The sequence below is a fragment of the Myxocyprinus asiaticus genome, chromosome 3 (genome assembly GCF_019703515.2).
Source record: "Myxocyprinus asiaticus isolate MX2 ecotype Aquarium Trade chromosome 3, UBuf_Myxa_2, whole genome shotgun sequence".
NCBI lineage: Eukaryota > Metazoa > Chordata > Actinopteri > Cypriniformes > Catostomidae > Myxocyprinus > Myxocyprinus asiaticus.
In genome coordinates, this window is record NC_059346.1 from 26,352,325 (window position 1) to 26,424,413 (window position 72,089).

Here is a 72,089-nt window from a genome sequence, read left to right on the forward strand (position 1 = left end):
ACAGAACAAACACAAAAACACAGGTGCCAGGTCCCGACACTGAATAAAAGACTTAACTAGAGTGTCAGGAACCTGACAGATAGCAGGCACAACAACACCGCTACAACTTGGGCCATCATCTTGATTGTTTTGGGTTGAATGGATCACATGACAACAAATACGTCATTGTTTTTCAGATATCTCAGTTTTCCCTGTTCACACTACAACATTAAGACTGTTTTCAAATGTATCCACTTGCAGGAGCGTTTTCGAAAAGCTCAGTTTTCGCTGTCAAAAATGCCGTCTCAATGTGGACGGAAGGCCAAAATGTAGAGAAAAAGATGCATTTTCAAACAAAAACTTATGAGTGAGGACGTGGCCTTAGTTTGATAAACTGCTAACTAGCTGCTCAGTTACTCTCACAAGCAAAATCTATGCATTTTCTTTTAAGTCCCATCGGTCAGATGTATCATTTGCATACCACAAACATCAAGATGAATTGTGGAGTTTAAGGGTCAAGCCTTTTGTGAAATATTTCTGTAACAAAGCAGTAGATATGGAACAATAACCACTTTTATTGTGGTTTGTATGGTAGTTAGATTACATGCTTGTGCTTCATAGGAACTTCTTAAAAATGATGTGGGATCTGTGGAAGAAATTGATTTTGAGGAGTTCCTTACAGTCATGTAGTACATCAGAACACCAGCCCTTCATATCACGGAGGAGAAGAAAGAAGAGATAAGGAGAGCCAAACTGCATTGTAAGAGCATGTTAAAACCTGAATAACGTCATATTTATAAAATGTTTTGGGTCCTAATCACTGACGAGAAACATGGAAATAAAATATATCAGTGAAAAGAAACATGCATTAACAATAATGTTAATTCTCTTTCTGTTTAACATGCATGACACAGACAATGATTGAACCATAACACTGGATGAATACAGAAATGTAAGCCTGTACTAACTGTTTTTTTTTATTTTTTTTAATTTATTTTTTTTATAAAACTATGTGAATAAATGGTTCATGATTAGCAGAATTGTAGCAGGTTTTTTTCCCATCTATGTTGGTCTCTCTTTTCTAGGTAGTAGAAGAGTTGTTGTCAAGTAGTGAAGCACTTGGAAGAGAGACAGCCAAGGGCATTGCGGATGCTGCAATGCTGGAGGTTGCCAGTATTTCAGTTGGTCCTATGGTATGTTGTTTAGAGGCTATATCACCAACATTGTACAATCAATCAATCAATCAATCAATCAATTTCACTGTCTTTTCAGGCACCTGATGAGTTCTATGATTCACATTTGAGCATTTTGTGATGGTTTGTATATATTTTACAATTTGTTTTTGAATGCCTAAAGCACTATTTGAAGCAAATACACTACATTGCATTAAAAATGATCATGTACCATATCTCTATTTCTGAATCTCTGCTCAACAGATTCTTAAAGGAATTGAAATTGAGACGAGAATGCACATTCACTTCTTGAACATGGATACAGTTGTGATGTGCAAGTAATGTTCTGTCAAATGACAGCAGCTTAAATGTAAATTTTCCAGTAAAAGGAGCTGTCTTTGCACTTTAATAGATGAAATCAGTTTAGGATTGTTTGGATAGATCTTTAGTTCTATGAACAATTTATTGGAAGCCAAGGGTGTTTGTTAAAAAAAAAAAAAGAAAAAGAAAGAAAAAAGTTAGCACTAACAAAAAGTATCTTAATATTTCCAACTCGCTTGGCATTGCATGCAAATGTTAAGTCTATGCTTCTATAAGTCTGGTAATATATCATTAAAACTATGCATACTTTTATTTATTTTATTGTTTTTAAAGTTTAATTATAAAGTTGTTTGTAGTCATTTATTCCAAAAACATGTTGAATGCTTATCAATAAAATAACCAATTGTAATTCTAATGTATTTTCATTAGAACATATTAATACTGGGGGAACAAAAGCAGTCATATTGTGTCCACTGTGTTATATCTATATTTTTCCTGATATTGACAAATAATACTAATAAAATAAAAGTACTTGAAACCAGTCTCAAATAAAGACCTGCAGTTACTCATATTAACCAGCAGATTTCACTAATGTTATGGTTTGTCTGTGGGTATAGAAATATACTCTGAAACACATCTAAACAACTAATAGGCATGTTTCAGGAGCATTGCAATACAAACATCACAAGACAAACAATATGAAGGTATTCTATGACAGTGTGAATGAGTGACACTATAACATAATAATTTACAGTATATGATAATAATCTGTAATTGCTAGTGAAACAACACCGAAGACTTTACAATATCATGCATAATTCTGAATAACAGATTTTATGTTGACACACAGAGCTCATGTTTGGTGTTTAAGTTCTACCAGCAGTTATGAATTGTACTTGTATTGTACTGGAGTTTTAATGTAATCAGTGTACTATACTGAAGAGGAGGAATATGCTTTGCATGAAGTATTAAGAGCTGTTTTACTTGCAAAAATTAACCTAGTTAATAGAATGTCCTCTGTAAATGGGTCAAATATATAATATAAATAAAGAAATTAATGAAAGTTTTTGTACTGTTACTCTTAAAAAAAAAAAAAAAAAAAAAATTTGCACATGCATCCACTGGATTGAATTTGCAAACTGCATTTACCACAATAAATTAAAAATAAAAGAAAAACATCTTTCAACATTGAGAAGTTCTGGTAATGCACTGGTTTGGTAAATTCTTTTTTCTTTTTTTTTTCTGAAAGAATTCAAAGCATTTCTCAGATCTCTTCAGTATTTGACGAGAAAAAGAATGTTATCACTTTCATATTTCGTGTGAAAGTGCCATGTGAGGTTGCCACATAAGACAGGAAAGAAGTTCTCACACAAGCACACAGGTTTTGATTGTATGTTATTTGATTAGGGGGTCTCCCCCACCGCAAGCTACCTCTGAAAGACTCAGCGACTCACTACCCTTGTTTTTTCTATTTCATGATAAAAAATGCAACTCCCTTCTTTTACTTGTAAGCAGTGCACCACTCCAAAATCCCCATCAGTGTTTCTACCGAAATGAATCAAACAACTTTTCAGACATCAGGAAGTTTGATACAAAGCCTCATATCCAATATCATTGGGGTATTTTGCCGGAAATGTTTTCTTTAACCATAGAGGTAAATACAGCTTTGTAAATTTGGCTATTCCAATCACAAAATTGTTGTATAATAGTTGCATGAAGTATGTGCAATTATAAACCCACAGCTAAAAAGAAGATTGGTACTACACTAAAGAGTTCAGTTAGTGGCAATCAACGTTTCAACAGATTTAAGCAAGTGAGTTTGTCAGATTTCTGCCCTCAAATGCTCTGTTCAGTTGTTCAAGTATTGCTGCACAATACGCTCTCTGAATGGGACCATCATTCCTCAGTTGACCATGTTCCAGACTTTCTCTGGAAGCATCTTCATAAATTGGTCTTCAGGGGTTTGATGACATGGCCACTCAGCTAAGTGGTTGACAAGATCGCCAGGCACAATGTCAAGTGTTGTTTGGAGAGGTGTAAACCCCCTGCCATTAGACTATAGTACAGCAGGAAAATTCTCTCTGGATAATTTTTACCATCTGGCAGTATGATGTTTGAGTTTGGTGGATCCTAAGGAAAATAATACCTGTATAGAAGACTGACTTTTTTCTCATTTAAAAAAAATCCCTTAGCACCAATTACAGTCAAGAGTCTTTTTGAGCTTTAGACATGGGAATGGAAGAAAGGACGTAGTTTTAAGTAGATAAGGACACTCACCTCTCCCTTTGGCTGTAGTTTTGAGCAGTTCTGTATTAATTACTACTTTGAGTTTATGTACTGATAGAAATGTTCCATATCTACAACATTGCTAACATGTTCAGCAGGTCTTCCCCGCCTCTTTGGACTCTGGGAGAGACGAGGGGGGGATAGGGAAAGAGCGGGGTGGGGCACTCTGGACCCCAACCACGCCACATTTGGTCCTCGGCCAGCTGGGCAGTGGTCCTCCGTGGTGCTGCGCGATGGCACTGGATCTCGCCTCGTGGCGGACGGCAGCGAGCTCCACCGCCTCCTGGCGGGTGGTAGCGGCTCCTCCGCTCCCGGCGGACAGCAGCGGCTCCTTTGTCTCCTGTCGGACGGCAGCGGTCTCCTCCGACTTCAGGTTAACCACTCCAGTACCACTATATCATACCTCCTTGGTGTCGCGACCCTCCCCCAGCGACGAGGGCTTTTCTGACGGAGCGTCTTCCTCCTGTCCCGGGATTCGGCACCACTGTGGCAGACTCTGCCTTCCCTACCAAGGTGGAAGCGAGAACCAGATTGAACAATCAACAGAACTTTAATTTGACATAAATGCTGAACTGAAACATAACAACACACACAGGCATGTGTGTATCTCTCTCACTGGCATCCCCCGGCTCTTCTTTATCCCTCTCCCAGCTGATTGAGCTGAATCAGCGCTGGGCGCGCACCCTCACGGCCCGGCCACGCCCTCCTCCTCATCATACATAGTTTAAAATTCTGTAATTTAATCGCCCACTTGTTCCAAACCTGGATGTCTTTCTTTCTTTGGTGAAACACAAAAGGAGATGTTAGGCAGAATGTTAGCCTCAGCCACCGTTCACTTTCACTTTCACTGCATCTTATTTTTTCCACACAATGAAAGTGAAAGGTAACTGAGATGAATATTCTGCCTGACATTTTCTTTTGTCTTCCACAGAAGAAGTCTTACAGGTTTGAAATTACATGAGGGTGAGTAATTTTTGGGTGAACTATCTCTGTAAGACAAAAGCAAAAAAACTTGTGTGCATGTGAGAACAGTGTAACAAATGATCCACAAAGCAGGTTGTACGAGGGAGGCCAAATCAAGTCTTGGGGAGGCTATTAAACATTCTGTGGCCAAGTGGCAAAAGTGCTATGATCAAATTGGAGACTATTTAGCCTGAGATGGAGCACTTGTATTAAAATAAGGAAGTCCCGCCTTACAGGCAGGGTTGGGAGGGTTACTTTTGAAATGTATTCCACTACAGATTACAGAATACATGCTGTAAAATGTCATTTGTAATGTATTTCGTTAGATTACTCAAGGTCAGTAATGTATTCTAAATACTTTGGATTACTTCTTCAGCACTGGTAGATTTTTTTCACTTGTTTTTACTATAAAAACTCTGCCAGTACCGTAAGACAAAATACACATGTTAAAAATACATTCTCTGAAAAACCTAAATATCTTATGCAGTGTTGTTTCTAAAACAAGATAAATCAAATTGATCTTGTTTTAAGGATTTTTAGATATTTTTACAGGAAAACAATGCAAAAATTATTATCAAGAATATGATTTTTGCCCTAATATCAAAGGTCTTACTAGAAAAAAGAAATTATGATCCAACGTGAATTATCTTGATAAAAAATATGATCGTGTCTGGTAACGTGCATGTAAAATGGCTAGAAATAGCATTTTATCTTAGCGTAAAGCTGACAATTTACACAAGGTTTATTTATTTTTCTTCTGCTCCAAACTTACTTCAAACTTACTTCTCTGTCTGCTCGTATGAATGTAACACATCATAAGAAAGTGTTTCACCACTGTTCAAATGTACTTTGGATTGCATAATTTATATGTATAAATGTTTTCCATCTGAAAGGACTAAATATTAAATTAAACAAATGACAATAAAATGCAAAGTAATCTCTTCAGTAATCAAAATACTTTTTGAACGTAACTGTATTCTAATTACCAATTATTTAAATTGTAACTGTAGTGGAATACAGTTACTTATATTTTGTATTTTAAATATGTATTCTCGTTACTTGTATTTCGTTACTCCCCAACCCTGCTTACAGGTAAAAGAGCCAATCATCTTTTAGATACAGACATTGTCTGTCAGTTAATTTGAGAACACAAATTCGCATTAGTTGGATCAGCCTGAAAAATAGTGTTTGTTAGTGTGATCTGAGCTAAAGAAGCACAATTTATGACGTTGTTGTCAGATTTTACTGCTGTTCTTTGTTCTTTGATTTTAATCTTGACCAACTATTTTGGAGAATTCAGTCTTCCCCATTCAAGTACATAAGAGCTGTGTTTGTATGCCGTTTGTGTGCATAGAAAATAGCTGCTTGGAAGCATTCCCAAGATGGCCACCCGGGTGGACTGATTTGCCTTGGAAGGGACTTTGGATCAGATGAAACCAAAATCAAACTCTGCTAAACAGGTCAAAGGAACAATACATCGTACCCTCCAAAGAATACCATTCCAAGTGGAAAGCATGTTGGTGATTATCTTCAACTGAGGCTTGGGCACCAGTCAACAAAAAAGGGGAAGTTGTTAATGGTACAAAACACAGGCATATAAGAAACCTGCAACTTTCAGCCAGGAAATTGAAAATTTGATGATTCACCATTCAAGATAACAATGACCCGCAGCACAGTTAAAGCTACTGCCTTTGATGGTTTTACTTATATTGCAGACAATTTACTCTCCTTTTTAAATTTAGTACTACAAGGTTAAACTTGTTTTACAAAATGTACAAAAAAAGATGCTAATAAAGATGCCTCTTTCATGTCCATTTTTTTTTCTTGATAAACTTTGCCATGCAGAACTCATTACTTGACCTACAATGAATCTCTTTACTTCCATTTCCACAGAAGCGTGTGACTAGAGCAAAGTGCATGAGATGACATTTTTTGTGCTGTCATCCACTCGTATAATTAATACATCAGATTAAAACGTTCAACATATTCATTATTGTTACTATGTTTTCTCTAAAGTGGTTTTGATTTTTACTTGCACCTTGGTACAGTACTTTAACATGGTTAATATCATTAATATTAATGTCTGTGTTTGATTTTATAGTTAATCCACTAATCAGCTTGGCTCAGAGTGTCAGCAATATGCTAAATGGAAATTGAAAGGAAGAACCAGTTTTGATTATATACTGTATGTTTGGGTTTGCAACATTCCTACACTGTGTAAGGACAAGAACCAAAGTTTCTTTTTGTTCAGTTTATTTTGTAATCTGATGATGATATGATGGAATGCAATGTGATTACACCATGACATGTACTTACAGTTTTCATAGAAATAAGTATAAAAAAATATACATACATACATATATACATACATTCAGAAATTCTAAAAGTGAACCTTTCAAAATTGTGCTGAGTGAAAATAACAAGCCATAGTCCATTCATTACCAAAGAAACAGCTTGAGATTCACTCACATGCGCACATGGACACACACAAACTCACATTCATACCTTGTGACAGGGGAAACGGCTAGTCAGTTTTTTTTCCCTTTATGATGTGGTGAAATGAATGCGTCATTAAGGGCTGATAGCACAGTCTCTTGCACTTCCTGTCTTCTAAAATGGTCTCAACACAAGGCTATGTCTCAGACAGTACATACGTTTTACTAGGTTATTCGGGTCCTTCAAGGCGTTATAGCAGTGACCACAAAAGCCAATATGGCTAACGCGTTACATCACAGTCGATCACTTCAAATCAAAACAATTGCCTGTGATGACATACATAACATCACTGAGTGTTGTTAAGAAATTTGAAATAACCAAAGTGGCTTTGAGCCTTCTTTCTAGGAAGGCAAATGGCACCACATGTAATCATGTACAGTTTTGATTACAGTTGATGCTTGATAACTACATAAAGTGTATTTTTTACAGTCTAATTAATAAATGGACCTACAGCAGTCAATGACAGCCAAATGAGATTATCCATTCTTGTCCCAATGGATATAACACAAATTATTTTGTTTTATTAGGTTTTTTTTCTACATAATGGAATAAAATAGTTAGGTAAAGACAGAAATAAATTATATGAATAAATATATCAACACAAAACATTATTCTCTGGACATTTTTTCCACTGTAAAATATGTAAAAAAAAATAATTAAAAAAAATAAATAGTAATAAATTACATAGACATTATTTTCTGTCAAATTTTCACTGAATGCATTTTAGTTCAACGACAATGTTTTTGTCCTTTTGCTGCAGATTTTACTCCTAATAGACTTCTGTTCATGAACTGCTTGACTAAGGAGCTCCTGAAGCCGAGACAAGACGATGCATCCATAGGCCTTCTGCTGGAAAATATTTTGTGCAGTGGGGATTCCTGTTGGCCTTTCAGCTGGTTCAGGAATAGGTATATTTGGCTGCAGCATTTGCAAGAAACAGTTCACCTTCAGAGCAAGGTGGCGAATATGTGTAATCATACTGTTAATCCCCTCAGCCACAGGGTTGGTTGGAGGTTCTAAGTCTTTCTGTTGCTCCATCACTGTTCTCATGTGTGGCAGAAATTCTTTCAGGTGGGTATAAATGCTCAAGATGCGTTCGGGTATGCTCTGGCCAGAGATTGTTGATACTGGAACATTGTCCATTTGCATATCACAGATGAGGTCTGTGGAGTCCCCTTGACTGGCTTTCTGAATGAGAGAAGACATGAATCAAGTCAAGGCATAAACCGTGTGAAATGGTAAATAAGAAAAGTTCTTGATTTCTTATGACCTTGCACCCACAATTGACTAAAAGGATTTTGTTGAAACTTGTTTTGAGACAAATCATTTGCATTGTGTTAACTAAACAGTCAAACATTTTTACTGTCCTGAACTTTGACCTCGATTTTACTGTCCTTGTTAACGTGCATGTGGGCTATGTCATCCACAAGATTTGGACAACCTTGGACAATGTACATTTCTGTGCACAAATGTCCATCATAAGATAAATGTAGATAATTGTCCATAAAACTGCATACTGGAGGGGAGACCAAGGCTAGTTGTCGGGAAAGTAGTCACAATGTCTGTATCTCAGTAATTATAAAGTTTTGGGTCAAAAGACTAATTACACAAACGCAGTGCAGAATGTCACATTTATATTGAGGGAAATTTTTTTATTTTATTGATTAAAAAAAATATCTTTACGCCAAAGCAACAGTTTTAAATTTTTGTATGTTACCTTTTACATTTTTGCTGAGTCATGAATTGTTCTGTGCTTCATTATTGTTAAACATTTTCCAAAAAAAAAAAAAAAAAAAAAAAAATCATTAAATAGCCTATTAGTGACAACTTTTTTTTTTTTTTTTTTTTGAGAACATGCCATACTATTGGGGCATGTTGTCACAAGAGGGCAATGCATGTTAAGTCACCTATATATATATATATATATATATTTTTTTTTTTTTTCCCTGGGCAACAACGGTGGAAATGTTCTTAACTTTTTGTAGCCAAGACTTTAAGTCCTAAGCCTACAGACATTAACTTTTGAATAAACTGACCTGAAGAAATATTCACTAGAGTAAAAAAGTTTGACATCTAGCCCCTGTCTCCCCTATTTTAGCATTGCCACTGTTTTATGCAATGGGTGCTTTCATTAAAAGAAAGGATTTCTTCAATTTATTGATGTTTTGCACAAGGACATACAATTATATTCATTTTTATAAGCTAATATTTGTTTTATCCAATTTAATTTAAGTTGCATTCTTATGGCCCAAATCTAAAATGAGATATTCTGATAAACAAATATGAAGTAAACTCATTTCCACATTTCATTTCTATTCAAGTTCAGTGTATATACTGTCACAGAGGTAAAATTACAGTTCCCACATACCCACAGACTCCCACCCACAAAGCAAATCAGTTTTGTCAATGGGAGGAATCACTGCATTGGATGTGGAAACCACCCAAGCAACTGTTGACCATATTAGGCATACCTTGTCAGAGCATCTCTTTTCATGTACCAATCACAACTAAACTTAGCAGTTAAATCACTGACTCTAGATGTCATCTGTGTGGTTCACTTTGTAATTCATCCAAAAAAGGTAACCATATCAAGAGTGTACTTACATATATTTTTAAGAGTTCTGCAGTGCTCCAGTTCATAAACTTGGTGAGCTTCAGACTTCTGTGAAGAAGATGGCTGCAGTTTTGGGTCCTGCATGATATTGTTGGCTGCATTAACTCAACAGCAATTAAGAAGAGGATCAGAAGGAATATTCCTAAAAGAGCAAACAAATAAGCAAACAAAACAATGACATTGAAATTAAAGCCACTATGTACAAATCAACCAAGAAGAGGTCAATTTAACAATCAAAACAAGCACCATTTAATTATATGAGAAAAAACTCAGATCACAGATAGCACCATGTCTATAGATCCACACTCTGATTTACTGGGGCCATGTTGAACAGGTGCATTCCTAGTTACAGAACTTCATGAGTGCACTCATATGAGTGCATGTAGATCAATCATATGCATACTTTCACAAATATGTGTATTTATTGTATGTGTACTGAAATTGGGTCCCGAATTGAATCACAACCTTAAAAAAAAAATGTAACCATAAAACATGATTGTAAGGTTATGTGTGCAGTGTGGTTGCAGTAGGCTACTTACTGAATTTTGTGTGTGATCTCTGAGATAGCCAAATCATGTTACTAACATGACAATTCATTCTCCGTTCACAGACAAAGTTTCAAACTGGTCATGATCACAACTCTGAAAAAGTTTTTAAAGACTGAAACCACACATTTGTCACTGAAGGAAATGACGCAGCTTACTGAGGCAACAAGATTTCCCAGAATTTTTTTTCTTTTTGCGTCTTCAAATCACATGTATAATGTGTAATGTTCCCTCCTTCTGTAGCTGCCACCCAAACTTCACGTAGATGCACTTCAGTCCTCCTGCGAAGCAGGGTCTGTATAGATTGAGCAGGTACTGTATGCTTTTTGCTCAGTTGTCCTTACATCTCCTATCAAATATGTTTATGAGAAAAAATGGCAAAAAGATTGTACTGTTGCCTCTCTAGCATTAATAAATACATATTTCTATGTTGCACAATGCCACATGACTCAACATTGTTATCTATATGTCATCTTTATATCTACATGTGCAGACATTTAATAATAGATTACTTTTATTTGACAATAAATGGGAATCATATATGCAAGTACCACTGCATTTTTTGCTATTTTCACCTGTAGAAACACATTTCGAAATCACCCTTTTAATGACATTTTTAACACTCTGTTACAATTGTTGTCATGATCAGTCAAACATATTGCTCAAAGGTTGAAAAATAAAATGCAAAAAGTAGAAAGGGAACCACAGTCCAGCACAGCACATTCCACTCAAGATCTGAACTCTGTGCCTGTTGGTTCAACAGGAAGCTGCCTTGTAATAGGAAGGTAGTTTCTCAACATTAGATTTTCACTGATATCTTCGGATCTTTTTGACGCAAAAGCACAAACTTGGAAATTTTACTCGACTATCACCATCAAATAAGGAAGGAAGATGACAGAGTTTGCTATATTTTTTATTTTGATGCACTTTCAATCAATTTTTGTGTGATGCAATTGTTTCTTTATTGCTAGACATGCAGAATGACTTCAGTGGACCGAAAAATGCTAATGATGTTACCTATGAGCTAAGCTTTATCTCGTCCTCTTTTGACCCTGGCCTACAAGGGAAATCCCCAAGCTAAATGTTTAGAACATGCACAAACTTACTATATTGCTCTTCTTAATATGGGCACAGCTGATTTCACAGCCACATCTGGAAAAATAAATAAATAAATAAAATGTATAGGCTTTTACAAATAAATGTAATTTCACATAATGGGTAAGCAGTCTGCCTGTTTAAGCATAAGTCTGATGTTGATGTGGTAAGCTGAGATAGTTTTGGTGTCACAGGGGAAATCAGTGTATTCTCAGCAAAACACAGGTAACAGCAATTCAGCAACTGGTACTTTCCACAATTCTTACCAAATGCATGCGCTTCAGGTAAAATGTAGAGGAATGAGGATAAACTGGGAGCAATGTAGTTGCCGTTTCATGCAGACTGTGTTCACTTTCTCCTTTGTCTGTGTTTTTGTTTTAATAGCCAGAGGCCAATATGTGGCTGTGACACACCAAGTATAAGAACAGCCTAAAGAGGCATCCCCTTCACAGGTTTATCTATTATTAAGGTAACACTTTACAATAAAATTTCATTTGTAAATATTTGTTAACATGAACTGACAATGAACAATACTTTTACAGCATTAAGTAATCTTGGTCAATGTTTATTTCAACATGCACAAATACATTTTTAAAATCAAAAGTTGTATATGTTAACATTGTTTAATGCACTATGAAATAAAATGAACTAACAATTACCAATTGTATTTTTATTAACTAACATTAACAAAAATTAATAAATGCTGTAAAAACTATATTGTTTATTGTTAGTTCATGATACCTAATACATTAACTAATGTTAATGAATAGAAACCTTTTGTCAAATGTTACCATTATTAAAGTTTCAGTCAATTCTTTGGAACTTCGACTGTGCTAATTCAGCAGCATTAGTGCTTTTATGTATCAGACAGGTCTGCATGTTTTATATCTGGGGCAAAAAGATAAAATACACTTTCTCTTAACCTCTAAACCACACAGTAAATGCTTTACTTGAGAGACTGAGGAAATCCCCCAGTCTCCTTTATGTATTTCTCATAATTATAAATATACCTCTTTAGAAGTCTTGATCTAAAATCACCTCAAAATTCACGTGGAATCTGATACTGTTGTGTGCAAAGAATGAGAATACTTGCCAAATTAACAGACAAATACAGAAGCATATGTTTTGATGAACCACCAACATATCATAATTCAATAAGGTGATATATATTTTGATAATGTTTATGAACTAAAAAAAAGTTCACGTGGTAAAAACAGTTCACGTGGTAAGAGTGCTACAAAGGGTAGCTATAGAAGAGTGTAGAATAAGGGGCCGTTCAGACCGAAAACCGCGCAACGAATGTAACAGAACGCAGGTGTCTCGAGGCGCGTTTTTAACAGCTGAAGTTCTTTTAACTTGACAAGGCGCCTAAAAACGTGGCACTCCTGCGTGAGACGCTGAAAAACAGCGAGAATCGGCGCAACGATCCAAAATGTGTTGAATTTTTTTTTTTTTTTTTTTTAGCGAATGTTTACATAGGAAAACGGACGAACAAAAAACACGTACGGTGTGAACACACACACACACGCACACACGCACACACGCAGTCGGTAGGCATTGCGTAACTCACTCTATCCCACCGGATCTGTTTGCTTCCTCCTCCTCCTCCTTCTCAGGAAGTGCAGCCGCTAGTAGGCTGAAGCTGAAGAGAGACTTCTGACTCCCGCTCTTCTCGTCATCCATCGCGATGCCCTGCCCGTTCTTGCAGGAACCTGTGAGCATCATACGCCAGTAACAGATGAACGGCGAAAAGGATGCGCTGGAAGCAGGCGACTTTGTGCGGGCAGCAGGGAGACGCAGCGGCATCATCCTCAGCATCAGCAGCAGCAGGGCGCTCGGTTAGCGCCCACCCTCACTCACTTCGTCTTTTCCTCCCCCCTGCAGAAGCATGCTTGCGTGAGGGATGAGGCTGGAGGCAGGGACATCAGGCCAGAGCTGCGGCCTTCTTCTTCTCACAAGAGCCGGGCTCGCCATCATCGCATCAGCAGAATCCGCCAACGCTTTACCATCATCACATCAGCATCTTTGGTAGGCAGCCTTTCTCTCCGCTTCTCCTCTCCGTTTTTGCATAAAAAAAAATGCAGGCCTGCCATGCTCATCCTCTCAACCCCACATCAGTAGCCATGGCAACCACATTCTGTTAATAAGCCCCCCCCCCCGCCCATTTCTTTCTGTCTCCGGAGCGCGGGCTTATTTTCTACTAGTGTGAACATTACTGAGACATTGCTTCATTTTTATTGTTGTATAAAAAGCATTCCTTTTGTTGAGATTGAGCGGTATTTTCTTGAACTGTGCGTGATGTACAGTGTTTTTTCATATAGCCAAATGTATCATTTCTTTTTTTTTAGAATGCAGGCTATGTGAATCCGCTTTTAATGCAACCTAGTACATCATTAAAAGAACATATTTGCCTTAATTTTGCATATTAATTCTTCAAAATTATATAGTCGAAATACAATAGCCTATATTTCACTGAAACACATTATATTCACCATATCAGTTGACCAGATCTGAATTTCTCTTCAATAAAAAGGGATGTGCACAGGGTACTAATTTAACCATTTTTTGCCCACCAGCCACAGTGGCCCATGAATGCCAATTTTGATTTTTTTACCAATCACTTTTTTGTTTCATAAACTGTATAGATTAAATGTTTTCTACTACATATAGTATACAGTATATAGTAGAAATGTACATATTTAGAGCATACTGTATATATGAGAGCATATATAACCATAATAGTATTATTATCATAATGATAAATTTGCAACAGACACATAGAGGCTAAAAAGGTGACAAGCACAGAAGAGAAACTTCTTGTTCAAGCATAATTTCTGAGGCTGTACTGTAGTATTATGACAACACATGACAATTCACCTGAAGTCCCAATGTTGATGCATGCCCTTTGCTTTGTACGGTGACGTATACTGCGACAAATATCTGGAATTATAATGTCAAAATACAATGAACCTGCAAAGTTGCGTTTACAATGTAAAACACAAACTGGTTCATGGAAATAAAGCTAACTAACTCAGAGCACCTCCTGAGATGGTCAGAGATCTTTTGGAGCATTCACATAACACTATTCTTGCAAACTTCACTCAACTTACAGAGAAGAAAGAGTGAAAACTCTTCACACGCATGAGCGGCAGAGCACCACTGAACCTCTAAAAACAAAGCAAATCACACACGTGCTCCGACGGCTTTTCTTTTGTCTGTTCTTCAAAATATAATCAGATGTGTTTAATTCAAGCGCAAGTCTGTGTGTCTAAAGGCATTTCTTTTTATATGTCACTTCGAGACGTCTTACAGGTCGCCTGCCACAGTAGCGGGCAGATGACCAAAATTATCCGTGTGGCGTGTGCTAATTTAATATCCTGTTTGTGAAGCATAATTAATAGCAGAGCCGGATCTAGTGTGGTGCTGGGGTGGGTTTTGCGCCCCCATTGCGCTATCAGTACGGAATACACACATGTGCACCCGAAATGCTACTACAGTATGTGCTTATTATTGCTTAATGACCATTTTAGTGGTTAGGCCCAATTTATACAACCATAATAGAACTAAAATATTATATCAGTAAAAATACACATTTTCCATTTTAAAGTTTTACGAATTAATAATTAATATTACATTACATACAGAATCCACTTACTTTACCATATAGGTTTTGCTGTGCATATCTGACAACAATGCATATCTGAATTTTATATCTAATAGAAATGTTGCACATTTCTAAATTTGGATTTAGTATACATCTAAAAGTACCTCTATACATACAGTATCTATTGAATTGTGGGTTAGAGGGAAAAAAGAGAAATAATTTTTCATTGTATTTGTTTAGTGTTACTTGGTTTACTTGACCTTTGACCCACAACACACTATGTCTGTGTGCAGGTCAGTGGGCAGATCCAGGAGCATGAGCAGGAAGCTGTGTGGCGCGAGCAGATGTCAGGGTATAAGCGCATGCAACGGCAGCACCAGAAGCAGCTGATTGCCCTGGAGAACAGGCTAAAGGCCGAGATGGATGAGCACAAGCTCCGGCTGCAGAAGGAAGTGGAGACCCAGGCCAATACCACCTACATCGAACTGGAGCGGCTGGCCAAGAAGCAAGCTGCACAACTGGACAAAGAGGTGTGTGGTCCTACTTTACACCAGGGCCGGCACTATGGGGAGACTAGGGTGGGCATTGCCCTCTCAGATTTTTCACTCTGCCCTCTCAAGTGCAAATCATTTTTACCTGCAGGATTTCCTCGTGTTACCAATCGAGAAAATTAATTTTCGATGTTCAGAATTCGGTTATTTCTGCTTACTTTCTGTTTCTGATAAACGTGAATTATAGATAGAAAGTCACATGAGAAAGTGTAACTAATGTGTTAGTCTGTCTGTAACATTTTTGCTAAGAGTTCAGGCTGAGGGGACCTTGGCTCAAATCCCAAAATAGCATACAATTTTTAATAAATCAAGCGAAAACAAGAGCTCCAGAGGACATGATGTGTCACAACATATGCTTTTCAGGTAAAACACAATTTAAGCATACAGAATAGTGTAAATAGCCAATGAATTCCAATGACAGATAGGTCCTATTGTCTATAATCTGCAAACAGTAATTGAAATGTTAAACAGTAGTGGTTATTATACAGTAAAATAGAGAGTCTGTTATGGCTACCTTTTTACTGTTCTCAAACTGCCCCTCCCCAACAGACACACTTCACTCTGCAAAAATACAGCACATCATGATCATGCAAAATGTAAATTTCTTTAAAAGATAACTTCATTTAACATATATTTTATAAATATATATATATATATATATATATATATATATATATATATATATATATATATATATATATAAAATATTGTGCGTGTAAGTTTACTAATGCCCAGCTAACTACTAACCAGTGAACTTTTTGTAATACTCTTCCTCCCCTTGGTCTATTTTAGATGATTAACTTTTGTGGTAAATATTGCAATACCGTTTTTTATTTTACCTCTCAAAAGATAAGGGCCTCGGCAGCTGAGGAGAAGAGAATCCAGCAACAGATCCTGGTCCAGCAGAAGAAGGAGCTGACCACCTTCTTGGACACACAGAAAAAGCAGTACAGACTATGCAGGGAAAGGATGAAAGAGGTGGGACTCAAGATAAGTCTTTCATATTACCTGTAATATGTGGTGGCCTTTGCCCCTTATGACCAATGGTTGCTGGTTCAATACACACGAGGAACAAGCTATGAACTATCACCATTGTGCCCTTGGTCATCATTGTGACCAAGGCACTTACAGTAACCCCAGGTTGCTCCAGGGAGGATTATCCCTGTAATAAGTGTACTGTAAACCGTTTTGGATAAAAGCATTACTTACTTACACTCACTGAGCACTTTATTAGTAACACTATGGTCTTAATGAAATGCCCGACGTGGTCTTCTGCTGTTGTAGCCCGTCTGCCTTAATGTTCGACGTGTTCTGAGATGCTATTCTGCTCACTATAATTGAATAGAGTGGTTATCTGAGTTATCTTAGCCTTTCTGTTAGCTTGAACCAGTCTGTTCATTCTCCTTTGACCTCTCTCATCAACAAAGCATTTCTGTATCCAGAACTGCCATTTACTGGATGTTTTTTGCTTTTGGCACCATTCTGTGTAAACTCTAGGGACTGTTGTGCATGAAAATTCCAGGAGATCAGCAGTTACAGAAATACTCAAACCAGCTCGTCTGGCACCAACAGTCATGCCACGGTCGAAATCACTGCTGCCACACGATTGGCTGATTAGATAATCACATGAATAAGTAGGTGTAGAGGTCTTCCTAATAAAGTGCTCAGTAAGTGTATAATGCTTACTGATTATATTTGATTGACATTTTTTGTCCATTCTCATTTCATTGTGAGTGAATGTTTTGATGTTGCTCTATATACATTAGGAAATGAATGAAGACTCTGACACACCAAAAGAGGAGAAACAGGAGCGCTTGTCATGGCATAAGGAAACAATGCAGCGCTCCCAGGCGGAGGAGGAGGCCCAGCTGTTGAACCAGCAAAGACTGGTTTACGAAAGGAGCTGCCGTTCTCTGAAAAGAAGAAGCCTGATCAAGAAGCACGAATTTGAACAAGAGCAAATGCGGGAGGCAAGAAATAAAATGCGTCAACACAAAGAATGTCTCAAGCACATTGTTTTTATCTTGGGAATTTGGGAGTTTCACTTAGACATTGAATCACAGTGATTTCCAGGTTATTTTTGAAAATAAATAAGTAAACAAATAGACAAATGGAACAAAATAAAAGAACAAAACTTTGCAAAAAGACTGAAATGTAACATGTGAAAACAATGTAGAGCATTCACACATTTGTGGTACTGAATTTGGTCTGGAGTCCATCTCATCCTGTGCATTATAAAATCTGCTGTCAAAGTTACTTAAGAGTTTTCATAATAGTGCAATTTACACTTATCCTATTTGGACACTGACATTTTTGTTAATGTCACACAAACAATTGAAATATTTATCATATATGAACTGCTCTTTCTGTTAAAAAAGGAGCTTAACAAGAAGAAGACACAAAAAGAAATGGAGCATGCCTTGATGATCAGACAGGATGAATCCACCCAGGACCTGGAGCGGCGCCAACTACAGATCTTACAAAGGCTACACTTTGAGCTGATGCGCCACCAGCACCAAACAGAATCGGAGAACCAGGAAGAGTACAACAATCGACGGCAGAGGGAGCTTCACAGAAAGCATGCTTTGGAACGCCGACAACAGCCCAGGAACCTTAAGGTAAACAGCACAAGCTTGTAATGAGAGGTAGAACCAACCAAGGGATGTTTGTTAGGTTAGTTTCTTATACAAAAAAACAAAACAAAAATGATAGTAGTGTAAAGTGTTGGATGTACAATTCACTAATTTTACTGTACCTTAAATGTGTCTTTATGTTTAACAGTCAAAGTACACCCAATAATAGACAAAAAGCACAATTTGGAGAAAAAATCATGTGAAGTCCTCCATGCTCTACCTAACCATTGCATGATGCATTATAAAGGATTCTTATTAATCTCCTCTTCTTAAAGACATTGGAAATGCAGATCAAAAAGCAATTCCAAGATACCTGTAAGGTGCAAAACAAGCAGTACAAAGCTCTGAGGAACCATCAGTTGGAGGTCTCCCCCAAGAGTGACCACAAAGCCATCCTGAAGTCTCTTAAAGAGGAGCAGACCCGCAAGCTCGCACAGCTGGCAGAACAATACGAACAAAGCATTCACGAGATGATGGCCTCTCAATCGGTAAGGGGCTTCTACACATACACCAGAAAGAAAATGGTGCCTCTAGTGGTAAAACCACAAAATGTGTCAGTTCATATCTTAGGTTAGTGGTCATAAACTCGACTCCTAGACCTTGCCTTGATAAATGTGTTGTAACTCTTACTGCTGTTTTCCCAATTGACGCACTATACACTGTGCATTACATAATACACTATGCATTTAGCCATGTAGTGTGTGAATTTTTTAAAGTTTAATATCGTCCCAAATGGAACACTTAACATTTTTTTACTACATGGAAGCATTCGCCGTTTAAGAGCTGACGAAAGTGATATTTCAAATGCATGCGATGTGTTGCCACTAACTTTAGTGAGTCCAACCTCAGTTCAACACTTGTATCTCAAACAATGTACATGTTCACACAGTGTGGTGTGATGGTAAAGCTTTCAATTTACTTTTATAAGGTGCTGTGTTCACTGAAGTTTCGCTAGCTGATACATTCTCCATTTTTTACAACAGTTTTGTCTTCTTATGCTTCTCACTTCTTACGCTACAAAATTGCATTGAATAGTGCAGAATTGTATGGTTTGTGATGCACTTTAAGTTTCACAGTTTAATTAGGTTTGTTAGTTTAGAGTTGGTGCAAGAATATTCAATCAGGTTCTGTGGAATTGGATTTCAATTCCTGTCCAAATAGAGGTGGAGTGCTGTAAATAAGCTACGAAGAAGGGCAGTGATGTTGATCCGGGATGCAGTTTATTTGTTCTTCTCAAACAAACAGACAAAAAGTCTGCTTTTTCATAATTCCCTTACCTGCGAAAAAAACTCTTCAAAAAGCTGCTGCCGGAAAGAGATGTTTGAGACATTTTCCCCTAGTGGCACTGCTTGGAACTGCTAATTTAGTATTTGCAAACTGAATGTCAAGCACAAACTAACCAAACTGGCAATAGAAAGTTATTTACTGAATTAATCACTTGCCATCATTAAGTTTTTACATGCAGTGCCCCCACATCAATTTTCTTGATTGCCTGTGGCATTATCCTTAATCCATAAATAAATCTTAAATGACTACTTATACTGTATATGTGTCATTGTTTTTATACAGTAGAGAAAAAAAACTCTTCAGCATTGTCTACAGTATAGTAAGCCTCTTCTTTGTTTTGGGTAGTAATTGCAGCATGCCAATCTCTCAGTTACGTTTAGATGAAGAGCAGGAGGCTGAATGCCAGGCTTTAAGGCAGCAGCTACATCAGGAGATGGAGCTCCTTGATGCCTACCAGAACAAAACTAGGGCGCAGATGGAGGCCCAACATGAGCGTGAGTTGCAGAAGTTGGAACAGAAGGTGTCCTTGCGTCGGGCTCATTTGGAACAGAAAGTGGGTTTTGTTTTTTTTGTTTTTTAGATAAACCTTTATAATTGATAGGTTACATTTATAGGCCCATGTACTGGTTGCTTGATATACCAACATGGTAGTGCAACTAGCTATGAAAAATAAGAAATCCTGTCTGAAATACTTAGTGAAATATCTATCCAAACCTCTTCTACAGGCCTATGAATGTCTCTATTTTGTTTACAGATTGAAGAAGAGCTGGCCTCACTTCATAAGGAACGGACTGAAAAAATCAAGCATTTATTTGAGCGTCAAGAGCGAGAACTGGAAATGTTTGATTCAGAGAGTGCACGGCTAGGATTCGGAAGCTTGGCCTCATTTGACTTTCCCAAGGAAGAGGCCAGATGATCCAAAAGATGTTAAAGGGACCGTTTTACACTGATGTCTTTGGACACGTTGTGCCTGCACTGTCCCTGATTGTTGGATTTACTATGATCACCCCAACAGTGGCCATACTGGATCAGTATCTTATAACTCATATGGGCTGTGAGAACTTCACTGAGATTCTGAGAAGAGACTAAACAGCCACAGACACAAAGTGGTTTAGTGGTGCATCACTGAGCACATAAACCAAGAGGAAATATCTAAACAAACTGACCTTTTCTCCATGCCATTGTCCAACTTTTGGTATTAAATTAGTAATTCAGGATATTTTAGGAAAAGTAAGCACTTTGATATGTTAAATATGATCCCATCATGTAAGGTGGATATGAAGTGTGAAATGCCTTTGGTGTCATCAAAGGACATTGCGACTGTAGAATGTGTCCTGAGTCTTCACCGTGGCTATTAGCTGTTTTGTATGTATCACAGAGAATGTGAAAACTGTTGATGAAATCTTTATGCAGAAGCAGTTTTTAAAGCAGTGTCTGATTTTAAAATAGGGTAAATACACTAAGAGGATTTGATTCATATTTCATATTGTGGAACCCGAGCTTTATTTCATTTTTACTTAGAAAAAAAGTAACAAATAAATAAATAAAAATAAAAAACCAAGAAAAATGTATTCATTGTTCAGTATCCGAAATTAATTGGCATTAGTTTTATCAGGATGTGGATTTATTACATTGAATCAGTTCTGTCAGAGTTACTGGTATTATTGCATGCACTTTAAAAGACAAATTCAGGTTGTGAAGTGGAGCATGAATCTGTCAGAGATTTTAGCCTTGTACAAATAAAAGTGGTCATATCAGTTTTGTTTTCATGGCTATTGATACTGAACACAAGCTTTATCTTTTATACATATAAATACCCGCCAAATTGCCAAATGCCTTTAAGTTATGTTGATGAATGTTTTTGTTTTCCTTATTTTGCACAGTTTGTTGAATTGTGATTCATTCAATGTGGACTTCTCACTGCTCTTGTACAGGGAAAATGTTGCAATTTGTGTTGTAAAAATTTTTATATAAATATTTGTATATGACAACCTAAATAAGGTTTACATATGTATTGGTTAATCATTGCCAACAAAAATCTATTTAACTCTTATTTAGTGAAGGCAGAGGAATGCTTATTTTTGTAAGTAAATTAGAAAGAATAGATGGTTTAACTTATATTCTCATGCATCATGTGACAGCCTACATGTCTGGTAGAGCTATAATGCTAACACATTTGTGTAACCGAGTTCATGGCTTGCTGTCATTGAAGAAAGACACCACTCCAGCAACTAGCAAAAGGGGTTCAGTTGTTTCTTAATTCACAAAACAACATGTATTTTATAGGCAAATTTGTGGTGTGTAATAAAAGATTATTTGGGCCTGACTACTATCTTTTACAATCCCTGACCCTTACCCTCATTATTCAAAGGTGTCTCATAATGTTTTATCAGTGAAAATCAGGATGAGAATGCAAAGTGATTTCCTGTTACTGTCATTTAGGGCCTCTTCTCAAACAAAGCCATTGTTAAACTGTCATTGCACAACTGATGTGATGTTTTAACAAATAAACACAATGAAGTTTTGATTGGCTAATGGCATGCTGGAAAATATTCATCAGTTTTGTTAAAAGTAATAGAGTGATGGCAAGGCTTTTTTTGTAATTTATTTTGGTTGTTGTTAAAGCTTATTTATGTTTTCACAAATTAAGACAATCAAATGTATTGATATGGTAAATACTCTTAGTTAAGGCATTGGTAAGCCTTTGGCAAGGACATTTGTTATACCTGATAGGCTCTTTAACTTTTTGAACCATGATGACCGATTGTTGACTGATGTTAGAAACCTTATAAATATGAAGCTGTGACCTTGGGTCAATTTTTTTTATTTTCTAATTAATTAACTCGTGAACAGATTTTACAACCCTGCATAATTCATTGCACATTTGCCCCCTTTGAAACAAATCATCTGACATGTAGTCCCTCTATTGACCACAAGATGGTGACATTCCTTTAATCAGTGGTTCTCAAACTTTTCACTCCAAGGTCCCCCAATATTCAAGACCACATCCACACTATTTGTTTTTTGTTTGAAAACTCAATTTTCAGTTTTCTAACATCCAAAGTATTAAAATGAAACCTTTTTATGAACAGAATCTAGGTGTATCAAAATATTAAAGTAAGTAATTGTGAATAATTTTGTGATTCCAGAAGTTTAAGTGTGTTATTTAATAAAAACAACAGGGAGTTGCATTAAAATAAGATGTTGTACATCTTGATTCCAGCAGTTTTTAACATTTCAATAAAGTTAAATTATTATTCATTCAAGTCATCTTGGGGCCCCCTTGGAAGTCTGCTGAGGCCCCCAAGTGAGCCTTGGCGGCCTGGTTGAGAACCACTGCCTTAAGTAAACATACAGTGCATTCAGAATGTATTCAGAGCCTTTAATTTTTCTCACATCTTGTTATGTTGCAGCCTTATGCCAAAATGCTTTAAATTATTATTTTTTTCACATCAATCTACACTCAATACCCCATAATGACAAAGAAAAAAACAGACTTTTGATAACTTTGCAAATTTATTAAAAAGGAAAAACTGAAATATCACATAAGTATTCAAACCCTTTGCTATGACACTTGAAATTTAGCTCAAGTGCATCCCATTTTCTGGATAATCTTTGAGATGCTTCTATATTTTAATTGAAGTCCACTGGTGGCAAATTCAATTGATTGGACATGATTTGGAAAGGCACACACCTGTCTATATAAGGTCTCACAGCTGAAAATTCATATCAGAGCAAAAACCAAGCCATGAGGTTAAAGGAACTGCCTGCAGAGCTCAGAGACAGGATTGTGTCAAGGCACAGATCTGGGGAAGGCGACAAAAAAGTTTGGCTGCATTGAAGGTTCCCAAGATCACAGTGGCCTCCATAATTCTTAAATGAAAGAAGTTTGGAATAACCAGGACTCTTCCTAGAGCTGGCCGCCCGGCCAAACTGAGCAATCGAGGGACAAGGGCCTTGGTATGAGAGGTGACCAAGAACCCAATGGTCAGTCTGGTTGAGCTCCAGAGATCATGTGTGGAGATAAGAAACTTGCAGAAGGACAACCATCACTGCAACACTTCACCGATCTGGGCTTTATGGCAGAGTGGCCAGACGGAAGCCTCTCCTCAGTGCAAGACACATAAAAAAGCACATAACGGACCCTCAGACTGTGAGAAACAAGATTCTCTGGTCTGATGAAACAAAGATTGAACTGTTTGGCCTTAATTCCAAGCATCATGTCTGGAGGAAACCAGGCACCGCTCATCACCTACGCAATACCATTCCAACGGTGAAGCATGGTGGTGGTATCATCATGCTGTGGGGGTGTTTTTCAGCGGTAGGGACAGGGGTCTGGTCAGGGTTGAAGGAAAGCTGAACGCAGCAAAATACAGAGATATACTTATTGAAAACCTGGTCCAGAGCACTCAGGACCTAAGACTGGGCCGAAGGTTCACCTTCCAACAGGGCAGTGACCATAAGCACACAGCCATGACACCGCAAGAGTGGCTTAGGGACAACTCTGAATGTCCTTGAGTGGCCCAGCCAGAGCCCGGACTTGAATCCAATCGAACATCTCTGGAGACACCTGAAAATGACTGTCCATTCACGGTCCCCATCCAACTTGACAGAGCTTGAGAGGATCTGCAGAGAAGAATGGCAGAAAATCCCCAAATCCAGGTGTGCAAAGCTTGTCGCATCATACCCAAAAAAACTTGAGGCTGTAATCGCTGCCAAAGGTGCTTCAACTAAGTATTGAGTTAAGGGTCTGAATACTTATGTCTATGTGATATTTTTTTTTCTTTTTTAAAATGTGAAAAGTTATCAAAAATCTGGTTTTTGCTTCATCATTATGGGGTATGGAATGTAGATTGATTAACAAAATTTGAAAAAAAATGAAGGGGACTGAATACTTTCTGAATGCACTGTGGTTGAAATGAAAGAGGGGTAAGTGATTTTGATAACCTTTAATGTACTGTCAGATTTGGTGACCCTGCTGTTTCTCTATACTTTGTCATACACCTTAAGAATAAATCTATTAGGGGATAACACTGAAGAGATTAGACATCACCTGAATAAGTTTGGTGATCATTAGACACACTTAGTTGAAATTAAAGAGGGGTAACAGATTTCGGTAACCTCTAATATCAATATATTTTAATATTCCACTGTCAGCACTTGTGTACCTGCTTTTTGTAGACCAACGTGGATATGTAACCAGAGTGTGGTGAACAGATGTATGACGAAGAACAAAGTAATACTAATATTACAAATAAATGTATTTCGTGCACAAATAAACGATAAAAAATTGAATAAAACAAGTACTTAAGAGCAACAATATTAAAAGTAAAATACACAATGGTATATGGATTGCTTGTCGTGGCATGCGTCTTTAAGAAATCTGTTTGCATTAAACAGCCCCGCCTCCTCTACGCGCGTTTCTCACATCACTTGTCAGCATGCGGTGACACTCACTAAGCATAAGAACCGGACATGTTCTCACACGAAAACTTACTTAACATCGGCCTCTAGTCACAGATTTCGATAGGTCACCGATTTCGGCACAACACCTGTACCATGAGTACGGATGCGGAGATGGCCATTTATGGCAAAGCCATATACACCTGTGGGGTTTATGGCAAAGCTGCCATATACACCTGTGGAGGTGAGGGTGTGGTCGAGCGCCCATCTGGGGACAGAGAAAGCGGTAAGGACATACACCTGAGATGAATTGTGACTAATTACCACTAATTATGTTCACAGTGAGAATTGGGGGAGATAAAAAGATGGCCAGTTCACAGAGAGAGGAGAGAGACAGTCAGACCGGAGTCTTCGTGTCTGTTCCCTGAGGGAGAGTCTTGTGTTGAGTGAAGCTGAAAAGTGGACTGTTTATTTGAGTGATGCTGAAAAGCGGACTGTTTATTTGAGCGACGCTGAAAAGCGGACTGTTTATTTGAGTGACGCTGAAAAGTGGTCTTATGTTTTGAGTGAAGCTGTACAGCAATTGCTGGTTATTTGTGAATAAAACGGACTCATGTGAACTGTGGAAACTGGTTCCTGCTTCCTCCTTTATCTGCCCAACCTGAACCTTTGTTACACTGGTGCTGAAACCCGGGAGAAGGAGGAAGGTATGCTGCTATGGAGTCGTCTTCACCACTGGAGGAAGTGTTTTGATCCCTCATCAGCATCCACCAGGCTCAACACCAGGCCATCATGGATCTGCGGGCGGAGCAGCAACAGCGCTTCAAGGTGCTCCTTCGAGGCCAAGAGGAGGACCGATGGTCCCCCAGGGGAGGGGGGCACAAATGAACCCCCATGTGATGCTGGCGAAGATGGGGGCACAAGATGAGCCGGAGGCAAGCTCTGGAATGGCCGTGGGCACAATGGGCTGTCCACCTCCTACCGCTGCTGACCGGGGAGGCCCAACTCACAGCCCAACAACTCCCGGCCGACAACCTCCTGAGGTACCCTGAGCTGAAGAATGCCATCCCGCAGCAGGTTGGCTGCGGTCCCGAAGAGCATCGCCGGCGGTTCCGAACCCTGACGCTGAGCGAAATCGGCCGCCCGTTTGCCTTCTTTCAACAGCTCCGCGACGCCTGCTGCCAGCGGGTGCTGGCCGAGGAGCCTAGCGACGTCGGGGCCATCATTGATCTTGTGGTACTGGATCTATTCGTCGCCAAACTACCGAAAGGAACTGTGGAGTGGGTTCACATACCAAGCCTTGGTGGATTCAGGCTGTAACCAAACCTCTATTCATCAGTGCTTGGTTCAAAATGTGGCATTGGATTCAAATAATCGGGTGAAGGTGAGGTGTGTGCAAAGGGATTTTTACAATTATCCTGCAATGACCGTCACTATTCTATTTCGGGATCAAAAGCATAAGGCCATGGTTAGTTTCCGCCTCACCCATCCACCAATTTTGGGTACTAGTTGGCCAGCTTTTCCTGAATTGTTAAAGGGGTTGTGTGTGGATGGGTTCTATAATATAGTGGGACGATGTGGGGTGTGCAAGGTTACGACATTGAGGTCAAGTACACCCAGAACCATAAAATGGCCTTGGGCCAGGGCCTGGCTGAATGCTAACACTGTGACTGCGAAGGGCAACCGAGCCCAGAATCCTTACTTGCATGTAAGGTAACATGTGGAACCGAATTTGATACTTGAAACCATTTTTAAATAAAGATACATTTCTCAATTTGTAGTACTGCTCCTTCTGGACCTACAATCATGTATTGTGAGCTCAATGGAACTTCTTGTCCTTTTGTGTCATTCAGCCATTTCTTTTCAAGCTCTGGGTCCCTTCCTGAATCATATATTATGGTACAATGGAATTCAGTTTTTGGCAGGCTTGGTTCACAGAGCTGTTCTTTAATGTACTTTCCCAATTTGTTTACAGTTTTTTCTACATCCTTTCCTAAATTTCCTAGCCAATATATGTTTGCTTGTGGCTCTTGAGGTTCTTGAAATTTTGTGACAGTCATTTGTTTGATTCCCATACTGTCTATGTACAGGTGCATCTCAATAAATTAGAATGTCGTGGAAAAGTTCATTTATTTCAGTAATTCAACTCAAATTGTGAAACTCGTGTATTAAATAAATTCAGTGCACACAGACTGAAGTAGTTTAAGTCTTTGGTTCTTTTAATTGTGATGATTTTGGCTCACATTTAACAAAAATCCACCAATTCACCATCTCAAAAAATAAGAATACATCATAAGACCAATAAAAAAAAACATTTTTAGTGAATTGTTGGCCTTCTGGAAAGTATGTTCATTTACTGTATATGTACTCAATACTTAGTAGGGGCTCCTTTTGCTTTAATTACTGCCTCAATTCGGCGTGGCATGGAGGTGATCAGTTTGTGGCACTGCTGAGGTGGTATGGAAGCCCAGGTTTCTTTGACAGTGGCCTTCAGCTCATCTGCATTTTTTGGTCTCTTGTTTCTCATTTTCCTCTTGACAATACCCCATAGATTCTTTATGAGGTTCAGGTCTGGTGAGTTTGCTGGCCAGTCAAGCACACCAACACCATGGTCATTTAACCAACTTTTGGTGCTTTTGGCAGTGTGGGCAGGTGCCAAATCCTGCTGGAAAATGAAATCAGCATCTTTAAAAAGCTGGTCAGCAGAAGGAAGCATGAAGTGCTCCAAAATTTCTTGGTAAACGGGTGCAGTGACTTTGGTTTTCAAAAAACACAATGGACCAACACCAGCAGATGACATTGCACCCCAAATCATCACAGACTGTGGAAACTTAACACTGGACTTCAAGCAACTTGGGCTATGAGCTTCTCCACCCTTCCTCCAGACTCTAGGACCTTGGTTTCCAAATGAAATACAAAACTTGCTCTCATCTGAAAAGAGGACTTTGGACCACTGGGCAACAGTCCAGTTCTTCTTCTCCTTAGCCCAGGTAAGACGCCTCTGACGTTGTCTGTGGTTCAGGAGTGGCTTAACAAGAGGAATACGACAACTGTAGCCAAATTCCTTGACACGTCTGTGTGTGGTGGCTCTTGATGCCTTGACCCCAGCCTCAGTCCATTCCTTGTGAAGTTCACCCAAATTCTTGAATCGATTTTGCTTGACAATCATAAGGCTGCGGTTCTCTCGGTTGGTTGTGCATCTTTTTCTTCCACACTTTTTCCTTCCACTCAACTTTCTGTTAACATGCTTGGATACAGCACTTTGTGAACAGCCAGCTTCTTTGGCAATGAATGTTTGTGGCTTACCCTCCTTGTGAAGGGTGTCAATGATTGTCTTCTGGACAACTGTCAGATCAGCAGTCTTCCCCATGATTGTGTAGCCTAGTGAACCAAACTGAGAGACCATTTTGAAGGCTCAGGAAACCTTTGCAGGTGTTTTGAGTTGATTAGCTGATTGGCATGTCACCATATTCTAATTTTTTGAGATAGTGAATTGGTGGGTTTTTGTTAAATGTGAGCCAAAATCATCACAATTAAAAGAACCAAAGACTTAAACTACTTCAGTCTGTGTGCATTGAATTTATTTAATACACGAGTTTCACAATTTGAGTTGAATTACTGAAATAAATTAACTTTTCCACGACATTCTAATTTATTGAGATGCACCTGTATATTCCTTCCGGAGAGCACCATATCTGTAAATTCATTTTACAAATAGCATCCCTCCCTAACAGGTTAACAAGTGTTTGTTCTGATATTAGAATGGGAATTTTTATTTCTGCATCATTTACTTTTATGCTGACTGGAGCTGTCATTGGATTTAGCTGCGTGAGTCCCGAGAATCCTACTCTCTTTACATATTTTCCAGACTTGGGGCAGTGAGAGGCATAATGTGGATTTATACACGTAAATGTAGCTCCAGTATCTAGCATAACTGGTGTTTTTTTGCCCTCTAATTTAACCTGCAGCATAGGTTCTTGATCAGCGTCAGATGATATCATTGGAAGCTGACCCATCCCCATAGGTTACTCTGGGCAGTCCTAGTAGTCCTGTTGTTGTCCATGCCATGGATTGAGTGGACCTGGTGTTTGAGCTTGGTATTCTTGCTGCCATGGGGCACTGCTTGGACTTGGGGGTTGGTTATTTTGCCATTGATTAATAGGACAATTTATTCTGTTGTGTCCTGGATGATTGCACCCCCAACATATTCCTGGTGGGCCATTATTTCTAGGGCCACTGTTCTGTCTAATTCTTCCTCCTTGTTGAGGTCTGTTCCAGTTTCCGTTATTTGGTTGTTCTGGTTTTACGTAGATTACAATTGGTGCTGGTGGCTGTGATGCATTTCCCGCTGGTGACATTGTATTCTGGACAGGTACAGGTAGTACCAATACAGATTGGGCAGCAGGTGCAGGCACATTTACAGGAGCCATTACTACTGATTGTTCTTCTTTCTCTTTTACTGCAGCTTGAATCTTCTTATTTTTTCCAGTTAGTTCTTCGAGCTGTAGTTGTGTCAGCTTTCTCTGTAGTTCTCTTTCTTGGTGTTTCAATCTTGATTCATTCTTCCTGTGTTGTTCCACAGCATGAGTCACATGTTCACAGAACTCCCTGTGTGTTCAGTCCAACTACATCTTCCAGTTTTTCCTTACCTGGGGGTGGCATAGCATCCACTATGGCTGTTCTGAATAAAGTCGTCATCACTGGATCTGCTTCTGGGTTTCTCTCCAACTCTTGTTTCCATCTTCTCAGTTGTCTTTGAATGTAAGTAGTAGGATTTTCTGCTTCATCTATTGGTTCTCCTCACAGGGATCTTGGGTCCATGCATGTTGGGTATTCTTTTCTCAATTCTTCCCACATGTCAGTGCGATATCTGTCAAATGCAACTCCATCCATTTTTGTATTATCAATTGCTCCTCTTAGTTGCACCTTTTTAAGGATCTTGTTAATCTTGGATCCCCCTAGACATTTGGCCAGTAACGCCTAGACATCACCAATAGCGAGGAGTTTTCCCATCATTTCTTCTTCAACCATTCTGATCCATTTTCCAGCCCCCTCATGGATGTCTGGAAGGTGGGCTATCAGTCCATCAAGGTCCTGATTGGCCCTTGGCACATACTGTCCCTGTGTGCCTTTGATTAAAATTGGACACTGTTTTTCAGATATTTACTGGGCATCTCTGAGTCACTCATAGAATATTGTTGCAGTTCCTCACAGTGTAGTTGCATATCTTCATCAGACATATCCATGTCTTTTGGTTGCTCATCAGATAGACCCACTCTGTTTAAAAGTTCATTGGTTAGATGCACATTGCTTCTCACTTGGGCACTCACTTGGTAGATGCATGCTTGTTGTTCTTATCAATCTTCATTGTGGGCCCATTTTTCAGCATGGCTTTTCTTTTGGAACATCTTCAAGGACATATTCAACATATGTGCCAGATGGGCTTGGTTTGAGTATTTCTGTAACTGTTGATCTCCTGGGATTTTCACACACAACAGTCTCTAGAATTTACTCCGAATGGTGCCAAAAACAAAAAACATCCAGTGAGCAGCAGTTCTGCGGATGGAAATGCCTTGTTGATGAGAGAGGCCAGCAGAGAATGGCCAGACTGGTTCGAACTGACAAAGTCTATGGTAACTCAGATAACCACTCTGTACAATTGTGGTGAGAAGAATAGAATCTCAAATGCTATTCTGAGATACGGGTTGGTGCTGTTTTGGTGGCACGAGGGGGACCTACACAATATTAGGCAGGTGGTTTTAATGTTATCAAGTAAGAGGTTTACGTCTGGGCAGAGATAGAATTTTATAGTGTGTTATTCTTGTGTACCAAGGTTATTGCTTGTACAGTTTATGGACCGCCATTATTAATATTAGGGTATTAATTATCACAAATTTGATTTGCTGTATTGTGGTCCAAGCACATTGGACTGTTGTGCATTTTCGCCATCGCGGGTGAGACCAGCAAACTGAGTTTATCCATTAAAGAATCAAAGAACACGGGATGGTTTACGAGCCATCTACCGCGTCTCTGAGTGATAAACTTACAGCTGCTTCCTCTCCCACGATCGCGAAACCGGCTTTGGGGCCGTCACTTTTTTCTCACTCTCTCTCGTATTAACCACACACACACACACACACACGCGCGCGATCCCTCACAAACATTCTCGGACACATTTTTGGCTAGTAGATAGCTTCGTGATAAAGCTCAGCTTTGTCCCTAAGCTATCGTACAACGAATACACGAGGTAACTGGTAGACGCCATTGACTGGTTTCTCTCCGCCCACATTTGCGGCCATATTCTCTGACCGGAAGTCTCGCATGACATACTCTCCACGAGAGTCACGTCCGCCATTTTGTGCGCGTCCCTCCTTACACACACACACACACACACACACACACACACACACACTCGCTCTCACACACACACACACCCTTATGTGTTATAGGAATATTTTTTTTTTCCATATCTAATCATATCACTGTTTAGTTTGTAGTTGTAAGTCGGAAGTTTATTGACTGCATTGTATTAATTATAAATTGATATTACTGCATAAATAAACTTTGTTATATTACAAAGAGAAGTGTTTTGGTTTGTTTTGCATACACCTGTGTCATGCTGACGGGATGTCAGTGCTCGGATTCAAACCTTCATTCATTGTTTTTTTTCCCAAAAATCGATATTCTTCGGATGTTCCAATTTTCCTAAGAAAACAATCTAATATTGAGACTGTTATACTATCTGGTTATTAGTCCCTGATTCCAGTGTGGTGCCCCATCAATGTTAATCCTTATTAATATTCTGTTGATTTTTGATAATTGATAATTCTCTTTGATGATTGTTGAATTTGAATGATCAATAAGCTAGTGTTAATTTTAATTAATGTTTCATCGATGTTAACAATTAACGATTATCTTTGATAATTGTTGATTTAAAGGATTAGAAAAAGCTAGCATTGATTCTCATCAATGTTCTATTGATTTTAATAATTAATAATTATCTTTGATAATTATTAATTATTACTAATAACCAAACCCACTCCTAAATGTAGCGCACTACATTTACTGGAGCCTCATATGAGGTTTTAATGATTTAGATTCAATTAATTAATTTAAATATTAATTAATAACTAAAGAAATAATTATTAATTATGTCTGATAGTAACACTGATCTAAACCACCAGTAAAGCCCTACACCTGATCTTCTTCTTGTCTTTTTCTCATCTTTTCTAGTGCTGATGTCACATCCTGATAGGCATTCATAATTTCCACACCTTCTGAGGTTATATTTCCCATCTCTTCTCTATTACTTACCCCTTCACTGTCCCTGTCTTTATTTTCATCCTTTATGTCTATAGTCCCTTTTATCTCTACTGTTCCTGATATGGCAGGCATTTGGCATTTGTTTCACAGGTTGTTCAAGAGGTGGTGCATAGGGAGGTGGCCTCTTTTTTTTTCAATTTTATCATCCAATTTTATCATCCACCTGTTTTTCAGCTTTTAATAATTTTATCCCGTGATTTTTAAATAAATTCAACACCTCTTGTTCTTTTTCTCTCGTCTTCCCTTTTTCTGCTCTTGTTTTTGGCTTTGTAATTTTTATTAATGCCTCCATTTCTCTACACATAGCCACATCAAATGTTCCCTTTGCTGGCCATTTTGTGTTTAAGTTTTTTGTTCTTTTTCCCCATTTGTTAGAAAGTTCCCTTATGATGCACATCTGCTCTATTGGTGTTGATGTCATTGTTGTTTAAAATTATTATCACAGGGTATGTTATATTTTAACACACTTCTCTAACCCCAGCTTGTATCTGTCCTTAACTAGTCTTCACCTGGCTGGTCAGACGAGGATCACTAAAAGTATCCGACTCCTGACTTCCCCTGGACTTTTGCTGGGTTGAGGACTTGTTACAGTTCCTAAAGTATTTTGTTATTCTTTCTCAGATATTTCAGAACAGCATTTATTTGTTTTCTGGTTAATGGTTTTACAGGCAATTCCTCTGATCCTAACCAATGTGAATTGTTCTGCAACCAGATAATGTCTCCTCCTAGGCTAATTATGTCAAAACTCCAAAGCTCATCCTCAGCAAACCAGCGGCCTGTGGCAGCTATTCCTCCAGCCCAATACATAAAAGTGAGAGATGGGGTTAATTCTACTTGACACCCTCACCATAAAACTACAGAAACATTGAATTCACTTCTATCACAATATTCTAAATGAAAAGGTTCAAGGAAGTTAATGAGAACTTACCTTTCTTCTTTGTTTAAAAGTCCCCTTCCTCGCTTTCCTCTCTTTCTCCCTCCCCCTCTTTTATTTCTATAAAAATCACTCATTATTTACAGTGTTTGATTGTGAAATCTGTTAATTCTTTTTATTTTAACACCCATATACTTCCACCCACAGCTGTCGCATCTGTCCTGGGTCTCTGCTCAAAACAATTGCTACCTCCACCTTTCCTACAGTCCCATAAATTGGTGTTATTTCTCCACTACTTTCTCCATTAAATAACATCTTACTTTTCCACTGCGCTGGTCATATGTCTGCGCTTATAAGGTAGCCATTTCTTAGGATTGTTACTCCTCCTGTTCCCCTTGGCCATTAGTTCCTCTAATTCCTTTTGCATATGGCACATACACTGGGCCAATGGGTATTTCTGCTGATGATATTAATTGCCCTAATTGAGTAGGACTCAGCATTTAAAGTCCATCCAAATGTACCAATGGCTCAAAGGTCAAATGTTAATTTACTATAGCTTGCCAGTCTACACATGGCCATTCCTGTTCTATTTCCTTCAAATTTGTGATTGGAGTCAATTTATTCATAAACTCTTTTTCTTTTGTTCTGTCAATTCCCTTATCTGGCCTAAATGATCTACATATTCAAATTATTTCCAGAAATGATTATTAATTTCCTGTGTTTCCATTAATATTCTTTCTAATTCTATTTCTTTTTCCATTTCAGCTAGTCTAGCCGAATGTATCTTTTCAAATTCAACATTAGATTTTATTTAGGAGTAAAACAGAAAAAAAAGTCTTCTCTGTGTCTCTCTGTGTTTCTCTGTCTGCTCACAGCCCCTCCCTTCTCGTGCTCTCTATCTGCTTAGATACAGGTCTCCACAGCACACAATCAGGCTCGCAGTCCTCAGTCTCGCTGCATGAGAGAGGAAGAGAGAGAGAGAGAGAAAAAGACAGATGCTTTTTCTTACTTCAATTTCGCTTCTTTATCAACAATTGTGTTTCTTTATCTGGATCACACCGACTACAATTTGGATGATGTCCAAATAATCGACACAGCCAATATCTTGGAATGTTTTTTGTTCTTGGAATGATTTTTCTAACTTCTTTCATACTTTTTTCATAATTACTTTTTTAACTATCAAATACTAAGCCCAATATACCCATTTCTTTTACAGCACAGTTCTCATGAGAAAAAATTATTACATGGACATATATCAGCACACTCAACAACACACTCACAGTCTAATCTCACACACATACAGCATAACACATTGCAGCCAGTATAAGCTCAGCACAGATAATACAAACAATACAGCTAGTTTTGCAAACAACTCAACACAGCCAACACATACATTTATAGACAAACCAGACAAACAAATATTTACACTCTTCTACCTGGGCAACCTGCCAATTTCAGCCCTTCACTGCAGTGCTATTTTGAGAACAATGCCAACCATCAAATTGTGGGCTCATTTTTTTCTCAGCCAGCTCAAAGTCCACCATTCAAAATGGGCTTCTTCATCCTTACTGGTGTCAATACAGATAGCGGTATCCGCAGGGTTTAAATACACCTCTCTCTAGGTGTGCACACCTTCTTTGCGTGACCTATCAATTCAGCCCATTCCTGACTAGGAATGCAGTATCCATAGGGTTTTCAAACTTGCCAATCCAGCCCACCCAGTGATGCTATTTTGACAAACAGTGCCAACCATCAATTTGTGGGCTCACTGCTTCTCTGCCAGTTCAAGGGCCACTGTTCTAAACAGGCTCGCTTTCATCACTGGGGCACCACTGAGTGCGGTATCCGCAAAGTTTTGCGCACTTCAACTTATTTACAATACTTCTTTACATTTGCATGCACAGTTTTTGAAACCTGGAACCCAATTCTCTATTTTATCCAATTAGTCATTTAATTAAGTTCGAGACTGGAGAGTTACCAGACTTTGGGCCAAACCTTACAACAGACTACACAAAAACACAATTTTAAGCAAAATTGCTTACCTGAGTTTTTGGCACCAGTAATTTTGTGCGGTCAGTACAAGCAAGCCCGCAGCGGCTCCCCTGGCCCCGTGCCATTCCCATCGGGGATCGCCAATTTTATGTCATGGAGCATGGAAAACTTTTTCTTCCCTCTCAGTAAGAAAACTCAGAGTCTGCAGTTCCAGGTATCAAAGGATATTTATTGAGCAGACCAACACACCCGAGATGTCAGCTGAGATCTGACTCTCTTGGTCCAGACCCTCATCTTTTATACAGTTTCTTATTTAGCATTACCTCATAGCTACGCCCCTTTATTTATTTTTTTGTAGTCAATGGATACCGTCCGCCACCATTATTTCACAGAGCCTCTGACTTCTTTTTAATGGTGGAAACCTGGCTTTTAATCCATTTAAAAAAAATAACCTTTTAAATTAATTTATTATAAAAGTATATATTTTGAGTAAATAAAATATAACAGTCTTAAGCATAATACGGTCACTTTGACCATTGGCTGTGTTAATCTTTAACTTAGCTGTGTTTCCCAGTGCTTTCTCGTATCATGGTACCATTGTCTCTGCTACAGCTGAGTGCACCGTGTGTTTCTTGCAGAATAAATACTTTTAATAACCTCATATGCTCTCTCCTGTGTCACACAAAGTTCAGGCTATTCTATATAAGTACCTTTCTATGTTTGATATATAAAAATATACTATGATATAGAAAAATATACTATACATATGACAAAGTATATAGAAACAGGAGGGTCACCAAATCTGACAGTACAACAGAGATTACCGAAATATGTTACCCCTCTTTAATTTCAACTAAATTTGTCTAATGATCACCAAACTTATTCAGGTGATGTCTAATCTCTTCAGTGTTATACTCTAAAAGATTTATTCCTGTTGTATATGACAAAGTATAGAGAAACAGGAGGGTCACCAAATCTGACAGTACAATAGACGTTAACGAAATCGGTTACCACTATTTCATTTCAACTAAGAGTATCTAATGTTCACCAAACTCATTCAGATGATGTCTAATCTCTTCTGTGTTATCCTTTAAAAGATTCAATCCTGTTGTATATGACAAAGTATAGAGAAACAGCAGGGTCACCAAATCTGACATTATATTTGAGGTTACCGAAATGTGATACCCCTCTTTAATTTCAACTAAGTGCATCTAATGATCACCAAACTTACTCAGGTGATGTCTAATCTCTTCAGTGTTATCCTCTAAAAGATTTATTCCAGTTGTATATGAGAAAGTATAGAGAAAAATGAGGGTCACCAAATCTGACAGTACATTAGAGGTTACCGAAATCTGTTACCCCTATTTATTCTCAACTAAGTGCGTCTAATGATCACCAAACTTATTCATGTGATGTCTAATCTCTTCAGTGTTATCCTCTAAAAAATTTATTCTAGTTGCATAGGACAAATTATAGAGAAACAGCAGGGTCCCCAAATCTGACAGTATATTAGAGGTTACTGAAATCTGTTACCCCTCTTTATTCTCAACTAAGTGTGTCTAATGTTCACCAGACTCATTCAGATGATGTCTAATATATTCTGTGTTATCCTTTAAAATATTTATTTTTATGGTATATGATGAATACACTCGACGTTGTGTCGACGTAGTGACACTAGGGGTCTCTATACGAAACGCCACAAATGGCTGAACTGTGTTACGTGAACTGGCGGTGTGTGACGGGCAGAACACTGTGTGCCTCGTAGCCAGTGCACCAGGCTGACATGTAACCTCCCCCAACATAGTTATGAGTGTCGAACGGCCCTTTGGGGACAAGTCGACTACCCAAAGATAGAGACAGGCTAACCCAGTCGTGGCCTCTTTTCCCCTTCTTTTTTTACACTCCCTAAAAAAGAAGGGGGATTATCCGACTGGGCTGCTAGGTCTAGTCGGGGGGTGTCCCTCCCAAGGGGAGGACACCACAGAGACCACACCTCGCCCAAAGGGACTCAACATATTTTTTCCACTTAAATATCCTGCCTGGGTGTGATATGCCATAGCTATGGCGTCAATGAGACAGTGGGCGATCCTCTGCTTGGAGACAACGCTTCCTTTCCCCTGTGCACCAAAGCAGACAAATAGCTGCTCAGAGATCCTAAAGCTCTGCGTGCGATCCAAATAGATGCGTAAAGCACGCACCGGACACAGCAATGACAGGGCTGGGTCTGCCTCCTCCTGGGGCAGCGCTCGCAGGTTCACCACCTGATCCCTAAAAGGGGTCGTGGGAACCTTGGGCACATAGCCCAGTCGGGGTCTCAGGATCACATGAGAGTAGCCCGGACCAAACTCTGTTAGCGAAACGGCACGTTTCCGACTGCATGAAACTTTTTTTTTTGAGAAAAGCACTGATCCGACTGCGCGTCTCTGGGGGTCTTTCCGTCGGGAAGAACACCACTTAGCGAACAGATGCCACTTAAAGGCATACAGGCACCTCACAGAGGGGGCCCTAGCCTGAGTGACCACGGGTGGTAGACCGCTTAGGTCTTCCGCGTCCCGTCCAGGGGCCAGACATGGAGATTCCAGAGGTCTGGTCGCGGGTGCCAGATGGTGCCCCGTCCCTGAGAATGAAGGTCCTTCTTCAGGGGAATTCGCCGGGGGGGCTGTCGCGAGGAGCGTGAGGTCCGAGAACCACGTCTAGGTGGGCCAGTAGGGTGCTACCAGGACGACCTGCTCCTCGTCCTCCCTGACCTTGCACAGAGTCTGTGCAAGTAGGCTCACTGGGGGAAATGCATATTTGCACAGGCCAGGGGGTCAGCTGTGTGTCAGGGCGTCTATGCCGAGGGGGGCCTTGGTCAGGGTGTACCAGAGTGGGCAGTGGGAGGATTCTTGTTAGGCGAACAGGTCCACCTGTGCCTGTCCGAATCGACTCCAAATCAGCTGGACCACCTGAGGGTGGAGTCTCCACTCTCCCCTGAGGGTAACCTGCCGTGACAGCACGTCCAATGTTGTGTTGAGGTTGCCCAGGATGTGAGTGGCTCGCAGCGACTTGAAGTGCTGCTGGCTCCAGAGGAGGAGATGGCGGGCGAGTTGTGACATACAACGAGAGCGCAGACCACCTTGGCGGTTGACATATGCTACCGTTGCTGTGTTGTCTGTCCAAACTAACACGTGCTTGCCCTGGATCAACGGCCGAAACCTCCGAAGGACGAGCAGAATTGCCAACAACTCAAGGCAGTTGATGTGCCGATGCAGTCGCGGGCCCATCCACAAGCCGGTGGTTGCATGCCCGTTGCAAACAGTGCCCCAGCCATTTTGGAGGCGTCTGTCGTGACCACGACGCACCTCGAGACCAGTTCTAGGGGAACACCTGACCGTAGAAACGAGAGGTCGGTCCAAGGGCTGAAAAGACGGTGACAGATTGGCATGACGACCACGCGATGTGTCCCGCAGCACCATGCCCATCACGGGACTCGAGTCTGAAGCCAGTGCTGAAGTGGTCTCATATGCATCAACCCGAGTGGGGTGGCTACCGCATATGCCCCAGGAGCCTCTGAAAAATTTCAGTGGAAACGCTGTTTTCTGTTTGAATGCCTTCAAACAGGCCAGCACTGACTGGGTGCACTCATTCGTGAGGCACGCTGTCAAAGAGACTGAGTCCAACTCCAAACCGAGGAAAGAGATGCTCTGAACCAGGAGGAGCTTGCTCTTTTCCCAGTTGACCTGAAGCCCTAGTCGGCTGAGGTGTGAGAGCACCAAGTCACTGTGTGCGCACAACATGTCCCGAGAGTGAGCTAGGATTAGCCAGTCGTCGAGATAGTTGAGAATGCGAATGCCCACTTCCCTTAACGGGGAAAGGGCTGCCTCTGCGACCTTCATGAAGACGCGAGGGGACGAGGACAGGCTGAAAGGGAGGACCTTGAACTGATAAGCCTGACTCTCAAATGCAAACCGCAGGAAGGGTCTGTGTCGAGGTAGAATCGAGACGTGGAAGTACGCATCCTTCAAGTCTCCCGCCGCGAACCAATCTTGATGCCGGATGCTCGCCAGAATGCGTTTTTGTGTCAGCATCTTGAACGGGAGTCTGTGTAAAGCCCGGTTCAGTACTCGCAGGTCCAAGATTGGCCGCAACACACCGCCTTTTTCGGTACGATGAAGTAGGGGCTGTAAAACCCCTTCTTCATCTCGGCCGGAGGGACAGGTTCTATCGCGCCCTTCCGTAGGGGGGATAACACACAATAGCACATAACACACAATTTGAAAGGCATCTTTAAAAAGACGTGTCTTTAAAAGACGTTCCCTGTGTGCCACTCTTTTAGAGAAATATACTCTTTCTGAAAATATACTCTTTTTTTTCTGCCGAAGTGCCCAGGGGCGTTCTCTGCAGTGCCTCAGTGCAGAGGAGGGAGAAGCCGCTGAAATGCGCCATCAGATCCAGCAGAGGTGAATGAACAGTAGAAATTCAGCTCAATGAGCATGACCGTTCGGCTCCGAAGAGAAAATCTGAATGAGTGGTTGCATACCAGCTCCTTTTATACCTGTATGTCTGGGGGAGTGGCATGCAAATACCACTCGCCAATTTTCATTGGCCTTTTATCAAAGACCAGAGGTGTCTCGGGCTCCCAAGAGTGACCCCTAGTGTCACTACATCGACACAACGTTGAGTGAGTGACAGATAGGGACCAGCAGGATCACCAAATCTGACATTATATTTGAGGTTACCGAAATGTGATACCCCTCTTTAATTTCAACTAAGTGCATCTAATGATCACCAAACTTATTCAGGTGATGTCTAATCTCTTCAGTGTTATCCTCTAAAAGATTTATTCCAGTTGTATATGAGAAAGTATAGAGAAAAAGGAGGGTCACCAAATCTGACAGTACAACAGAGGTTACCGAAATCGGTTACCACTCTTTCATTTCAACTAAGTGTATCTAATGTTCACCAAACTCATTCAGATGATGTCTAATCTCTTCTGTATTATTCTTTAAAATATTTGTTTTTATGGTATATGAAGTGTAGAGAAAGAGCAGTGTCACTAAATCTGACAGTACATTAGAGGTTACCAAAGTCTGTTAACCCTATTTATTCTCAACTAAGTGTGTCTAATGATCACCAAAATTATTCAGGTGATGTCTAATCTCTTCAGTGTTATCCTCTAAAAGATTTATTCCAGTTGCATAGACAAAGTATAGAGAAACAGCAGGGTCACCAAATCTGACAGTATATTAGAGGTTACCGAATTCTGTTACCCCTATTTATTCTCAACTAAGTGTGTCTAATGTTCACCAAACTCATTAAGATGATGCCTAATATTGTAATGAGGCAGGCGAGGATGGAGGATCTAAATGCAGCTTTAAGGTAAACAAAAGATGAAGAAGGTAACTCAGAATAAAATGAAAACTAAACACAGGGAACCAGGTACGGAACATGACAATGCACGTGAAGACTGACAAACTAACCAGGGGAAACAAGGGCTTAAATACACAAGGGAAAACTAGGAACACCTGGGGAAACAATCAGGGAGAACCAATAATGAAATAAAACTACAAAGGACTACAAAACTAACACAGGAAACAGGAACACGAAACTAAACAAGAATTTCAACATAAAAGTCTAGTCAAAAATAGGGAATACATGACAGAGCCCCCCTTTAAGGAGTGGATTCCAGACGCTTCGCAAAAATAAAAAAATGGGATGTGAGGGGAAGGGGGAAACAGGCAGTTCAAGGGGGCACAAGGGGCAAGGGGAGCAGAGGAACAATGCAAAGTCAAGGAGGCTTGAGACCAAGGTGGAGCCGAAGGGATGGAGAGCCAGGAAGATGCTGCAGGCTTGGAGGACCAAGCTGGAGCCAGAGATTCAGAGGGCTGAGGTGGAGCTGGGGGCTCAGAAGACCAAGGCAGAGCTGGTGGGAGTGAGGACCAAGGAGCAGAGCAGATCAGGCGGATGGCCAGGAGACCAAGGAGAACAGAGCAGATCAGGCGGATGGCCAGGAGACCAGAACAGATCAGGCGGCTGCCCGGAGACCAGAGCAGATCAGGCTGATGTCCAGGAGACCAAGGAGATGACCTCAAGGTGAGGACAGTGTCAGGAGTTCTGGTTGGCAGCCGCAGGGCTGAGAGAGAGTCAGGAGGTCTGGGAGGAGGCCGCAGGGCCGAGACAGGGTCAGGAGGCCTGGGAGGCGGCCGCAGGGTAGTGAGTGGGTCAGGCGGCAGAGCCACTGTAAGAGGAGTCTCTGGTAAGGCAGATGGAGCCACTGGAGGAGGAGTCTCTGGACGAGTGGGCGGAGCCACTGGAGGAACAGTCTCTGGGGGAGCGGGCGGAGCCACTGGAGGAATAGTCTCTGGTGGAGCGGGCGGAGCCGCTGGAGGAGGAGTTTATGGGGGAGTGGGCGGAGCCACTGGAGGAATAGCCTCTGGGGGGGAGCCGCTGGAGGAATAGTCTCTGGAGGAGCGGGCGGAGCTGTGGAAGACTCTGTGGGTGGAGCTGTGGAAGACTCTGTGGGAAGAGCCAGGAGAGGCTCGATAAAGGCAGGCGGAGCCAGGAGAGGCTCAACGAAGGCAGGCGGAGCCAGAAGAGGCTCGAGGGGTGAAGCCATGGAAGGCGGAGCAATGGGAGGCTCGAGACAAAGAGTCCTGGATGACTGGGAAACGACCTCCGTGGTCGCGAACATGTGAAGAGACCCGGAAATGACCTCTGTAGTCGTGGGCATGGGCAGAGATTCGGGAATTACCTCTGTGGTCGTGAACACTGGCAGAGACTCAGGGACAACCTCTGTGGTCGTAAACACTGGCTGAGACTCAGAGACAACCTCTGTGGTCATGAGCATGGACAGAGACTCGGGAACGACCTCTGTGGTCATGAACATGGGCAGAAACTCGGGAATGACCTCTGTGGTCGTGAGCATGGGCAGAGACTCGGGAATGACCTCTGTGGTCGTGAACACTGGCAGAGACTTGGGAACGACTTCTGTGGTTGTGGGCATTGGCGAAGACTCAGAAAAAACCTCTGTGGTCATGGGCATGTGCGGAGACTCGGGAACGACCTCCATGGTCGTGGGCATGGGCAGAGACTCGGAAACGACCTCCGTGGTCGTGCACATGGGAAGAGACTTGGGAACAACCTCTGTAGTCATGAGCATGGGCAGAGACTCGGGAATGACCTCCATGGTCATGAACATGGGCAGAGACTTGGAAACGACCTCCGTGGTCATGCACATGGGAAGAGACTTGGGAACAACCTCTGTAGTCATGAGCATGGGCAGAGACTCGGGAATGACCTCCGTGGTCATGAACATGGGCAGAGACTTGGAAACGGCCTCCATGGTCATGTACACAGGAAGAGACTTGGGACCAGAAGCCTTTCTTCTCCTCCTCCAGATGCCGAAGTTGGCAACACTGGCTCTGGGATGGACGAGGCTGGCCACGCTGGCTCTGGAACAGATGAGGCTGGCAACGCTGGCTCTGGGACAAACGAGGCTGGCAACGCTGGCTCTGGGACGGACAAGGCTGGCAATGCTGGCTCTGGGTCGGATGAGGCTTCCAGCTCATTGGCCGTGGCAGGCGTGGGCGCTGGCTCGTTGGACGTGGCAGGCGTGGGTGCTGACAATTTGTGAGGTAGGGTCTTCATGGCCCTACACACTGACATCAGTGGCAGATCATTCAACTTGGAGACAGGGGCTATGGAAGGCTTCGAGTTAGGGGCCACGGGAGGCTTGGAGCAAGGAGTCGCGGAAGAGTGAGCTGTGACAAGGCGTGGAGCAGACTCAGGCGTGACTGTGACACGGCGTGGAGCAGACTCAGGCGTGGCTGTGACACGGCGTGGAGCAGACTCGGGCGTGGCTGTGACACGGCGTGGAGCAGACTCGGGTGTGGCTGTGACATGGCAGGAAGCAGACTCAGGTGTGGCTGTGACATGCCATGGAGCAGACTCAGGCGTGGGTGCTGGCTTGGAGCAAGGAGCCGTGGGTGGCTTAGACAAGGGAGCCGAAGATGCAAGTTTTGGCCCAGGGTTCCCGCCATAATCCACTATGTAAAGGGAACCGCAAAGTTCCAGAACCTTCTCCACATATTCGTAGACCTTAACGCTTACTTAATTTACACATTTTAAACCATGACTTTCACTGCACACAAATAACTAATATTAGAGGATAACTCTAAAGAGATTAAACATCACCTGAATAAGTTTGGTGATCATTAGACACACTTAGCTGAAATTGAAGAGGGGTAACAGATTTCGGCAGCGTCTAATATCAATATAATTTAATATTCCACTGTCAGCATTGGTGTACCTGCTTTTCATAGACCAATGTGGATATATCACCAGAGTAAGTGTGGTGAATAAATGTAAGACAAAGAACAAAGACAATAACACAACTATTACAAATAAATGTATTTCGTAATAAAAAATGGAATAATACAAGTAATTAAGAACAATATTAGTAAGTAAAACACAATGGTATATGAATTGCTTTTGGTAGCATGCATCTTGGCGTTAAACAGCCCCGCCCCCTCTACAAGTCTGAACGGCTGTGTCTCGTTTGGAAGGCTGCATGCTTGGTAGGATGCGTCCTTTGAAGACTGCAGTATACCGAGTGTCCTCCTTTGAACAAGTCTCGTTTAAACGAGATGGCTTTCGTAGGACAAACGGTGGAACGTAACATGGTTGCTGTGACAGCACGCCACCATTTAACAAGCGCCAGCGCTTTGAGTGAGAAGGGAACAGAGTCCCTTTAGAAGGGAATGTATGAGGTAAATTTTAGAGAGTTATAATGATGTAAAGAGAAAAGAAAATAGATTTTACAGGTGTACTTTTAGTCTAATACTTTATTTTAATTATATATTAATATAATAATTACATATTATATACTCTGCACCCATAGTAACTTCAACTTGGGAATTAACATTACTTGGGAATTAACATATTTACGGGCAAATTGGCAATTTTTTTTTTTAGACATTTCCATTGAAGTAAAGAATTGTGGGTTGTGAGTGCCCAGGAAGGATACACCTCATGCATCCTCCGAATTCCCGTGAAAGAAGGTCGCATTCGAAGTGTCCTACTTGCTTTTATGAAACGAGACCGCTTCCAAGACGTATGCGGCCGAGAAATGCGACCTCCGGAGGACGCAGCCTTCCAAAGCAGACACAGCCTGTTTCTTGCATCACTTGTCAGCGCGCAGTGACGCTCACTGAGCAGAACACCGGATGCGTTCTCACACGAAAACATGAACTTTTCAATAGGTCGCCGATTTCTGCACAACACCTGTTTACTGGAAAACATAAAGGGAAATTGTATCGTGTTGAAATAATAACCTAAAAAATGCAACATTACACCAAGCACAATCAGAAAAAATTACAATTCATTCATTCAAAATATGTAAATAAGAGTGTTGTTTATCTTCAACAAAGCAAGTAATATTTCATTTTTAAATGTTTAAACATATAATTATACCAATGTGAAAATAGCACATGTCGTGGCAGATTCTCCATAACAGCAATCGAAGCACAATCGAGTCAAAGATTTCTCGGAGGTGCAAAGTTCTGATTCCAAAAATAGACTTTTATTACAGATGTAACAAAGCAGGGGTGGTCGGCTGAGCATCTAAAATTACACTTCAGAATCATGCATTTTTTTATAGTTTCTGTTCTTCTTATCTCTTTGAGCGATGGCCTCTTCATCTAATAAAATCATCTTATGCCTCCCTTGTTTCATCATCACCGTCTCCCTTCTAGCAGGTTATTCTGACCCAACTTTGCTTCAATGTTGGCAAAAGCATGACTATTTCATTTTATATGCATAAAACACTGTAATCACTTCATATGGTTACATATTTTATATTGACTAACTATCATTACTTTCTGCATTAATTTGATTAGTATATTAAATGATTTCCTTTATTACAGTCGTTGGTTACACAAAACATTCCTGCGAGATGGAGACATATATGTCCACCCACATACATATGTTTCATCTAATTTCTAGCACTAATTAACGCACATACACTACCGGTCAAAAGTTTTGAAACACTTACTCATTCTTTATTATTATTTTATTTTTTTTATTTTTCACATTTTAGAATAATAGTAAAGTCATCAAAACTATGGAATAAGATAAATGGGAATTATGTTGTGACTAAACAAAATCCAAAATAAATCAAAACTGTGTTATATTTTAGCATCTTCAAAGTAGTCACCCTTTGTCTAGAATTTGCAGACATGTACTCTTGACATTTTCTCAACCAACTTCTTGAGGTATCACCCTGGGATGATTTTTAAACAGTATTGAAGGAGTTCCCATCTATATGCTGGGCACTTATTGGCTGCTTTTCTTTATTATTTGGTCCAAGTCATCAATTTTAAATTACATTTTAGTTTTATAATAAAATAAATTAATATGGTGGCACAGTTATATTTTTGTCTACAAAACTAATTTCAAACATTTAAGCATACACCTTCAGATCAAAAGATTTTTAAAATCATGAGAAACATTTCAGTCAAGTGTTTCAAAACTTTTGACCGGTAGTGTATATCATCTGCCTTTTTTGGACACCAGCTCTGCTCTTATTAAAACATTAAATCATCCTTTTAGTATCAACACACACACACATCTCCTTCAAGGTCATTCACAGAAAGAGCCATACAGAGACATACAGAGAGAGACTGGAAATCTCCATAGAGAAGTTGCATTTTTCCATTGATTTGCACTTTGATTATTAAACTGAGTAAATTATAATTAAATCAATAAAAGAATGATTAAATATCTAACATACTGAACAACATTTATAATGCAGTTATTCATAGTACATTGATTACACATTTTCATTTTTAGATAATTGCATATTGCGTACATATTAATTCAATTATCAAAAATAGATTAACTGAATGATTAAAAAAAAAAAAAATCCATACACATTATAACTCCAGCTCTGAATATCTTCCAGTTGTGATAAGTTAACACAGGTGATGTACAGGTAACCTCAAATCATGAGATTCATCTGCCAGAGCAGTAGTGTGAAAACACAACAGACGTAATGTATTCTTCCGCAAATTTCTTGCTATTTTAAACTTCAACCACAGATGTCGCTAGAGAGCACAATGTTAAATAGTGCAGCTTTAACAAAGTGATATGCAATGTTCCCTACATAGCTACATTTTAATTTAAGCTAAAATAAGATACTAAAATAACAATAAACAAACAAAAAACTGATAGCAATGATAAGTGTCTGATGCCAGAGTCACCCCCCCCAGGTTGAACATAAAACAGTTCAAAATCCATGATTACCCAAATTATGAATTTTGTAAACACAGAGAATTTTTTTAAATTGATACTGCTTCATTACAAATTAAAAAGGATCCTAGATGTATTATTAGTTTATCCCGTTTCGCTTCTCCTGCAGGTTTGCAATGGTTAACATCAATCTTGCCAAGTCTATGCCAACATCCATGCAAATCAACTTACCACCAGCTGGAGCTCCTTCAGTCTTCTATTGGGCTGATCATACTGTCCTCTCTTATATTAAGATTTACTTGCACACTAACCAATATATGGACAGGCAATAGAGTTTTAATTACTGTGTATATAAGCTGTCCATTTACAGCTAAGTATGGATAAAGCAATAAAGAAGTTGTATCAAATCAGTAGTGTAGTCTAGGACATACGCAGGTATACATCATATATGTATACGTATGGCCGCCAGAACGATGAGTATGTTTGACCCGGAACTTTCAATCTACTAACGCGATGCCGCAGCACCATTGAGTAAATTGTGTTTTTTATTTTATTTTAAAAGTATACAGAGCTTCTCTCTGAATGCGCACAGAGCTGTGGGAGCGCAACTGATGGCATGAACAAGACAGACAGTCCGACTAAACTAATCCACCAATCAGAACGTTCATTTCAGACGTATTTGTGAAAATACTGCATGTTTTTGCACAAGTGCTAATTTTTGATGCTCTTCGCAGTAGCTGGACAACTGTGTCCGTTAATTATATCAAATGTCTTTTTTTCTTCTTTTTTTGCCTTTTACTGCTGTCGGTGATGTCACAGCTCAGGTGAGTTTGCCGGTTTATTCTGTTGTTTTGTTTTTCTCTCTCCCTCATGTCTCACAGGTGGAGCCGGCACGCATGATCAGTGTTTCCATGGGAACACTGATCACCCCCGGGGAAGCGCCGATTATGCCGCTGATTAACGTGCTAGCTACACCTGTTCCACTCTGATTGCACTCCCTACTTAATCCTTGTGTGTCCTCACTGTCTTCGTTAGATTATTGCTTGTGCTGATAAGCGGCTTACCTTGCTCTCTTTGTCCAGTTGGTGCTGTCTCATGTATCTGTTGGTTGCTTGTCTCTACCCGCGTGTCGGGAAGTGTGATTACCTTCCAGTTTGCCGTACGCCTGTCCACATCGCCCATGAATCGCCAGTGGAGGATTCTTCATCTGCCTGCATGTCGGGAATATGACTGCCCTCTTTCGTCCGGGCTTTGCTCTCTGCACCACACCACGCTTCAACGGACTCTTCCTATGGATCTGCTCCTGACTTCCACAATGCATACACCTGTCTATGAACACACTCCTCCTTTGCATGCTGCGCAGCCACTATGCGCACACAGACTTGTTCCTCGCCTCCTGCTACTGAAGCCACTGCTGGGATTCCTATACATCGACAGCACACTTTATGTTGCCATTTGTTGTTAATAAATCCTTGAACTTTTCTTCTGCTATTGGGTCTCTGTCTCACTCTCGCTCTGACAGGTGGTGCCTTTATCTCGTGATATCAAATCATTTTAATTTATATTTCTAAGTAGGAAAACATTTTCACTATACACAGAAAATCACATTATAGTACACAAATAAAACAAATAACCATTAATCCTTATGTAGGCTATATATGGTAATACAAGATAACGTGTTATTACACTCATATTAGCTATACAATGATTAACAGTTTATTAAGTTTATTAGTTTATTAATTAGAGTCTTAATAGTGAACTGTACACCATGCCAGTAAGAAACGTAACCTGATATACATTTTGTAAGTTCATGTGGGACTGTAATTACAATAGACAATTTTTTTTTTTTTATGGAAAAAAAATTATTTTGACCAAATTTTACATATGTACTGTATATAAATGTAAATATTGGTAGTTGTTGGTGTAGAAAGACTAACTAAATTGTGCCCAAGACAAAAAATGACCAAAACGGCAATTGCGAGTGGGGCGGTCAATGGGGTTGCCAGGTTTCAGTCCACTGGCCACCCCCTAGCTCCGCCCCTGATGGCTTGTCAACACTGTTGTATGTAAACGTTAAAATCATTTTATTCATAAATATAGATTAAATTGTGCATTTGATAAAATATGCGGTTGATGCTTTTTCTTCATAAATCATTTTGCTTAGTCCTTTGTTTACAAAAACAGTAAATGACTAACCAAACTTGTTAAGAAATTTGAGAAATGTGTAAAGTAGGGTTGAGGTCAGCGATATAACGGGTGTGTTACCCTTCTTTTCTTTTTGCATTCTTTCACCCTGTTTTTCCCCCTCTCCCAGCACATACTAGAGCAAGGTGAAAAGTTGGTCCTGCCATAGGTGGTGCCAAAAAGGTCATTTGTTCACAGCATACAGTAGCACCGTCTTTCACATGAGACATTAAATCGAGGTCCTGACACTCTGTGATCCCATGGCATTTCTCGAAAAGAGGAGGAGTGTCCTGGCCAAATTTTCCCATTGGCATCTGTCCATTATGGTTTCCTAATAATCCCCTATCCACAGTTTTCCTGAGCAACCACTGGGTGGCACCATGATGATTCTAGTTACCTGTTTTCTATTTCTGGTCTCGAGGCGGCAAGTTAAAAACTATCAAAATGAGCGATGAGAGAACAACTGGATCCAAGTCATTTTTACTTGGAAAAAATTCATTTCAGGCTCAACTTGTGCAGTTGTTGGCTGTCATAACAACTCAAAATAATTAATGATATCAACTAAACTCACTTCTGAACATCGCTTCATCTCATCTACACACTCAGGTGAGGCACTGTCTATATAAATACGGTCATCTCTACTCTGTGAAGTATTGGCATGTTTCTTGAAAATGTTTGCAAATGTTATACCTTAAACACTGCATTACCCGCTAAGAATATACACCGATGCGAGTGAAAACACTGGAGACCGGAAATTGAAAACAGTCGAAAAGTGGAACACTTCTGCATTTAGTAAAAAGGTGGTTAACTGTGCTCTCCTCTCCACTGGTTGTTGGTGTGTGGTGGATGTTCTAGCGCACTATCGCTGCCGTCGCATAGTCACATTTTTCATTTTCTTACTCCCCTTTCATTGTTAATAAATAATTATTTCTGCCTGACCATGAAAGGAAACTTTGCTTGTTTTAATTATTGATCTGTCTTCTTAAAAATAACATATTTTGGGACATGTTACGATGCACGGCCACCGAGAAAATCAGGTAAATATGCAAGGTGGTCAGCGGGGGACAGACGTATTAAACTGTACCTGCTGCATAAGAAACACAATAGCAAACGCTCCTTCTAAAGTTAGTGTTAGCTTTAATTCCATCAGAACTTAGGTAAGTCAGACAATTAAATGAATTAATGAATTGTTAGAAAGACAGACAAACAGATAGATAGGAAGACAGACAGACAGAGAGAAAGGAAGAAAGAAAGAAAGAAAGGGTGGTGGTCTGCAAGCACCCCGTGCCGCCCCCGGCAAGATGCCGTCCCGGGCGGCTGCCCATGTCGCCTATGCCTACTTCCACCACTGATTTTTTTATCTTAGATCATCCCCATCAACTGCTATTTTTAAATCCAGCTTAAAGACCTATTTTTATTCTTTAGCTTTTAATTCAGTCAGAATTTTTGTTTTCATATTGTGTGTTTGTTTCTATTACTATTGTTATTGCTTTTGTATATTAATTTATTCTGCATTTTACAGCAATTTGGTCAAATCCTGTTGTTTTTAAATGTGCTTTATAAATTATTAAACTAAATTAAACCAATCTTTTGGAGTGGCCAAAGGCCAGAGCCCAGATCTTAACACAGTAAAGATTGAAGATGTTGAACTTCTGTCTTTTCCCTGTCGATACGTCACAGAGCCAGACAAAAATTAACTTTGTTATCAGACATAGGAAAGTAAAATTTAAAATGGAGTGTGGTGTCATAACATGGTCTCCCCATCTTTCTCTGAGGATGTTAACTTTTACAGAGTGTATTTAAATACATCCATTGGGGGAAAAAAAAAACTACCCCTCCTTTGTTTAAACTAATAAAATCACATGTTCTATTTAGCGAAAATCAAATCACATCTCTGGAATGTTCTTACTAGGCAATAATAATTTTTTTATCTTTAGGTTGGGCAACTGGTTGTCTCTTCACGGGGTAGAGGCGTGAGAAGTTTCCTTGGCGGGGAAAAAGGAAAATCTAGGTGGGAAATGCCCCCATGTCCCCCTTAGACCCAGCCATGCTGCAGAGCTGTATAGCACTAAACTCTTATTATGACTGAGGCAGGTCAGATGACCGCGCAGGTTGACCAGTCTCATTTCAGATCTATGAACAATTAACATGAGAAATTAAGCAGTTTTCTCAATTTCTTTGAAATGAAAATCAACATTTAAAGCAAAATTTAAATTTTGTTTTTTAATTTTGAAATAATAAACAAATTAATGTAATCATATCTAGAGAAATTATCTCATTATTTGTTTCAAAACTGGATAATTAAAGTCCAATCCCTATTTGCATAAATAACAAACATTTAATAAAAAGCATGTTTTCATTGTTTTTCATCTTTCAACAAAGTTTTTTTTATGACAGTTTAAGCACCTTTGTTTTATCCAGCAACTGACAAACAGCAAGTTGTTGTTTGATTTTATATTTACAAATTTTTAATAAAGGAGTGTTTATTGGTACTTAATACATTTAAAATGAATGATTAGATTTTCATAAAAATATGCAATTATTAATACAAAAGTAATCAAATAGTAATCAGATTAGATCTGTTTGGATTTAGATATGACAGAAAAAGTGTAATCTAAAAGAATATGTTGTTCATTACAATTTAAGTTGTGTAATTTGTAATCAGTACCAGATTATATTTCAGAAGTAATTTACCCAGCACTGTCTGTGAAAATACAGTTATCTGTAGTCATTCACAAGCAGCAGAGACGTTGTACTTAATGAAGAACTTCTTCATTGCTGGCAAACATGGGATGCATTTTGGTATTGTTTCCCGCACCTCACAATCATTATAACCTTTCAAAATATGCACTCTCTCTACTATCTTTGAGTATGACTGGAAATTTTATTCAATGATTAAGTTGCTACCAATTAAAGTGAAAAATATAAACCTGCAATAATAATGTTTAGTGACCTATTGAGATCTTTGTTCATGTCATATAAAAGTTCATATTGTGTGTACTAGAATATGTTGTGTTAAGTGTTCAGCTACAAATCAATCAAGAGAAATGGAGATCCAAAGAAGCTGCTAAATAAAAGTTTTATTTAGTATTAATTTGACATTTTCGAAGACTTTTTTGAAAGGTTTTCACTCAGCTACCTCTTTAACCTGGAAAAATTAGAAATTGAACAAATATATAATTAGTATAAATTTAAAGTTAAAATTGAGATATTAAACTAAAGCTTTAAAGCTGTGGCAAGTATGTTTTAAAATACCTCAGAAAGTAAATATTTCAGTAAGAATTAGAATTGATATTATCATATAAATTACCTTTCCAGCATCACGGCTCTTGACTCTCAGCTTGTTGACCTGAGATTCAGCAATGTCAGCACGCTCCTCAGCCTCCTCCAGCTCATGCTGCGACTTCCTCAATTTGGACAAGTGAGTATTGGCTTGTTCATCCTGCAACGTCAAATATATAGGTATACAAGGCACAAACAATGCAAAATGTGGCGTTTATAGTTTTCAAATGAGATACTCACAGCTTCTTCAGCCTGCCTCTTGTAAGCCTTGACCTTCAGCTGAAGCTTGTCAACCAGATCTTGCAGTCTGGTGATGTTCTTCTTATCCTCCTCAGTCTGCAGGTAATATACATACATTAGACTAGAATATAATAAGAAAAATATTATCTGAAATTGTATTACATTTTCTTTACCTGGTAGGTGAGCTCCTTCACTCTCCTCTCATATTTGCGAACACCTTTAACAGCATCAGCTCCACGTCTCTGTTCTGCCTCAACTTCAGTCTCAAGCTCACGGACCTTAATTATAGATATTATAAAACTCATTTCACTCAAAGAAATCAGGTTTACACTATCAAACACAAAATAATCAGTATTATAGTATGACATACACTTCACAGCACCCATATCAAGATTATGAACATTGAAATAAAGGCAAGCGTACTCTTGACTCCAGTTTCTGGAGCTGTTTCTTTCCTCCCTTCATGGCCAGATTCTCAGCCTCATCCAGACGGTGCTGCAGGTCCTTCACTGTGACTTCCAAATTTTTCTTCATCCTCTCAAGGTGAGCACTGGTGTCCTGCTCCTTTTTTAGCTCTTCTGCCATCATTGCAGCCTTTTGAAAATGACAAATTCCACAAATTTGCATTAGGTATAAATATTTAAGTGTGCAGATTCTTGAGAAGCTTCTTGATTGTTTAACTACTCACATCAGTGATGGCCTTCTTGGCCTTCTCCTCTGCATTTCTGGCTTCCTGTACAGTGTCATCAACTTCACTCTGGATTTGAACAAGGTCAGCTTCAAGCTTCTTCTTGGTGTTCATTAGACTTGTGTTCTACAAAATGGATAAGATAATTCAATTTCTTTTTTAACAACACTCTCAATTACCTTAATTTCAATCAACAAAATCAACAGCAACTGTATGCTTTCACCTGAGAGTGCAGGAGTCCAACACGCTCACTGACATCCACCAGCTCTTGTTCAGCCACTTTGCGGCCTCTCTCTGTCTGCTCCAGAGCAGCTCTCAGCTCCTCAATCTCAGCCTGCATCAGAGTGTTTCTGCGCTCCACCATGGCCACCTGCTCCTTCATGTCTTCCTGTCCTCTCAGGGCATCATCAAGGTGTAGTTGGGCATCCTGTACATAAATTTTTTTGAGGGCTCCTTGATTAGTTTTTTGCTTTTAATTTTTGTGTGGCATACTCATTTATATACTTATACAACTGAAAACCAGAGAGAGGGTCACATACCTTCAGTTGTCCCTGAACATTCCTCAGCTGTTTCTGGGCCTCAGCAGCCTGGCGATTGGAATGGCTTAACTGAATCTCCATCTCATTAAGATCTCCCTCCATCTTCTTCTTGATTCTCAGGGCATCATTCCTGCTCCTGACCTCAGAGTCCAGAGTGCTCTGCATGGACTCAATGACTCTCTGGCTGTTCCTCTTGATCTGTTCCATCTCCTCATCCTTCTCTGCAAGTTTCCTGTCGATCTCACTCTTGACCTGGTTTAGCTCAAGCTGGACACGAAGGATCTTAGATTCCTCATGCTCCAGGGTGCCCTATAAAAGGTGAAAAATAATTTTTGAATTTCATATTGAAAACAATCATTAACAGGACAGGATAGTGCTACATTTTTTACAAAAAATAATACATATTAATCTTCAATACAATTATTTTCAGATACTCACTTCAGCCTCCTCCAAGGCTGTCTGAATCTCAGATTTCTCAGTCTCAACGGACTTCTTGGCCTTTTCCAGCTCATGAATGCTTTTACCAGTCTCTCCTAACTGCTCTGTCAGATCCGAGATCTCCTCTACAGAAGAGAAACAAAATAGTATCAGCATATTATAAACAGTATACACATTGAATTCCCAATACTGATTTAACACTGTAAAAAGTGTTTAAGTTAATAATTAATTCAACAAATGTGGTCTTACGCTGCAGGTTCTTGTTTTCTCTCTTGAGTGTCTCCAGCTGATCCAGACTCTCCTCATAGGAGTTCTTCATCTTGAACAGCTCAGTGCTGAGTGAGCGTGCCTCTTTCTGGGCACCTTCCAGCTCTGCCTGACCTTCCTCATACTTCTGCTTCCATTCTGCCAGGACCTTGGGTAGAGAAATTTCAGGCTCAGCTAACAATATTATTACTTAATTTGAGATGTGAGAGGAATTATCATATCACAGAAGCAGTCAAATTGTTTACCTTGTCAAAGTTCCTCTGCTTCTTGTCAAGGTTGGCAGCCAAGCCATTGGCTCTCTCCACATCAATCATGAGGTCCTCCACTTCACCCTGGAGTCTCTGTTTGGTCTTCTCCAGAGAGGCACATTTGGAGTTTACTGCCTCAATTTGTTCCTCTGCCTCTTGCAGACGCTGAGCCAGCTTCTTCCTGTTATGAATTCGTCAACATTAATCTTATGATACAAACATTTTCACATATTAACAAGTGTTTATCAGCTCCTCTGATGTTCATACTTGGACTCTTCAAGCTCCTCTGTGCGCTGGATGGCATCAGTTTCATATTTGGTCCTCCACTGAGCAACCTCACTGTTGGCCTTAGACATTCCCCGCTGCAGCTCAGCCTTTGCCTCCTGCTCTTCCTCAAACTGCTCACGGAGCAGGTCACAGTCATGACGGGCTGACTGCACAGCATGGGCCAGAGCATTCTTGGCCTAGGATGCAAAGTCAAGCTATTAGCTTTACTCTGCAGAGGCAAATATGTGGTCACAATCATTTTGCTCTAATACCTTAACTTCCTCTTCAATATGTCTCTTAAGCTCCTCAGTTTGTTGAGTGAAAGCTTGTTTGCCTCTGGTGAGCTGAGAAACTAGAGCCTCCTTCTCCTCCAACTGACGGCCAAACTCACCTTTTGGTGAGCAAGTATTTTAGTAATCAGTATGTTTGTTTCTAATAAGCCTTTGTTAAGAAATTTCTGAGTCAGAAATTCAATGAAGAATTATTTTAATACACTATACTTAATAATTCTCAACATATTAATAATTTGTTCATCATTTTCATCTCTTACCATTTTCAGTTTGAAGTCTTGCTCTTTGAGCACTGAGATCATTTAACTGGCGAAGGTTCTCATCGTTCTTGGACTTAATTTCACTGAGTTGGTCCTCAAGTGTGCGGCACATCTTCTCTAGATTGGACTGCAAATACAAAGTCGTTAGATATTCAAATAATCCTACATATTTGATTCATTTCTTTAGAAACACAATTCTCAACCTTTGCTTTGGCAACAGCCTCCATGTTGCTGGAGAGATCATCAATCTCCATTTTGTATTCGCTCTTCTCCTTCTCAAGCTTCTGCTTGACGCGCTGGAGGTTGTCGACTTGCTCTCCCAGCTCAGCCACACTATCGGCCTGCTTCTTGCGAAGGGCAGCAGCAGTGGCTTCATGCTGGAGGGTGGCCTCTTCAAGATCACGACGCAGCTTCTGAAATTCAGCCTCACGCTTCTTATTCATCTCAATCTGAGCAGAAGTTGCTCCTCCAGCCTCCTCCAGCCTCTCACTGATCTCTTCAAGTTCCCTGGAGAGATCAGCTCTCTGCTTCTCCACCTTTGCACGAGCAGCACGCTCAGCCTCAATCTCTTCCTCCACTTCTTCAATGCGAGCCTACAGGGTCATGTAATTAATTCATTTCTGATCTTGATTTTTTTAAACAAATAACAATGTAACCAAAAAAAAAAAAAAAATTCCAAATACCTGAAGCTCCTTGATCTTCTTCTGGAGTTGAGCTCCAAGAGATTGTTCATCCTCAATCTTGCTGAGGAGCTGGCTTGTTTCAAAGTCTTTCCTGTGGGAGTTCAACAATAACAATAACATACATAAACAACATAACACAAACATAGCAATAGAAATTCTAATAATTTGATGTTTTTAATTACTTCTTCAGTTTCTCATCTGATTGCTGCTTGTCATTCTCCAGGTCCATAGTGGTCTCAAGGGCCAATTTGAGGTCTCCTTCAAGCTTTCTCTTGGCTCTCTCAAGGTCCATGCGGAGCTTTTTCTCTTGTTCAAGGGAACCCTCAAGCTATGGGAAAACAATATATAAATGTTCAAAGCTAAAATGTACATTTAATGATTTAAGGACATGTTGAAATAGTAACTCACATCATCAACTTGTTGCTCAAGTTTTGTCTTAGCTTTGGTCAGTGTGTTGACTTTGTCCTCCTCTGCCTGGAGATCATCCAGAGTCTGCTGATGTGCCTCTTGGAGGGCTTTCTTCTCCTTTGTAAGCTTGGCAAGGCTCTCATCCTGTGCTGCCATTTCCTCAGTCAGGTTCTTGACCTGTGTGATGTTGGATACTAAATTACTTCCTTTTGTCTTAATTAATATTCTTTAAAAAAATATTAGGTAACAATAGAAATGAAATAATATACTGTATTAAACCAAATCACTCAAACCTTATTTTCAGTGGCATGTTTCTCCTTTTCCACTTTAGCCAAGGTGAGCTCTAGGTCATCGATGTCCTTCTTCAGCTCAGAGCACTCATCCTCCAGTTTCCTCTTCTTGGCTGTGAGTTCAGCATTGATTTCCTCCTCATCCTCCAGTCTCTCAGTTGTCTCTTTGAGTTTAGCTTCAAGCTGGATTTTGTTCTTGATCAGACCCTCACACCTCTCCTCAGCATCTGAGAGATTCTCACCTTCCTGACAAGAAAAAGGATTTTACATATTATGGTAAAAAATGTGTATCATTTTTAAATGGAACCAAATTTCAGTAAATTAATTAGTGCATACTCACAGAGGCTATTTGAAGCTGCAGATCATTCTTCTCTTGCAGCAGTGATACCATCTTCTCCTCAAGCTCCTTCTTTTTGGCTTCAGCCTTGGCAAGATTTTCTTTGCATTTTGTATAGTCCTCTTTCATGTTTGACAGCTCCTTCTCAGTCTCAGCACTCTTCAGCAGAGGCTTAATCTTGTAGTAAACCTTCATCCATGGCCAGTGTTTGACATTCATGAATGAGCGGATGTTGTATTGGATGGTGTAAATGGACTCCCTGTGAATAATTGGTGATTAAATGTCACAAATATCATAATGTATTACACGGCTTTCTGAAATACTTAATTCTGATTGGCCAATGGCATGATCTAGCAGTCTAATATTTCTCAGTAACAACTGCACATCCAGGGATTAAAGCCCTATTCACAGGCAGCAACTTTATCACTTGATACTAGTCATTGCACTCTAAGTCGCTAGTGGGCGTTTCTACTGCTGTCACTCTAACGTTATTGGCTACTTCTCGTATCACTCCGTGATCTCAACAAGTAAGCTTATAAAATAATTTCGACTTAAATCAATGTTTAATGTACATTTATTTATTTTGTAATAAGAGTTGTAATTAGATGGATAATGCACAGTCAGACAAAATAAACACCAACAGATCTCAAAACCAGAGGTTGAATTTAGCTGTTCAGCAATTTCATTCTTCTCAAATAATAACATATTTTCAATGCAAATCTATATTTTATGCCCATTTATTTATTTATTTGGTGGTAAGTAGCTGTGTATTAAGCGGGATAATGTACAGTCAGTCAGTGATTATTGCAAAATAACACCCTTCGGGGTGAAACAAGACCACTCCGCTTTGCACTGAGGTCCTGATTCCCCTGTCTGGGTTTATTTCGTGATAATGACCAGCTGACCGCACATTATCCCTTACATAACTCACCTCCTCTCCGTCATCTTCACATACTCCCTCCTCATCAGGTAACCACGGCAGAGAGCCTGAGTCATTGTGACCAGAGAAGCCAGTTTCTCATCACGCATCTCCTCAAGAACACCCAGAAGACCAGCTTTGAAGAACACCTGAATTCATGCACAACAATGCAGAGTTTGTTTAAATTATAGCTGAAACATACAGCATGGTTACTGAATCTTTGAATTGTTGTAATGCAGAATATGAACCTTTGTGTGCCCAAATCTATACTCGTCATGATCAACATCAATGGATCCCAGTAGTTTCTCAGAGGCCTTCTTGTTGTCCATAAACTGTCCCTCAGGGATTACACCGGCATTCAGCACCTTGTATCTGTGAAAGATTTTTTTTAAATGCTTCTTATATTAACATTGAGATAACCCTCCAGCAGGAAGTAGTATTTTCATGCAGTCCTATTTACCTCTGTTTGAAGTCACCATAGAGGATTCTGCTGGGGAAGCCCTTTCTGCAAATTCTGATACCCTCCAGTACACCGTTACACCTCAGCTGGTGGATAACCAGGAAGTTCTCCATGAGACCTATAAAACAGTTTATATCAAGAGCTTTGTATATAAACAATTCACATTAAAAAATCTGAAAGTCCTTCATTACTTCACCTGGAGTTTTGGACTCATTGGGAATTAGACAACGAACAAAGTGAGGATGAGTGCTCCTCAAATTGGTCATGAGCTTGCCCAAGTTCTCCTGTGGAAGATAAAAAGGAGTTCTATCTTTTTTCAAATACAGTAATATTGTTGTTATATCAGCTTCAACATCCTTTATACATACCCTGAACTGGGAGGACACAGTCTGCATGGAGCCACCCTTCTTCTTGCCTCCCTTCTTGGTAGTGTCTTTACAAACATTAAAATTATTAGACAAATTCAAATTAGCTAATTAAATCATTCACTATTTTTAATATGCACTTATAACATATACAATTACCCTCAACAACAGGTGGGTAGAGAGTAGCCAGAAGTTTGACAGAAGATTTCTGGTACAGCTGCAGAACAGACTCATTCAGTGGATCCTTGTTCTTGTCCAACCAGCCAGTGACGTTGTAGTCCACAGTTCCAGCATAGTGAACCAAAGAAAAGTGGGCCTCAGCTTTGCCTTTGGCAGGCTTTGGTTTCTGGAAGGCTTGATTTTTGCCAAGGTGCTGATCATACAGCTTGTTCTTGAAGGAAGCGTCTGAAGCCTTGGGGAACATGCACTCCTCTTCAAGAATGGAGAAGATACCCATGGGCTATTTGTAAATGAAGAGTATTACTAAATGTTTCACATTTTAAGAAATGTAAATGATAAAAAATTAAGAAATAAGCTAGTACAACCTTCTCAATGAGCTCAATGCAAGAAGCCAAGTCCATGCCGAAGTCAATGAATGCCCAAACAATGCCCTCCTTCTTGTACTCCTCTTGTTCCAGCACAAACATGTGGTGGTTGAAGAACTGTTGCAGTTTCTCATTGGTGAAGTTGATGCACAGCTGCTCCATGCTGTTATACTGAGGGGGGGGGCATTTACTGAACACTGAATTTGACTGAATTTCAACTTTCATTAAAATTGGATAAAAGAATAATTCTTACATCAAAGATCTCAAAGCCAGCAATATCCAGCACACCAATGTAAAACTGACTGGCCTGTTTTGTATCCAACATCTGGTTGATACGAACGACCATCCACAAGAACATCCTCTCATAGATAGATTTGGCTAAAGCACTAACAGAGTTGTACACCTGTGGATAAAATACTGTGTCATTTTTATTCCAACGTCCTTCTGCTTTTGCAATAATAGTCAGATTCATTCATAATAATTAGGTCTAACACATACGTAGCTGGACATACTGTATGTTACTACATACCTGTGGCACAGTTTGACCTTTGGTCACATACTCATTTCCGACCTTCACTCTGGGGTAGCACAAAGCCTTCAGCATATCAGCAGAGTTCAAGCCCAGAAGGTAGGCGACTTTGTCAGCCTCTGCAATTTTTAGTTCAAAATTTAAAATGTCATCCCATTTATTGCCCTGAAAACTATAGGAAATACTCTTTCCTATTTGCAAATAGAAAAGGATCTTTCAATCTAACCATTCTTAAATGGGATTACACATTAAACAATTTGTTCTCACCCTCATTGCCATCAGGCTCAGCCTGCTCCTCACGCTGCTTCTGCTTGAACTTCATGTTACCATGATGCAGCACAGCTCCAGTGAACTTGTAGATGCCCATCTTCTCCTCGGTAGTAAAGCCCAGAATGTCAATAGCAGTCTGGAAATTAAAAAAAAGCACTTAGATCTGCCATATTTACATGGAATACTGTATGTCAATAATCGTATTAGCAATTACTCACATCAGTTGCAACCAGCTCCTCTTTATCATCAATGCTTGCCACAGTGATTTGACCCATACTGCACATGGGGAAGTCATAGGGGTTGGTGGTGATGAGTGTCATTTCTGTAAAATACGCAGAGCATTTATGAAAAAGTATTTAACAATATTATTTTCCATTAAAAAAAAACGGCTTTGAATGAAATGTGTCCACCTACCAATCAGCTCAGGCTTATGGTTGGTCATCATCTGGTAGAAGATGTGGTAGCCTCTCTCATCTGGAAGTTGGAATGTCACTCTAGACTTCTCCAGTAGATCTGTTGAGAGAATGTAAGAAAGTCATGTTCTGAAGAGTGACAGACAGAGAAAAATATACAGATTGACAAATTAAAAGCATGTCCACCTACATGTCTCAATATCAGCACGTGACAGTTTTCCAGTTGTGCCAAAGTGAATTCTGATGAATTTACCCTGTTTAAAACAAAATCACATTGTTGTTACTGTGCAATAGAAAAATCCAGCACAACTGACCAAGTGCTTTGTATAAAAAAAAAACAAAATGGAGAACTTACAAAACGAGATGAGTTGTCATTTCTCACAGTCTTGGCATTACCATAAGCCTCAAGCAGAGGGTTGGCAGCAATGATCTGGTCTTCAAGAGATCCCTGTTTCGTGTGAAGTGTTTTAATGTATTGTACGCTTCATGTCTAAATTTAGTCAGGATTGTTTTAATTTATTTATTTGTTTGTTTTTTACAAATGATATAGTTACAAATATTTTACAAAAGGTGCAGATTTTTTACTAATTCAGCTGGCATTTTCAATATAATAGTCAAATATTATGTAAGACAACTGCAGTTCTTTATAATTCTTTACTATTTTTTACATACATAGATATGAACATAGTTTTATACCTGCATTTTGCCAGGAACTTGCTCTTTCTTCTTGTCACCACCCGACACTGCTACTGTGGCAAAGTACTGGATGACACGTTTGGTGTTCACAGTCTTTCCAGCACCAGATTCTCCACTGGTTTATGAGAGATGATAAGATAGAAGATGATTAGACATGTGCAAGTTCCATGAGAAGAAAATATAACTGTTCTTTACATCTTATAACAGTAGATACATACGTAATCAGGACAGACTGGTTCTCTCTGTCTGTAAATTCAAAGGTAATAATTTTTAATAGTTGTTTTATAAAAACTAAAATCCAGAATTACACAAATCAAAATAATTTGTTAAAATTAAGATTTTACCAGTTTGCATGAACTGATAGGCATTGTCAGAGACAGAGAAGATGTGGGGTGGGGCCTCCATACGCTTTTTGCCTCTGTAGGCAGTCACCACTTCTGAATCATATACTGGGAGCCACTTGTAGGGGTTCACAGTAGCACAAAACAGTCCAGAGTAGGTCTGAAATGAGCAGAGAAGTGGTCAGATTACAGCATCACAGTCAAAATGAACTTGATTTTTTTTTTTTTTTTTTTACTTACGTAGATCATCCATGCTGCATAACGCTCTTTGAGGTTATATAGCACAGAGGCTTCATTGAGATGGGTCATCATGGCCATGTCCTCAATCTTGTCATACTTGGGAGGATTCATTGGGAAGACATCATCCTCCTTAGCAACTCTCTCCTATAAATATCATCCAGCATATATTAGATTTACCACAGAAAAATGGCAATGAGTAATGTATTGAGCATCTTGTTTACATGCAATAAGTTAAATTCACCTCCTTAGTGTCAAGCAAAATAACGGTGACTTTGCCACCATCTTTGCTCTTGATTGTTCCTTTGAGATACAACTCTTTGGTATCAACCACATAGCAAGCAGTCTTAGCATCAAAGGGCTTGTTCTGAGCCTCAATTCTCTCCTTCTCAGGCTTGCGTAGATATATGGCAGCCTTGCCATAAACGGCCATCTCCGCGTCCGTACTCATGGTGGCGGCTTACTGGAAAACGTAAAGGGAAATTGTATTGCTTTGAAATAATAACCTAAACAATGCAACATTACACCATTACACACTATTAACAAAGTGATTTGCAATTTTATACCTACATTTTAATTTTCATCTAAAATATTATACTAAATTAACAATAAATAACAAAAATTCAATTTTGTTTCAAAACAAGTCTGATAGCAATGATACATGTCTGATAAACTCTGCAGTCAAGATGTTCTATCTCTGTACTGTATCTAATTCCCCACAACAGTATGAAATTATCTACAAAGCACAAATATAGTTATAGTGTCAAAAACAACACAAAATCTTAACCAAGGTGTAAAAAACAAAGACTCACTTGACATAGAATAAGCTACATAAACATACACACAGATGTCAATACACCAACTAATCCAACACTCATTACATTAATGTAGGGACATCCACCTACCTTCCCTCTTTTTGAGACCAGATTAAATTTCCTGCAAAATAAAACAGTTAAACATCCATGATTACCCAAATGATGATTTTTTTTTAATTGATACTGCTTCATTACAAACTAAACAGGATCCTAGATGTATGATCAGTTTATCCCGTGTTGCTTCCCCTGCAGGTTTGAAGTGGTTAACATCAATCTTGCAAAGTCTATGCCAACATCCATGCAAATCAACTTACCACCAGCTGGAGCTCCTTCAGTCTTCTATTGGGCTGATCATACGGTCCTCTCTTATATTAAGATTTACTGGCACACTAAGCAGATACTAAATATGGACAGGCATTAGAGTTTTAATTACTGTGTATTTAAGCTGTCCATTTACAGTTAAGAATGGATGTAGAGCCTTATTAGAAACCAGTTCCAGAAATAAGCAATAAAGAAGTTGTATCAAATGTAATAGAGATATCAGGTAGAATCATAATCAGTGGATCATTTAAATTTGTATGGTTCTTATAACATATTTATAAGGGAATACCATGGATTGTATGCAGGTTTTCATTTTCAGCTGGAACCTGAATAACAAAATTATGTAAAACATTGAGAATACTCTGAATGATTCTCATATTTTTTACGACAAACATCTTTCATCAAAACAGATACATACTGAGTTACATTAATGACAAGCTGACCACTGCGTATTTGTTTTATATCATTTCTATTTACACCATGGCAAGCTGATGTGTTATAACTGGGCATTTCGCCACACGGGGTGGGAGCTGACTCATGATCACACATGCTGACTCACTGTGAGTTCATGGAGAAATTATCCGTATGGCTTGTCAACACTATCGTGTGTAAACGTTAAAATCGTTTTATTCATAATTATAGATTAAACTGTCCATTTGATCAAATATGCGGGTGATGTATTTTCTTCATTAATCGTTTTGCTTAGTCATTTGTTTACAAAACAGTGAATGACTAACAAAACTTACCTCAATTATTATAATTGTTAAGAAATTCGAGAAATGTGTAAAGTTGGATTGATGTCAGCGATATAAAGGGTTTGTGTTACCCTTCTTTTCTTGTTGTGTTCTTTCACCCTGTTTTTCTCCCTCTCCCAGCACACACTAGAGCAAGGTGAAAAGTTGGTCATGCAATAGGTGGCGCCAGTGGTGTAGTAGTGACTGAAGAGTTGGTGGGGAAATAATAATAAACCTGGTCTCAAAAAGTCATTTATTTACACTTATAAAGTTAGAAAAATTATATTTTTCAATACATAAACAAATAATATTAACAATTTATGGTTCGTTGTAATCATAGTCTATTTTACTCTGACATACATTTTGTGGCAGACAGTTTCTTGCTGGCAAGGTGTAGAGTACACTACAAAAGCTTAATATTAAATATCTATTTAAATAAATAGGTTTGATTAACTGTTCTTTTAACAGTAAAAAAGGGCTTTATACTTACTCTAATTAATAAACTAATACATACAAAACCTTAAGCAATAAACTGTTAAGCACTGTATATGTATAACTGAGAATCAGAATCAGAATGAGCTTTATTGCAAAGTATGCTTACACATACAAGGAATTTGTCTTGGTGACAACAATACAAAACAGCAACAAGACATAAAAAATAATTTTAAAAAATATAATAAAAAAATGAATAATAATAATAAATAAATAAAAATGTAATAGAAAATAAAGTATATATAGAATACACAATAACACAATATATATATATATATATATATATATATATATATATATATATATATATATATATACATACATACACACACACACACACACATATATATATATATATATATATATATATATATATATATATATATATATATATATATATATACTGTACCTTCAGTTGCGGTCCCGCTTCCCGCTACTCCATGAAGAGAATCTCTGTACACTTATTAATTAATAATAATCACAATTCACTCAATGGTGCTGCGGCATCACCTTTTTTTATATCCCCTTTTCTCCAATTTTCCAATTTGAAATGCCCAATTCCCACTACTTAGTAGGTCCTCGTGGTGGCACGGTTACTCACCTCAATCCGGGTGGTGGATGACAAGTCTCAGTTGCCTCTGCTTCTGAGACCACCAATCTGCGCATCTTATCACGTGGCTTGTTGTGCATGACACCACGGAGACTCCTCATGTGGAGGCAGATGCTACTCTCCACGATCCATGCACAACTTACCACGTGCCCCATTGAGAGCGAGAACCACTAATCGCAACCACGAGGAGGTTACCTCATGTGACTCTACCCTCCCTAGCAACTGGGCCAATTTGGTGGCTCACTCATCACCTCAGTATAATTAAAAGTTATGGGTCAAAAGCCTCCTCGGTGTTCTGGCGGTATCATAGCTAATTTTAGGTGGGCATACGGAAAATCCTTTGAAAGATAGTTGGGCATACGGCGTATGCCTGCGAATGCCTGACTACACAACTGGGTGGCGCCAAAAAGGTAATTTGTTCACAGCGTACAGTAGCACCGTCTTTCGCATGAGACATTAAATCGAGGTTCTGGCTATCTGTGATCATTAAAAATCCCATGGCATTTCTCAAAAAGAGGATGAGTGTAACCCCGGTGTCCTGGCCAAATTTGCCCATTGGCCTCTGTCCATCATGACTTCCAAATAATCCCCTATAAATATGAATTATCTGCATCACTGTTAGAGGTCTGCAACCCGACCCGGGCCCAACAGGTTTCGGGCCGGGTTCGGGTCAGTTTTAGAAGTAGGACTTCGGGTTTGTATGAATGAAAATACAAACAGGCTTACCGAACTTGTTTTGCCCACGTGCTCTCACTCACAGATAGGCGCGAATGGACGAGTTAGGGGCTGTTCACACCAAACGAGTTTTTGCAAACATCTGTTCTGTTTTCCCATTGTTTTCCTATGTAAACACATGCTGGACAAATGTCTTCGACATTTACACCGCGTCTCGCTTTTTCTTCAGCGTTTCGTGCAGGACTGGCACATTTTAAACACCATGTCAAGTTAAAAAGAACTTCAAAATTTCAAAAACACATGTTGAGACACCTGCGCTCTGTTTCATTCTTTGCACTGGTCAGATTGTTTTTAGCACAGTTGTCACAAAGATTCAACGTTCTAAACAAGTTCAGTCTGCATAGAGGAGACTGTTGCATTGTTTCATTTTATTCCACATTGTTCTGCACCAAGTGAAGTTTCATCAAATAAACAGTAAGTCAATGCTTTTTTCCCTTCTGCTCTAGTGTACTAAGGGGCTGCTCTCCTTGAGGAGAATCCCCTGTTCACTGTGTAAAGCGCTTTGAGTGTAGTGTCAGAAAAAGTGCTATATAAATGTAACATTCATTCATTCTTGTTAAAACTGTGTATGTTTACTGTTTCAGTACTGTTACAAATGTTGCCTATATGCCTGACATAAAATACAGCCTATTGCAACAGTACTTGTTAGGAGAAGAAATGAGATAGTAAGCGATTTTGGGTTCGGGCTTAAAATCTGACAGTATCGTTCGAGCCGGGCCACAAGGTCTTAGGTACAGGTTTCATTTTAAGGCCCGTGCAGACCTCTAATCACTGTACTGTTCCTCACTGTAATCAGGCCAGCCTCCACTTGGAAAAAAATATGGTCAAGCTAGCCCCCACGTTGTTTTGCGGTACGTGTATACACTATGCATTATGGTAAGACTGTGTAAGGACTGATTTAAAAATAAAAGCGACCTTCTGGTGAATGTCAATTCACATTCAGTCAGTCTGTCAATAATGAATGAATGAAAAAATAAATAAATTAATAAATAATATATAAATAACTACATAAAACAAAACAAATAAATATAAAAAAATTTTTTTTTAACTATTTTAATTGAAAAATAATGCCTGCAAACTTAATAATAACTTTTAAGCACCAAAAGTGTCAGAGTGTCACACACAATGCCAGGACTGTCTGATGTTGAATTTCTAAATTAAAGCCCTCTAAAATGTCATAGATAAGATATGTTCTGTCTACATTTAGATAGATATTAAACGGAAACTCCCTGTTTCCAAAGAACAATTTCACTTCAGAATGATAGTACACCACCTCAGAGTGTCACTCACACAATGTCAGGACTGTCTGATGCTGAATTTCAAAATTAAAGCCCTCTAAAATGAATATACATTCTGTGTTTTCTATAAATTCAGATAGATATTTAAAGGAAACGCCCTGTGTCCAAAGAACAATTTCACTTCAGAATGATAGTACACTACCTCAGAGTGTCACTCACACAATGTCAGGACTGTCTGATGCTGAATTTCAAAATTAAAGCTCTCTAAAATGTCATATATAAGCTGTATTCCTTCTAATTCAGATGGATAGTAAAAGAAAACTCCCTGTTTCCAAAGAACAATTTCACTTCAGAATGATGTCAGGACTTTATGAATTTGTGTGAATGCCACTCTGAGGTGGTGTACTTTCATTCTGAAGTGAAATTGGTCTGTGTAAACAGGAAGTTTATCAATGACAGTCTATCATTTTGGTGCTTAAAAGTCAGATGGTCTTTGGAAATGTATTATTTATTATTAAGTTTGCAGGTGTTAATTTTTTCCTAAATGCTTATTTTTGTTTAATATTTATTAATTTTTTTCATTCATTATTGACAGACTGACTGACTGAATGTGAAATGTGAAATGGAAGGTCGTTTTTATATGAAATGAGTTCTTACACGCTCTTACCATAATGCATAGTATATACGTGTACCGCAAAATGTGGGGGCTAGCTTGACCATGTTTTTCCAAGTGGAGGCTGGCCTGACCGCAGTCTGTCCTCTCCACTGCTGTCGCATAGTCACATTTTTTCATTTTCTTACTCCACTTTCAGTATGAATAAATCATTATTTCTGCCTGACCATGAAATTTGTTTTAATTATTGATCTGTCTTCTTAAAAATATCATATTCTGGGACATGCTAGGATACATGGTCACTGAGAAAATCAGGTAAATATGCAAGGTGGTCAGTGGACAGACGTCTTACAACTGCACCCGCAGCAAAAGAAACACGGTAGCAAATGCTCTTTCTAAAGTTAGTGTTAGCTTTTATTCCGTCAGAAAGCTTAGATAAGTAAGCCAGACAATTAAATTAATGAATGAACTGTTAGAAAGCCAGATAGATAGATAGATAGATAGTAAAAAAAAAGAATTGTAAAAAACTGTCAAATGACTGGCAGCAATGGCTGCCAAACAAAAACCGTAAAATTTAAGTCAAATATCTTATTTCAAGTAAAGATTTACAGAAATGTTAATTAAATGTTTTGAACAGAATCTCTGTCATTTTACAGATTTTTCCTGAATTATTACGACCAAACACCTTCAATAAATTTTTCAGACATGCTCAAGATTGTAAAATAACAGATTTATATTTAAAGACAAAATAAAATCTCTAAAAATACTGCATAAAACAGATTAAAATAATCTGAAACTTTGGCTTGCAGTGTTTATTTAGATTTAATGTTTAAAAATGTAATGTTAAAACATGTATAAATACAATATAAATACAATATTTAATGATTCAGTTTTTGTAGAATTACAGTACAAACCTTAAGTTAAACATTTAATATTTAAACTACTGTCCTGATTAAAAGTAGACATTTTTCTTCAAATTCTCTTAAAATATAAGATTTAAGATTACTGTGAAATATCCTCAACTGAAAACATACTGAAGAAATAAAAAATAAATTGATACATCTAAAGATTTTCACTGTTTCAATTAAAGTGGGGTTGGAAACTTCATCACAAATAAAGTACACACCACTATTCTGCTCTGATAATATATGTGGACAAACATTAATCTGTCTTTTAATTCAGAATCCTAAATATACAAAGGTCAAATTAATCTGTACCAGAAGTGACCATGCAACATAACAGATAAAGAACAATCCTCCTCTAAATTGCCAGTAATCAGCTGGATCCTTGATGCATGTATTATAGCAAGGTAAACACAGTTGTAGCTAAAAAATAAAATAAAAAGCCAAATAGTACACCAAAATCAAACCAACCATATAATAATTGTATTAACTGCAGCTGCGTTTATCCTGTTATGACATGTCTGAGGGTCATGAGGGTGTTTCCCTCAATGTTCTCCCGAGAATTAAATAAAGGATTGATGATGATGATGGTCTATTCCCCTTTCAGTGTGCCAACTCAGAGGAAGACAAAAATAAAAGTTACTCAGTTTTTCTATCGCCAGTGTGGGAAATGTCTTACACATGTACTTTGATGAGATCATTAAATTACTTAAAATATCATACTTAATATTACATGTATTAATCACAATGTAAAGTTAAGAAATAGTGGTTAAAATTTACTAATATCTTGTCTTATATACTGCAGATGATACTTACTACTGATACTTACTAGTGTTCCAACGCTTGATCTAAAAAAATGTAAGCAAGTTACTTATTATTAGCAGTTATCAGTGTTGGAAAAGGGAATGTAAAAATTACTCAGAAAGAAACAGGCAACTACACATACATAACAGGTTTCATCTCTTCAAGACAAGCACAATCCGTATGATATATTTCAGTGTAGTTAAAGGAAAAATTTGTAAAACAAACAAAACGTTTTTTTATAAACCATGTCTGCATTGATGGACATTACAATGACTTGTTCAGATCATATTTTACACACACAACTACCAGCCTGATAGTTTTATCATCTATTGGTGTTTTATAAAGTCCATTTAAATTCAGCTATCAAATGTGCATGTTTTGAAGTTTAAAACAGTCAAAGTTAAAGGTTTTTACACAGAATGCATATTAAATGGCCATCGGAATGCAGAGCTACTTCCTGGATAATTTTGTGGGAATGACCAGCCGACTTACATTACTGCACACCCCCATTGTGTTACAAATCATACCGGCCAGTATGATGGAAAAGTAATAGAAAATATTCATGTTCATAGTGTGTTTAAGGCACTACGTGCATTTTTGTATTTGAAAGGAGAGGTTTAACACTTTTTGATTAGGCACCACTGGATTCATTGTACAGCTGTGTCAGGATGGGTGGCTATGTCCTTAAACTCAAGAACAGCATAGGTGAGTAAAATATCGTCTGAAGGGTTTGAGCCAGACTGGTGCCTCTGTGTTCATGTTTCCTCCCACAAAAAGGTAATTGTCAATTCTTGAGAAAACAAATAAAATTAACATGCCGACAAACTGGCAATAATATGGCTACTATTGTGCATGGTATCCATTCAATGTCTTTATGTGAAGATGACATGAATACTTGCTGCCTCTGAAGATCTTGTGGCAGGAGACTTTTCATTCCCAAAACATCCGGATTATGAGGAGAAAACACACACAGACACACATACAAAAAACAATATTAACTATTGGCTTACTGACAGAGACATGGGAATGCAAAATATTACTCAACAGCTTCTCATTATGACTGAAGGGTAAGCCCTGCAACATCATCCACAGTAGATCCACAAATCCTGGTTAATGGCGACTCCATTGTCAGACACGTCAGTTCCAGGTTGGTTAAAACGTACTGTTATCCAGATGCCAGAGTTCTGGATATAGCACAAAAGGTGCCATCTATCCTTAAAAAGCACCCTACTGTGAAGCGACTCATCATTCATACTGGAACGAAAGATATCCCATGTCGGCAATATGAACTGCTGAAGGCTGACTTTGTTAATCTGTTTAATGTTATTTGTACATCCTCAGCTAGTCAGGTTTTCATTTCATCTGCGTCTCGTCGCGGCATCGAGCGCTTTGGTTCTCCTCAATCTGTGCCAAGTACAATGTGGGCTATATTGACAACTTTAATCTCTTCTGGAATCATGACAAACAAAAGACGGTCTGCACCTCAGTGCACGAGGGTCACGTGTTCTGACAAATAACATCATGTAAGGTCTTTACCACACGTGTCCCCCTCGTCCGACAGTAAATTATGTCATCAAGACAACAAACTAACGGTGGACAGGTCTGTCTGTACATATGATCCCACTCACTATAACATCCCAAATCAACCTATTTAAAAAAAACAAAATCCCTGTAGGTCCTTATCTGTACTCCCACCTGCTATTCCTGTTATGATTTCTGAAAGGTCAGTTAACGTAAACAGAGGTATTTCTAAAGCTAATCTTGATAACCTCATCCCCATCATTCTCAATCATACTACATCACACCTCACATGCTCTTAATTTTGCCTTATTGAATATCCATTCCCTGACCAATAAGTCATTTATGGTCAGCAAACATACTGAGGATAATGACCTTGATGCTCTTTCTGGGTTCCCACTCTTTTCAAGGCACAATTATAATATTTAAGCAAAAACACATGCACCCATTTAAATCAAGCTTTAATTTGGCCATTTCTTTTTGTTTTTGACAGTAGTTTCTCACCTCCAGATAAGCAGTTTGCTCCATGGCCCAGTGTGATGATTAATCCCCATAAAGCTATAATTCAATTAAATAAATACATAGTCTGTATGTTCTGCACACTTCAGAGTGCTCTCTGTCTCTGTCATCTCACACACACAAGAGTGTGCGTGATAATCATGATGAGTTTTTTTCAGTGTCTGAGCGGCCGGCTTCACACATTCATTTTGAAGCGTGCATCACTTGAAGATTATTTATTTTTTCAATTAAATCAGATACTTTTTTAGTTTCATTATCACACTAGGACATATCACAATTTTAATTTAATTAATTGTACATTCAAACATTAATTTTCATCCAAATGTGTCATATTACATGACATTCTGCGTTTTATTGTTAATGCCATTTTTATGACTAAATTCCGTGTTTTACGCATACTACATGTAGGGCTGCAACTAACGATTATTTTGATAATCGATTAATCTAACAATTATTAGAATGATTATTCAACTATTCGGCGATTATTGCAATGATTAATCATTAGATCTTAACCAATTATTCAGCTTGAGCCCAGACATAAAAGGTTGTATTAAACATGCTTACTAACATTAAAGAGGACAAAATCATCTTTTAAATGACTTAACTACATTCACTACCTGAAAGGGAAAAAAATAATTTAATTCAGTAAAGAAATTCACTGCAAAAAATCCTATTGTTATCAAGTGTTTTTGTCTTGTTTTCCATTTAAAATGGTCTAAATATCCTTAAAACAAGATACATTTACTCGAGAAGCAACATATAAGATATTTAGACTTGCTTTAAGAGAATGTATCTTAAATATAAGTGTATTTTGTCACTTGGTTACAGCATAATTCTGCAAGTGCAGTAAAGACAAAATACACTTATATTCAAGATCTATTCTCTAAAAGCAAGTCTAAATATCTTATATGCTGCTTCTCAGGTGAATGCATCTTTTTTAAAGGATTTTTAGATATTTTAAAATATTTGTATTTTTTATATTTTATTCAACATTCTCAGATAACAATTTTTTCTTCTGCAGTATAGCTGCTAAAGAAAATATATGTTGTTTTAAAGGAGTTTTAGATATTTATATTGTAAAACAAGCAAAAAACAAACAAATCAAAAACATATTTTGTTGCAGTGTATAATGGGCCGAAAACTACCTCTCTCACTTTTTTGTTCACTTCACTCCATCTTTAACTCTCAAAAAACAAACTCTCTCTTATTAATAAAGCTGCATATTGCC

At 39.0% G+C, this 72,089-nt stretch overlaps 3 protein-coding genes and 1 pseudogene across 3 annotated transcripts; 2 read left to right on the top strand and 2 right to left on the bottom strand.

The window, feature by feature from the left end:
* The first annotated feature begins 663 nt into the window (after positions 1 to 663).
* LOC127422422 (calcineurin B homologous protein 3-like) lies at positions 664 to 1,667 on the top strand (annotated as a pseudogene).
* Positions 1,668 to 7,500: 5,833 nt separating this feature from the next.
* On the bottom strand, positions 7,501 to 10,506 carry m17 (IL-6 subfamily cytokine M17). Its single transcript, XM_051665858.1, has 3 exons — positions 10,371 to 10,506; positions 9,822 to 9,973; positions 7,501 to 8,405 (listed from the first exon to the last, which is right to left on the bottom strand). The coding sequence occupies exons 1-3, from the start codon at positions 10,426 to 10,428 to the stop codon at positions 7,941 to 7,943; spliced, it is 675 nt and encodes a 224-aa protein (XP_051521818.1). The 5' UTR covers positions 10,429 to 10,506; the 3' UTR covers positions 7,501 to 7,940.
* A 2,615-nt stretch (positions 10,507 to 13,121) lies between these two features.
* On the top strand, positions 13,122 to 22,092 carry LOC127422320 (serine/threonine-protein kinase TAO3-like). Its single transcript, XM_051665749.1, has 8 exons — positions 13,122 to 13,499; positions 15,369 to 15,605; positions 16,476 to 16,604; positions 17,393 to 17,596; positions 18,005 to 18,244; positions 18,535 to 18,747; positions 19,917 to 20,099; positions 20,301 to 22,092. Exons 2-8 carry the CDS (start codon positions 15,420 to 15,422, stop codon positions 20,460 to 20,462), a joined length of 1,317 nt encoding a protein of 438 aa, XP_051521709.1. The 5' UTR covers positions 13,122 to 13,499; positions 15,369 to 15,419; the 3' UTR covers positions 20,463 to 22,092.
* A 29,516-nt stretch (positions 22,093 to 51,608) lies between these two features.
* LOC127421980 (myosin heavy chain, fast skeletal muscle-like) lies at positions 51,609 to 62,781 on the bottom strand. Its single transcript, XM_051665256.1, has 41 exons — positions 62,690 to 62,781; positions 62,466 to 62,496; positions 61,805 to 62,023; positions 61,564 to 61,707; positions 61,327 to 61,483; positions 61,201 to 61,228; positions 60,983 to 61,097; positions 60,642 to 60,734; positions 60,477 to 60,540; positions 60,288 to 60,386; positions 60,092 to 60,195; positions 59,871 to 60,009; positions 59,604 to 59,722; positions 59,328 to 59,477; positions 59,075 to 59,245; positions 58,689 to 58,989; positions 58,533 to 58,597; positions 58,361 to 58,448; positions 58,165 to 58,282; positions 57,953 to 58,076; positions 57,717 to 57,853; positions 56,789 to 57,044; positions 56,452 to 56,694; positions 56,159 to 56,335; positions 55,933 to 56,078; positions 55,751 to 55,841; positions 55,271 to 55,660; positions 55,068 to 55,194; positions 54,790 to 54,908; positions 54,518 to 54,714; positions 54,248 to 54,431; positions 53,985 to 54,150; positions 53,736 to 53,860; positions 53,298 to 53,606; positions 52,982 to 53,185; positions 52,759 to 52,884; positions 52,494 to 52,664; positions 52,244 to 52,348; positions 52,071 to 52,166; positions 51,859 to 51,990; positions 51,609 to 51,696 (listed from the first exon to the last, which is right to left on the bottom strand). Exons 3-41 carry the CDS (start codon positions 62,009 to 62,011, stop codon positions 51,676 to 51,678), a joined length of 5,808 nt encoding a protein of 1,935 aa, XP_051521216.1. The 5' UTR covers positions 62,012 to 62,023; positions 62,466 to 62,496; positions 62,690 to 62,781; the 3' UTR covers positions 51,609 to 51,675.
* Positions 62,782 to 72,089: the final 9,308 nt, after the last annotated feature.

Coding starts and splice junctions, on each gene's coding strand:
- m17 (XM_051665858.1), bottom strand. CDS start 10,428: ATGAATTGTCATGTTAGTAACATGATTTGGCTATCTCAGAGATCACAC. Junction 9,974..10,370: donor GAGATCACACACAAAATTCA/GTAAGTAGCCTA, acceptor TTGCTCTTTTAG/GAATATTCCTTCTGATCCTC. Junction 8,406..9,821: donor CAGAACTCTTAAAAATATAT/GTAAGTACACTC, acceptor TCTCTCATTCAG/AAAGCCAGTCAAGGGGACTC.
- LOC127422320 (XM_051665749.1), top strand. CDS start 15,420: ATGTCAGGGTATAAGCGCATGCAACGGCAGCACCAGAAGCAGCTGATT. Junction 15,606..16,475: donor CTGCACAACTGGACAAAGAG/GTGTGTGGTCCT, acceptor ACCTCTCAAAAG/ATAAGGGCCTCGGCAGCTGA. Junction 17,597..18,004: donor AACAAGAGCAAATGCGGGAG/GCAAGAAATAAA, acceptor CTGTTAAAAAAG/GAGCTTAACAAGAAGAAGAC.
- LOC127421980 (XM_051665256.1), bottom strand. CDS start 62,011: ATGAGTACGGACGCGGAGATGGCCGTTTATGGCAAGGCTGCCATATAT. Junction 55,842..55,932: donor TCAGATGAGAAACTGAAGAA/GTAATTAAAAAC, acceptor GAACTCCCACAG/GAAAGACTTTGAAACAAGCC. Junction 52,349..52,493: donor TCCAGAAACTGGAGTCAAGA/GTACGCTTGCCT, acceptor TCTATAATTAAG/GTCCGTGAGCTTGAGACTGA.